The sequence below is a fragment of the Astatotilapia calliptera genome, chromosome 9 (genome assembly GCF_964374335.1).
Source record: "Astatotilapia calliptera chromosome 9, fAstCal68.1, whole genome shotgun sequence".
NCBI lineage: Eukaryota > Metazoa > Chordata > Actinopteri > Cichliformes > Cichlidae > Astatotilapia > Astatotilapia calliptera.
Window position 1 is genome coordinate 20,316,425 of NC_137430.1, and position 72,089 is coordinate 20,388,513.

The 72,089-nt window shown below is 38.8% G+C and overlaps 2 protein-coding genes and 1 long non-coding RNA gene across 6 annotated transcripts; 2 read left to right on the forward strand and 1 right to left on the reverse strand.

Annotated features, from left to right (window-relative positions):
• Positions 1 to 2,573: 2,573 nt before the first annotated feature.
• LOC113029077 (phospholipid scramblase 1) lies at positions 2,574 to 7,674 on the forward strand. Of its 2 annotated transcripts, none has more exons than XM_026179690.2 (7): positions 2,574 to 2,678; positions 3,325 to 3,418; positions 5,753 to 5,795; positions 5,891 to 6,111; positions 6,284 to 6,445; positions 6,954 to 7,115; positions 7,508 to 7,674. In XM_026179690.2, exons 2-7 carry the CDS (start codon positions 3,350 to 3,352, stop codon positions 7,535 to 7,537), a joined length of 687 nt encoding a protein of 228 aa, XP_026035475.1. In that variant the 5' UTR covers positions 2,574 to 2,678; positions 3,325 to 3,349; the 3' UTR covers positions 7,538 to 7,674. The 2 variants fall into 2 exon arrangements, with proteins under 2 accessions (XP_026035475.1, XP_026035474.1); XM_026179689.2 differs by lacking the exon at positions 2,574 to 2,678 and adding an exon at positions 2,890 to 3,069.
• LOC113029079 (uncharacterized) lies at positions 4,856 to 27,376 on the reverse strand. 2 transcript variants are annotated; one of them, XR_013911299.1, is made up of 4 exons: positions 27,243 to 27,376; positions 18,611 to 18,770; positions 16,295 to 16,422; positions 4,856 to 5,247 (listed from the first exon to the last, which is right to left on the reverse strand). It is a non-coding gene; the product is annotated as an uncharacterized LOC113029079 (long non-coding RNA). The 2 variants fall into 2 exon arrangements; XR_003273338.2 differs by lacking the exon at positions 27,243 to 27,376 and adding an exon at positions 19,902 to 20,037.
• plod2 (procollagen-lysine, 2-oxoglutarate 5-dioxygenase 2) lies at positions 19,909 to 55,787 on the forward strand. 2 transcript variants are annotated; one of them, XM_026179687.2, is made up of 20 exons: positions 19,909 to 20,370; positions 33,302 to 33,393; positions 34,651 to 34,787; positions 38,226 to 38,389; positions 40,553 to 40,665; positions 40,990 to 41,053; positions 41,333 to 41,430; positions 42,388 to 42,489; positions 44,389 to 44,514; positions 44,629 to 44,750; positions 46,264 to 46,368; positions 47,157 to 47,282; positions 47,807 to 47,948; positions 48,673 to 48,735; positions 49,882 to 49,995; positions 50,291 to 50,356; positions 50,579 to 50,683; positions 52,691 to 52,837; positions 54,440 to 54,565; positions 54,733 to 55,787. In XM_026179687.2, exons 1-20 carry the CDS (start codon positions 20,271 to 20,273, stop codon positions 54,886 to 54,888), a joined length of 2,268 nt encoding a protein of 755 aa, XP_026035472.1. In that variant the 5' UTR covers positions 19,909 to 20,270; the 3' UTR covers positions 54,889 to 55,787. The 2 variants fall into 2 exon arrangements, with proteins under 2 accessions (XP_026035472.1, XP_026035473.1); XM_026179688.2 differs by lacking the exon at positions 48,673 to 48,735.
• The last annotated feature ends 16,302 nt before the right edge of the window (positions 55,788 to 72,089 follow it).

The window sequence follows — 72,089 nt, forward strand, 5'->3', positions numbered from 1 at the left end:
CCAAAACCATTCTTTAGCATATCTGTGTTCATGTTTGACACTGATAACCTTGGATCCACATTTATTGGTTCATAGTTATAGTCAAGACAGATTCTTCAAGATTGGCCATGAAAGGAACAAATTATCTTGATGTAAGGGAGGTCTCTGTAAGGTGAGACCTCCCTTAAACAGAATGCAATGAGGCTGCTTCAATCTGCTGAGACGGTGTAAAGATGATTCCCTTCACAGGTCGGTGTCTCGTATACCAGTTGTGAAACAAAATCCCACAACTTCAGAGCTCTAGTGGTGTCAACACACCATCCCTCTGTCATACTATCCATGATCATTGTTAGTGCCTTGGGTGACATGACCATACAACCCAGCTTTATGTGCCTATTGCCAGTGTTGGGGTTGGCACTCAATAAAAAAGTGATGAATTACAAACTAACCATTACTTTCCCTAAAAGCAGTTCAGTATGTTACTTAATTACTGTCACATGATTACCAGTTAGCAATATAAACCTTGTGCTTCAGTCCCACACACCAACACAAATCCCCAAAATACATAGAATCTTTCTTTTAGTGTTTACATATGAACACAAAACCCACAACAAAAAGCAAAGATGAAACCAGCTCAAAGAAACAAATGCCACAGTATTTAAGTGTTACTGTAGAAACATGAACAGGCACAAACAGGCTTCAAGCCTGACTGCTCATCACTGTCTTTGTTACCTGATAAAGATCAGTCTCTGGCTCCTGGGCTGGGCATGCACTCACCTTTCAAATCACTCTGGGTTCTTGGCTAGCTTTGTGTTAGCATGCCGTCTGTGCAGGTGCTTCCAAAGAGCAGAAGCTGTGTTAGGACTATAAAGCAGTTGTTTCTGTTCTGGACGATTTACACTTTGCCATCATTCAAAACTAAAACTAATGTTAAATTATCTGTGGTAAACCGCTCCACCATTTTCCTGCTCCGGAACAGGAAATGAAATCAGCTGATTCCAGCGCAAGTGTGCGAAAAATAAAATGAAATATTTTTTTTTCTTTTCTTTATATCCACCCAGCATGTAGATAACAAGAAACATTGTAACACAAGTAATGACATAATATTGAGTTACATTACTGAAAAATGTAATGTGATCCAGTACAGTGCAGTAATGCATTATTACTATTTTGTGTGCAGATTAGAGTTTAATTAAGTTTAATTAATTTAGTTTATTTAAAATAAATAAATTTAAATGTTAAATTTATGTTTTAGAGTTCATGTGCGTTTCCTTCAACTAACTGTTTTAGTAGTCATGAAAAAAAAAGGAAATCTTACCAATAATCCACACAACACAAATGGAAAAATTATTATCAATTTCAACTTAAATTGAATTGATGTGATGTAATGTGATGTTCAGCATATGTCTTTCAACCACATGACCAAAACAAAAACATCTCAATTTCTCAGTTTCAGTAGAATATAACAATAAGAATATATAATATAAAATTATTTCTGTATAGTGATTTTCAGTATAAAAAAATGTTTTTCAAAATAGAAGGAGTTAAGCCAAAGACAGATAATCAGGGTATTAATGCCAAATGAGTGAGTTTAAAGCCAGATATACTGCAGGGTACTTACCCTTAAGGAAACAATCTTAATAAATGCCATCCATGCTTAGGAGGCAGCATATGGTCTTAACATCTGAAAGTCCTCTGGACATTGCACTATTAACTTTATTATCAAACAACAATTGCATCATAGCACTAAAACACAGGAAGACACAAAAATAACATCTGAGAGCTTAATCAAAGCACATAAACAAGGGATTGTAAAAAAAAAAAAAACGTTCTGTAGTAGAAATCACTGTGTGAGATCAGGTCTGATAAACTGTTGTGACTGATTATATTTTGTCTGCATTCAAAAAAAGTTTGACCTTTACGATGCAAAGAAATTAACATATATGACCAAGATCCGGAAAGGCTGTTGTATTTTTTTTTTAAATATAATATGGATTGAGGCAAAGTAGAAAACTGTCATGTTACTCTTACAAATCAAATATTTACATGGGGGGGGGGGGGGGATTGCTTTTTGCGTTTTGCTAAAGACGGAAGAAACTATCGGCTTGTTATCAGCAGGCAGTTCAAAAGCACACATATGCGATGTGATTACCATACATGGCAAGGGTTGCTTTCTATGAAGGCACCATTAATATTGGTGTAAATAACCTAACTGCTCGAATTTATTGTAGACTGCTTTGTAAAATCCACAACAAGATGCACAGGTAACAGGATATACTTGAAACCGTTTCACAGAGTTGCGTTTCCTCGTATTTATGGTGACATCAAGAGGATGGAAAAAGAAAATACCAGGAAAACCGATATGCTGCTAACGTGTGCATAATGAATGAATAAATTAAATAGCATTAATTATTAATGTTTGCTTTTTCAATTATACTTATCTATTTTTGGTTTGCTTTTGCTTTTGTGTAATGCAAACGCTCTAATCGTGCAAGTTATTCCTTTTTTTATTTTGCTCTATTTTGTTCAGTTCTACTCAAATCTATTTGCTTCTGCTGAGTTCATTTCTATACTCTCATATCGCCATTGGTGCATGAAGATGGGAAGTACAACCACGTCGACCAATGAGATTCGAGTTTTATTCCATTGGTTTGGTTCCGGAGTGGCCCGTTATTATTTTAAGTAGCAGGTTAAAATCGGTGAGTATTTTTTGTCCCTCTTGTAACATCTGGGTGTCTCGCGTCTAGTTAGCACTGCGGAGGGCGTGTAGAGACACTTTCGTGTTGATTGTAGCGCGTCGCTTTGAACGACTGGCTCTGTCTGAATCCCAAAGTAGGCAGATCGGGGTGCGCTCTCTGCACCAGCTGACGAAACATTCACGGGTAGTAAACATATTTAACGCGATCGGTCACATAAATCTGCGCTGACTCGATCTGCTTGCTTGAATACGGTTAGTGTGGCTCACACGGGCTTTAGGCCCGCAGTCTTATGTGTAAACAAACGGACTAAGAGGATTTCTCCAGCTGGTGTCTCCCCGTCAGAAGCTCGTCACTTCCAGAACCAACCAAGAATGTCTGTGTCGCCCACCATGTAGGTCTGCAGCCGCTCCCCCACGCTCTGGACTATAACTACATCGCTGTTGGTTAACAAAAAGCATATACTGGACCTTAGAGAGCACAACGATGCCCCCAGGCTCTTCTATCGACCTCAAAATACTAGATAGATGTCGAAAATATACGGATCGTTGTCCATTTGCTTCGGTTTAGCAGCATTTGTTCACGACTGTGATTATACATAAGCAGAAGATGGCGCCATTTCTCAGTTTTAAACACTTTTCATCAACAGGTCTCATCAACTCCCTCTGGACGGTATGAACATGTATGCTGTGCCCAGCCCGGGAATACCAGGCTGTCCCCCAGGATTAGAGTACCTGACGCAGGTTGGTAAAGTACAAGTGACTCTAAATGGAGCAATCTGCATAGCCAAAAGTCTAAATTGATGCTCAAGGCCAGACATAATGAGCAATATTACCTTCCTTCTGGTTCCTAATATTAAATAGCCACCTGACACAGCAGAAAATCACATAGCAGTGAAAACTATGGAAACATACCCTGACTTACTCATCCTTTGTGACTACATAGATTAAAATGCTGTGTAGCATTGACAATATTTCCTCTAAATTAAATAGCTTAAATTGAATGCTTAACCAAACTGACGTAACTAACAACCCTACATATAATGATCACCACTGATGTTCACACAGGCATTCAGACATGTCACAGTAGGAGAGTGTGAAAAATTAAAGAAAAAGTGACTGAATTCTGTGCAAGCTACACTTGTTACACTTGTTGTTAATAGTGACACTTTTGCTTGCTGTGATAAGTCAACATCTGCCCTGTGAATAAGCTCTGTTGGAAAGAGTTGCTAGTTAGTTGAAGCCACCAGTCTTTTTCTTCATTCCTTGCAGCTTTAGGTCCATTCATTAAAGTTGAGAAGAACATAATGAAGTCCATGGTAAAAGTATATTGATCCACTTAAAATAAAGTGAGATGCTCTGCATGTGTTTATTCCAGAGGGTAAGTTGTTATAATTAGTAAAAGATGTGAGACCAGGCTGTTCTGATCCAATCAAAGGCTGTCTTTCAGAACAAAAAAAAATCAAGTCATCAGAGATAGATTGGTACTCATATGCTAGACTGTTTGTTCCCACTGCTTTGCTCAGCTTCTAGAGCTCCATTTAAAGTTTGACAAATTTGAACAGTGACAAAACTTGTCTAGATTAACTGGCTAGCAAAAGTTTGTAGATGAGGCAGTGGCTCTCACATCCTTACTCTGCTGCCATAGCAACAACTCTTTTCTCTGATCCCTCTGGCCTCGCCTGCGCCTCATTGCCTTCATCCTTTTTTTGTTTTAGAAAAAGCTTCTTACGTTCCAGCTTAGTTACCACCAGAGGCCAAAAGTGACAAACACAGTAATGGGAACGCTCCCTCTGTCTCTTCTGGCCTCGCTCTCATAAAATGAGTGTGTGCCAAGTGATTTGAAGTTTATCTGCTGCTTGAAGGACCCAAAGAGGGGAGAAAAATACCCTACTACCATTTTTGATAAGAGTTATCATAATTCGGGGGGAATGTATTGATCCAGGGCTATAATTCTTCTATTCTATTGATTATTTCTATCTGAGATCCAGGGCTACTCATTAAAACAATGAACTATAAAAATAACAGTGAAACGAACTGTTTCACTGTTATTTTTATAGTGCCAAATCACATCAACAGTTGAGTCAAGGCAATTTAATAGTAAAGTAAAAACCCTAAAATAGTGAAGAGAACTCCCCCAAAATAACACAACCCCCTATAAACAATCACCTGGCAACAGCAGGAAGAAAAACTCCTTTTAATAGGAAGAAACCTCTGGCAGAACCAGGCAGGGTCAGATGTAGAAACGTTTTCTTAGAGTTGCATGAGGGTGGCATGGAAATCAGATTAGGTGGCAAAATCAAAGCCATTTCTTTACACATATGCAGGTGTTACCTTCTATAATATGTACTATATATGGATAAATACATTAAATGCAGTAAGTATACACATGTTTCATATAAACATAATCTGTATCTTTCTTAGACCAATAAGTATACAATCCAGAAAAGTACACAACATGACATGGATCAGTTAGAAATTTCTTCACTCTTCTTATTAGAAATAATCAAATTGTCCATCCATCCATCCATCTTCATCCGCTTTGTCCGGGGCCAGGTCGCGGGGGCAGCACCCTAAGCAAATAATCAAATTGTTACACGCCTAAATTTACACAAAACGTCAAAAATGTGCCGTGGGTTGCTTCTGACAACAAGAAACAAAGCCATTTTGGTTTAGGGGCTGAACCATTTTTAATGAGGGGGGGGGGGGGGGGGGGATTATACAGTATATTTCATTTTAGAATTGATATTCAATGCTAATTGAAGCTAGGCTCAAAGTGTTAATGATAGATTATTTTAATAAACAACTGTCATATGCAAATCTTGGGTGGTACTAGAGGTGGGAAAAGATTATTTTAGGGTGGCACATGCCACCCCAGGCCACCACAGTAGATCCGCCCCTGGAACCAGGCTCAGGGAGGGGGGGCTGTTTCCTGTGACTGGGTGGCAGTGAGGAGAGGGAGAAATAATACAGCACCTGTTATTTATGTTTATGCCAGCATATATAACACTACGCCACCAACAGCTGCTCCTCTCAAGTGTTACATAAAAAAATAACATTGCTTATGTGGTTTTCTAGGTAGATCAGCTGCTCATCAAACAGAAAGTTGAGTTGATTGAAGGTATAGTACGTAAATAGTTTACTACATGCATATTTTAAGGATGTCTTTAGCGACAGTTGTTCAGTGTTTTTTTTTTTTTTTTTAAATCCATGCAGCTCTTATTGGTTTTGAAAGCAATAATAAGTATGAAGTTCGTAATGTCATGGGCCAGAACGTCTTCTACGCTGTCGAGGAGAACGACTGTCTGAGTCGACAGTGTTGCGGTCCCCTGCGCTCCTTCACCATCCACATCCTTGACAATTTTGGACAAGAAATCATCACTGTCACCAGACCACTTAAGTGCATGTCATGCTTCTTCCCTTGTTGTCTACAAGAGGTGAGAGTAACTACGTTTAGAGACATCCTCTTTGTATATGTTAAATTACAGTATTTCCCTTTGATCACCAAATCACTCATTGTTTACACCTTGCACCACATCTGTGATTTTTACATGTATTTTTTAAAAGCTGACTAGAAATGAAACTGTTCTTTAATAACGCTTCATTCAGCTGGAGGTGCAGGCTCCCCCCGGCAACACAGTGGGCTATGTGATACAACAGTGGCATCCCTTCTCCCCTAAATTTATTGTTGCTAACGAACACAACGAACCTGTACTGAAAATTCATGGGCCTTTCTGCGGATGGAGCTGCCTTCCAGATGTTGACTTTGAGGTGGGTTTACCCAAACACAGAGAAATCTGTGAAATTTGTGAAAACACAACATGACATGGTTACATTCACACCCACTGGACATTATTTTTTTAAAGGAAGCCTCCTCGTGCTCTGAAGCGAGAAATGTGTTTCCAGTAACACAAGCCCATGGCTTGAATGAAGCCACTGCACAGGGCATGCTCTTGTGTGGCATAGTGTAGGCTTTGTTCCATGGCTCAGCTAGTTTTATTAGATTGAGCTGTGAAGGGGATTTGGGTCAGTGATACAGGCCTTTTGCCAGATCCAAAGAAAGGGTAACTGAAGCATGATATTACCATCCCCTAGCTGCTTTGAACTCATTATGGAGCGTACAAATCTCAGATTTCAGTGGCAGCGGGCAAAAAACAAAATCGAATTATGAGCTGTTCGATGATCCTGTTCCAGTAAAACCAAACAAGTCCAGGGAATGACCTTTACGCTAATGCAACACATGTGCACAATCTGTTTTCTTATGCAACTCTTTCCACAGATTTTAACAATCGATGAAGTCAGCAAGATTGGGAAAATCAGTAAGCAGTGGACAGGGCTTCTTAGGGAGGCATTCACAGATTCAGACAACTTTGGTATCCAGTTTCCCATGGATCTGGATGTGAAAATCAAGGCTGTGATGATCGGCGCATGTTTTCTCATTGTAAGTTCAACCTTCACTTACCTTTTAATCAAAATGATTATATGATGTATTAACCTGTCATGTTAAGGCTTTGTAAAGGATATAATTTTAGAGTTCTTGAGCTGCAGATTAGGTGTAATTTTCAACACAGTCAACCAGCAGCTGACCGACTGACTTAATGTGTAACTTTGCCCTCATTTAGTGGGAAATGTGGTTTAGAATCACCTGAATTTCAACTAATAGAAAACAGAGTTTGCTAAATTCTTTCAATATGTTTTTACTTTTCTAGAAAATTGGCAGTACAAATTTTATATATGCTTTGGCTGATGCATTTTAACAGACGATTAAGCATTACATCGTTACATTTTTAAACATTTTTATGAACGCTTTCTTTTTCCTTATTTTGCATACAGGATTTCATGTTCTTTGAGTCAACTAACTAGGAGCCAAACCGCATTTCCTTGTACCTCTGCAAGAAGAACGAGGCCTCAAAGCCATGATGATTAGTCCCAAATGCCCTAACATCGAACAGCCTTCAAAGGAATAGTTTAAAGAAAGTACCAAATGGTACCTCAACGTCAACACTTTGCATGAACAAAGAAATAGAAGGTTTGTTTTAGTCTTAGCTGCTCAGGTTTGTTGCAAAATCATGTCATTGGGCTGAAAGTGCAAAATGCAGTTTTAGTTTAGCCAGTGTTCATGAAGATTTCATTATTATAATTATTATCTTGTAATTATTTAAAGGAAATGTTTTTTTTAATATATTTTTTGCTGTGTGTTTTACATTGTGACCATTAAGTCAATCTGGAACCCCGAAAAAACTTTGCTATTACTGCAAAATAACGTTTAGGGTAAAGATACATTTATATACAAGGAAACAAAAACGGAGCACAGTGGTGTAGGAAAAAATGGTTTGGTGTTAATATGATTAGTATGAAACCCTCATATGCAATTTGGTCACATTACAAGTAAAGATACTAATTTACTTAATCTACTCTGCTTGTATCTACTGTGTGAGAACTAAGGAACTCGTTTAATTCAGTTATCTGTAGTTCTGATATCCAGTGCCCTGTTTTTTATTGCTTTATGTTTTGGTCATTTGCCACACATAGCGATGTCTGTGCGCACTGCTTTGAACAAGTGTTTGTGTGTCTGTGAGCTATGACTGTACTTGTCTGTGAACAGAAGTTATAATACCATAAAATATTTTTTTCCACAGTTTTTTTTTTTTAAAGGAAAGGGTGGGTGGGAAGTAGAAAGGATGTGCTATAAGCTTGACATACTGTTCTTGTCTTCCCCACTAGAGGGAGCTAGATATTCATTTAAGAATAAGCAGCCCAGATGAACGATATAAATACTTGCTAATGTTATTAGTATCTGATGACATTGTATATTTTTTTGATAAACTCAGGTTGAAATGCATGCTACTACTGTATTACAGTGTTGGTCACTACTGGCTCTGGACGTTACACACCTGCACCTGATACTATGAACATAAAGCGTTCACTGGTTTGTTTTCTTAAATCATTTTGTACATTATATGATTTTAATATCCATATATTGCTTCCATTTTCTTTTATATTACATTTAATTTTGATTATGTTTACCTTTTACATTAATATCCTATATGACAGTTTTACATGTATCACAATATTGTAGTTTCCAGTACAATAGAGTAATATTTTGCAGAAAATGAACATTGGTACTCTTTCACCATACTTCAATTTAAAATTATAATACATATTAATTGTGGCAATCGGTGTGATTAGGGGTGGTATAAAGTATTGTAGCAAAGGCGTTATGTGTCAAACATTCTTTGTGAAATATTTTTTTCACCATGACTGTGTAATCTGTGACTTTACAAACCTGAAAAATTAGCCTCCATCATAAGCCATTTTTACATATTAATACTTAAGCTTTTATTTTTGTAAAAGTACTATATACTGCCAGTTGGAAGAGATAATATTACTGGTGTAAACTTACATTTTTTTTTGGTGTCCAGAGTGTTTTATTCTGCCTTTAATGTATTGACACTTGTTTTTAGAATAGCCATAAGTGGATATATTTCTCTCTTTATAAACATAATTTTTTAAACCCCTTAATTATGCGAAACCTAAATAAAAACTTAATAGATGTCTTTTATGAAGTCTGTTTTTTTTTCTTTGCATACAGTTGGTTAAGATAATACTCAGTTGAAATAAAATCCAATCCCATTCTCGCCACTAGCATGGGCCTTTCCTTTTCTTATAATACAGTAGTAGTATAAGATGCTGGTGCTAGATCCTCTGAAGGCTCTTTGATTGTGTTTAAACGCCAAAAAATTCAGCCAGAATGTGATCTTAAAAAAGGGAACTTTGCTATTTTCAGTCAGTTATATAACAAAAACAGTTAGAGTCCTTATTCTTCTACTTTTGCACTATTACTGTAAACTGATAAACTGTTTAGTCACGCAATGAATGGAAATGAGCTACGCTTAGATTGTGCAAATAGTCCATGGAAAAACATCAATAAAAAATAAAAAGAACCGTGATGTGTGATGTTCTTTTGATTTCAATACTAAAATGAGTAGAAACTGACCATTAACAACCACTGATAGTGAAAAAGTTCAACTTTAGTACTATGAATGAACTTCTTTGTTGTAGTCATTTCAATATGTTTAATAACAATGCTCAGACCTTGTAAACGGTTATGTAAAGGCACTGTGCTTGGTAACCACCTTCATCTGGTCTTTCATCGGTTTCCTTAAAACATCTTTGTTAATGTTTCTGAATGTTGAATTTTTAATGGAAAAACCTGATCTGAGGTGCAGAATGAAGAGGGAAACGAAAACTATTCATTTTCTCCCTTCTGAAATAAGCTGCAAACCTTCATTGGATAAGTCCAAGTAATTCTCATTTACAACAGCCTTTTCAACAACAGCACCTTTTGTTATGACATTTATTCAATGGAAAAATTATCTGCTGTGAAAATACTCGTATCTTTTGATGAGCCTGGTGTTTATGAAAATTATCATTACTAAGTTATATTAAGAGCTTCCTTATAAGGTAACTATTTAAGGGCAAATTTCTCTTATATATAGGGTTTGTATTATACTTAAGAATATGTGTGAATCATGGCAAATATCAAGTTTCAGCTATTTTTGTGGTGCAGATGGTTTTCATGTTATATGGCAATATTTTCTGGAATACATGATGTCCTACTTCTCTGAGTGGTACAGATAATTAAGCTGTGGTTGGAAAATAGTGTGGAGGAGTGCACGTGGAGGAGGGAGGATGTGATTAAAAATAACACTTCATGCCATTTTTTCCTTTTTTTCTGATCATCAAATAAAATTCTTCTCATGACATAGGTATGGCAGTGGTTATATTTGCAGTAGTACTGAGGTGGATAGATGGTCAGATTGTTGTGGACGGGCGATGTCTATGATAGAGCAAGTCACATTTTCTGTATGTGCAAGTAAGCCTAGCTCTTCTAGGCTTCAAGTGACATCCATTCTTTTATTAAAGGGTTTATGAAAGGGCTGTAACACACACACAGATTCTAGATCTGACCAACCTTCTCAGCCGTGGGCAAAAGATGACAACCAATAAAATTCTAAAAGATAATTTATTAGTACACTGATCATAAAAGTGAAGGGACAAAATAGTCCAGTGTCCCACTTGCAAAAGGGATACAACACACAGTTCAAGCTATGCCACACTTCACTATGGTGACAACTTTAACAGGAAACAACAGTTGTCCTCCAAGACCCAACGCCCTGTAAGTAAAGGGCTGATAATCACTCTAGCCTCAGTAAACCAACTCTGCCTTTAGGCTGTGTCACATAGTAGGCACAGAGAAACAAAATATCACAGCATTGTATCGGGTATAAATAGACCAGAGTATCAGTACAATCAAATAAACTGCCTTCAATGAATCCAACCCCATAACAACCACTTGTTCACAGCAATTGTGACACACAAAAACCTCCCAAACTAGTGCCCAATACCCACAGCAAAGATGGAGATGAGTAAATATAGGCAATACTAGTCCACCATATTACAGGGGCATCACTATGGCAGCTCAGTATAAGCCAGTGTAAACAAGCCAAGTCAGTCTTTGTATATTAGAATGCTAACTTTAGCATTCTAACACAAATACATATACAGTATAGCTACTATTAGCTGGTCTCCTGTTCATAAGGGATTGCTACAAGAATCAGGGATCAGGAATCCTTCATTGGTTTGGCAGATGTATAAACCAATACACTACAGAGACACTGTGACTGCACGATTATTTGACTGCATTAGTCTCTCACATTGTTGTGGAGAAATTTTGACCCACTCTTCTTTACAGTGTTGCTTCAGTTCATTGAACTTTACAGACATTTGTTTATGTACAGCTCTTATGGTACTGGCATGTTAATTAGGTTAAGGTCTGGACCTTTACTGGGCTATTTACTGGGCAACACCTTGATTCTTTTCTTTTTTAGTAATTCTGTAGATTTGTTGCTTTCTTGGCTATCATTGTCATGTTGCATAACTCAGTTTTGGCCAAGCTTTAGGTGTTAAACAGATGACCTCACATTTTATTCTAGAATACTTTGGTATACAGAGGAGTTCATGGTCACTTTAGTGACTTTAAGGTGACAGTTGGTATGAGCTGTGTTTGGTTTTCACCAAATGTGGCAGTGTGCATCAAACATCTCCAAATTGTTCCAGTGTTTAGCTTTGTTCAAAAGCAACTTTCCAAAGACATGTAATTTTTAGAGAGTGGAGGCTTTCTTCTGGCAACCCTTCCAGATAAACCATATTTGTTTAGTCTTTCTCCAATTGTGCTTAATGAACTTTTACATTTAATATGCTAACTGAGGCCTGTAGAGTCCAACGTGTAGCTCTGCAGTTTTTCGGAGTATTGTACAGTCTGAACTTGACGTGGATTTACTGGGATGTCTAGTCTTTGGAAGATTGTGGCACACACCTGAATGCTCCAGACCAGCAAACTGACAAAACATCTGCTTTTATAGATGTCCTCATACTTGGTCATCATCAAATTAATGAGGTATATTTGATTAGCAGCACACGGCTGCTAATTACCCTGTTAATTCCTATGGAAACAGAGAGTGTGTACCTAACTTTTTAAGTACATAACCTCACTAACATAACTAAATATAATCTATTTTTCTGACAACTGTAATTCTGTACTTAAACTTACCCTGGTTTTCAACCATGAAAAATGAGGAACAGTTTTTTGAGATTAACAATGTAGCGCTATGTAGATGCCTGCAAAAATGGTAACACACACAGCTAACATTTCACCACAGCTTGTTACAAATATTACCACCAGGTGTAAAACTGTCACCTTTGAACTCTTTGTGACCCCACATTTCAATCAACACCACTGGGAACTTTACTATCTGTTGTGAGGAGCAATCCCTTTATTGTTGCAAATTCAATTTAACAAGGATTTAGAAGACTTCCTTAGAAAAAAATCACTCTCCTTTGACATGTACTGTAAAAGAGCACACATTTCAGAATTTACTGGAGTTGTTACTGCTGTTACTGCTATAAGCTATCATGTTTCCAAGGAACATTCCACATTTGTTAGGAATTACATATTCAGACCACACAGAATGACCTCACTGATGTCGGTGCGGCAATTTTGATGCCTGACATGTTCCAGACTGTGAAAAACATTCTGGAAAAACAACAATGTGTTGTGCAAAACATCTGAAACTTCATTATAATTAAACACATTTGCTTTCGATAACTGTGTAATATTTTGCAATACATATACTTAAAAATGACACAATTGGTTACACAAAAAATAAACATCTGTGAGTCAAACATATTTAATATACTACAACAGTGGTGGGTTAAGCAGACGTGTCGGTTCGGGAAACTAGATGGGCTGAATTATTTGTATTCCTGACTTGTGATTTACAACATTAAAAGGTTTTTGAAGTCAAGCTGTAGTTCAATATTGACGTTGCAATGAAAAAATACAAACTCAGATCAAAAAACATTTGTCAAACATTACAAAAATATAACCGTATTAATTCGAATGAAGTATTAACAATCTATACTTTTAAAACTGTATTTGCAGATTGTGATTTCCTTTGTTAGAAATCATAACTGTGATATGAAACAAATTTATTCTTCAGCTCTAGCAACAAGCCAGCATTATAGTAGTAATCGATTCACAAGTTTGGCTGATTATTTTATATTAACTGAACTGCTTGGTGTAATCACTCTGCATATTTTTAATGATGTTGAAAGATGTTAAAATTCATTTTAACATCTATTAGCATTTGTCATGCATGCAATAAGCATATCCTATTAGTATTGTGATAAATCGGCGAAACCCAAGCTGGAATAGAAAACACGTTTTCTCATTACATTTGCTGTTCTGCTCTGAGAATAAAATGGAACGCAGATTGCTCTGTGTTGCAGTGACTACAATTGTCTCCCAACAGTATACAGAGAGTGGAATTTCTGGTATCTGTATTTTAAACCCAGGGTGATAAACAAATGGCTGAAGCAACATCTGTGCAAATGGAGCCTAAGAAAACACTATATACCCACAAGGGTAGAAGAAAACAGATGTAAAGTATAAAATGGGGGATGGTTGTTTGCTTTTACACTGAAATAAAAAAGACTGGACTGGAGTCAGTTTAGACTGGACTGGAGTCAGTTTAGACTGCCCGTGCCTATGAAGGTAAGTGTATCAGAAACAGCTTGTTTACAAAAAAGATTTAGAAGCTGTTTTAATTTGTAAATAAAAAAAGAAAGAAAGATTTTTGACAAACTAGTCAAAAAATGAAACAGACATTTGTGTTTTAGAGAGATTTTTTTTTTTTTTTTTTGCCGCCTGTCCCGTTTGGCTCTTTTGCCATCAGAATTGAGAGAGATTTTTTTAAGACCAACACTATAATACATGTATATACAGAGCTGTGGAAAAAGTATTTGCCTGCTTCTTGATTTCTTATTTCTTTGCAGATCTGTCACACTTAATGTTTCAGATCATCACACATATTGTAATATCAGACAAAGATGATTGAATGTTAGTGTCAGTTCTTATCCAAACCTACCTCACTCTGTGTGGAAAAGTAATTGCCCCATTGTTAAATCCTGAATTAAGTGTGGAAAGTCACACGAGAAAGTCAAATCTCAATCACTTGAGTAGAAACTGTCTGAGAAACTGAAGTAGGCTGAAAGATCTCAAAAGCAACAGATCATACCATGATCTAAATCAGGGGTGGGGCAACTTCAGGCCTCAAGGGCTGGTGTCCTGCAGGTTTCAGATATCACTCTGGGTCAACACACCTGAACAAATGATTAGTTTGTTACCAGGCCTCTGGAGAACTTCAAGACATGCCAAGGAGGTAATTTAGCCATTTGAATCAGCTGTGTTGGATCAAGGACACATTTAAAACCTGCAGGACACCGGCCCTCGAGGCCTGGAGTTCCCCACCCCTGATCTAAATAAATAAAGAACAAATGGGAAACAAAGTAACTGAAATCTATCCGCTTGTAAAGGGTTACAAAGATGTTTCTAAAGCTTTGAGATGTCAGAAAACCATTATCCACAAATAGAAAACACTGAGGAAGGTTCCCAGGAGTGGCTAGCCTACCAAAATTACTCCAAGATCACCTCAACAGCTCATCCAAGAGGTCACAAAAGAACCCAGAACATACTGTAAAGAAGTGCATGCCTCATTTGTTTTAGTTAAAATCAGTCAAAGTTTTCATGATTTAACAATAAGAAAGAGACTGGGCAAAAATGTCATCCATGGATTACGAAAAGGGTTAGGGTGTAGAACTAACACAGCATTTCATTAAAAGAATATCAAACCAGCAGTGAAACACGGTGGTGGTAGTGTGATGGTCTCCTGCTTCTGCTGTAACTGGAACCATGAATTCTTCTCTGTACCAGAAAATCCTAAAGTCCAGTTATCGTTTCAAATCTTCAAGCTCAAGTACACTTGGATTATGCAACAGAATAATGATAAAAAAAAAAACATAAGCAAGTCCACCATTAAATGGCTAAAAAAAGAAAACAAAATTAAGGTTTTGGAATGGCCTAGTCAAAGTTCAAACTTAAATCTGATTAGGATGCTTTGGCATAACATTAAAAAAAGCTATTCATGCTAAAAATCCTCTAGTGGGACTAAATTAAAACAATTCTGGAAAGATAAGGTGGCCAAAATTCCTCCACTGCGATGTTAAACACTTGTGCCAGTTATTGCAAACGCTTGATTGCAGTTGGCATATATAATCGGAGACATATCAGTACTAAATGTTAAAGCTAGGGAAGTGTCTGATTATACTCCCGATCCAGAAGTGGGACAGTGGGGATAGGCACTGTCTTGCTGAAACAGCCACAGGGTGCCGTACTGCTTCTACCTACTATTGAAGCTGGAAATCTAAAGACTAGAGCACAGTGGGAACAATAGTAACCAGTATAAACATAATGAGCAAACCAAGTAAAAACAGGGCTGTTTAATATTTCGTAAAATTTATGACAAAACCACAACCCTTTGGTAGTTGATGACATCTTAAAATCTGTGGGAAAAAGGACCAAAATCCTACTCTACACTTTCTAAATTGTGAACTTAACCACACACCCAAGCTTCCCTTGTGACCACTGAGATATAGATGTCACATATCAGATGCACTGAACCAACTACTGTCAGTGAACAGAATCAAGGCAACAATTACTTGTCCTCCAAACTGCATTTGGAAAACCAAATTAGTAGGGTATGTACACATATTTATAGTGATGAGGTGGCACTATATTGGCAGGTTTACTACAAGGTTGAATCTTCTTTTCCTTAACCCGCTTCTGGTACACATTTTGAGGCCTTGCGGTTCTAACTTTGCAGCCTACTGATGACATTCAAATGAAAGTCTGGAAAAAAGAGCTTATTATATGTGTCTCAAAACTCCAGCTTGTCCAGTAGAAATGGACATTCATAAGACTAGAACTCACATATATTTAAGAATTGCAAGAAACTATACACTTGATAAATACAAACTGCTGCCTCAAGTGGTTACAGTAAGCTGTGGCCTGTTTTCAGTAGATAAAAAGCCATCCACGTAAAGAGGGAATTAATCCATATCTAAACCCTTTCCCCTTGTGCAGCTAGACTCTGTGACTATAACAAATGTGCACGCTGTGCTATTTAAAGGTCTTTGGTCTAAGATTAAATGCAGTGTTACCTTCTAGCACTTCCTTCGAGGAATCCCTCAGCCACACCCTGGGCCAATGGAAGCCCTAAAATCCCATAAATGTGACCACAGGAGCCAGGCGATGACGTGGTGACGTACTGGGTGCTCGGGAAGATGACCTGCTGAAGTAAGAAAAATGAGTTTTACTCTTTCCATTGATCTGGACTAGTAATTACACTTTCTGTGAAGTGATCAAAGCATTGGGATAAAAATAAAACCCATTCTTTTACAATCACAGTGCAGTTGTGGGTTCTCATGAATGCTTTAGGGGTTTCTGTTATATGTGACTCACCAGTGCAATTGCAAAACCATACCAGAAAAAGAGGGTTGTGTTAAAAATAGAGCACAAAGTAGAACAAAATCCAGGGCCAACTGACAGATAGTCAATATTCTGGTTTATATATTTCCTAAACTATTGCACTGACATGAATTAAATGAGTAATATATATTATTCTTTACATTTTATTCTCACTATTGTTTGTGTTAGTTACCAGTTAATGAGCAGTTTTGTCTTCAATTGTCCCTGTTTCTCTCATCTTTTTAAGCCATTTTTGCTGTTTTCTGTTCAGTATTGAGCATCTTCTTTGAGACCCGTCTCCCTAATGAATCATCTGTTTCTTCTTGCAGCTTGATTAAATTTAAGCAGCGCTTTTAAACCCACTGTCTCCACAACACTGCCAAAAATAGAGGATGGTCTGCTGTCGTCAGGGAGCTACAACACTATTTAGCCTTTTACTCACTTCAAGTGACAGTGAATGCTGGAGGCTTGTGTGTTCTTGTTTTCCACAAAAATGAGCTTAAATTAAAAGGCGGGCTTAAGAACACACCACCTGTGCTGCAGGAAACTTTCAAACAGCCGGCATTCCTTTTAAAGGTTGATAAACAGCTGTATTTAACCGTGTTGCCATCCAAAGTCTCCAAGTATCCCCTGATACGCAGGCAGATAGAGTGGGGATAATGAGGTCCAGGTGTGTCTTGTTGCAACGATGAGCTAATGGCGTCTCTGCCATTACCCCCGTCACCGCAGCCATCTCCCAGTTTCTGTACCCTGCACTTGCCCATTTTTGTGTAATTAAATGCAATTTTCTCACCCACACCACATACCCAATGTTTAAACTTGTCAACAGTGCTACTGCCACCACCGTGGACTCTTGACATGTCATTACTTCAATCTTCAGTGCAGACAAAACTCTATAGATGGCCTCCTGCTTTTTTTGCAGCTCTATGGTATGTCACATTTCCAATTACTGTCTCTGGCAGAAAATGAAATACCCTGTATGACTTCTGGACATTTTTGTCAGGGTGTAATCAAATCTAAAGAACATTACATTAGCTTTTTCAGATATCTAATGGATATTTAGTCAGTGAACTGAAGCAATGGTTGTAGCATATTCCTGTCACAAGCTTCCAAAATAAAACATTAGGTTTTGCACCACAAACACTTTTATTTTCCAGCTGCAGAGAGTTCCCTCACAAACCCACAGGGCAAAAATCCCTGTTATAAGTTATATGTTTGGTGCTGAGCTGTCAAATTGCTTTAATCCTTCTTTTGGCTGTGAATGATTGGACTGAAATTTTTGCAAAAGTGCAAAAGCAAGGGTTGTTCTACTGTTATAACTTGGTCTGCGTTAGTTTGAGTTTCCGAATAGGAGGAATCTCTGTTGTTGAAAGTATTTCTATTCAAGACAGACAGCAAGATTTAAAGGGGTAATTTTCTCATGACACTAATGACACACTAATTTCAACAAGCGTGCCTGCCCAGTGCTTGCTATAGTGTCAGTTACACACTGACTTACCAAAAAAGAAGAAATTAAAAACAAAAACAAGAGAACAGCTGAAATCAAAGTCAAACATCCAATACCAACTTTCTGGCATGACTCTACATTTTATAGTTCTATCAGGGCCTCACTGGAAAGAAGTAATAAAGGTTCTCACTCTAAATTTAAAACCACGATTCTGGTGATGTCATTAAGCAAAACAATCTTCTGGCAGTGATTACAACAGCCATGCAAAGTGTTTACCAGGAAGAAATGGTCTGAGCTGGGGGACAAGTCTGTTACTCTTAATAATGAACCAGGGACACAAATCACAGAAGGCATTAGTTTCAGTGTCAACTAAAACACAAGGAAACACAAATACAATGTGACAGTTAATGAAAGCCAGATTTATCATCTGGTTTCTGCTTTCTCCTTCATTTCTTCTTGTTGAGGGCATACAGCAGCTCTAACATGTGTAGTATTGCATAGCTGCTTCATATATGTCGATCGGCTCGATTATGTTACAGGATTCCCTACTGTATATCATCACCTGGATGAGGATCTGCATTTGATGGGACCAGTTGGTCCTTGGGAGGATGGTCTACTCAACCAACAGGACATATACATGAAATGATCCATAGCCAGGAAGATCGCATGGGATTCCAGCAACAACCGGCTGCTGTCCGTGCTGCCATCAGGGAGCCTGCAGCCTGCCAAGACAGAAAGGACGAAGAGCTTTTATCCTACTCGTAGCTGGACTGTCACATAAGCTGCGCATTCTAACTGTATAAGTTTACATGTCTAATCGTATATGTATTCAACTCAAGCTTGTGCTATAATACCAAATTATTTACACTCAATTATAAGGATTATTTAACTATTCAAGTAAGTAAAAAGGAAAAACTTTCTCATACTGTAATTTCTCTAATGGAAAAAAACTGATGGCCAAACAGTCTCCTTCAGGATTTTGCTTTTCTGGTAGAGTGCAGAATTCCTGGTTTCATCACTTATGGCAAGCAGCAAAGCAGCTTCAGCCACACTGCTACCACCATGTCTGATTGTTCTCATATTAATTTTATGAAATGTGGTATTAGTTTTATGACAAATCTAATTGGACTCAAACCCCCCAAAAATTAATCTTTTATCTTTTCACTCCACGGGATATTTTCTCAAAAGCCTTGGGGATCATCAAGAGTTTTCTTTTGGGAAATATGAGATGAGCCTTTGTGTTCTTTTTAATCACAGTGGTTTTGGCTTTGAAACTCTCCCTGTGGATGTTGTTTTTGGCCAGTCTATTTCTTATTACTGAATCATAATAACTGACCTCAACAGAGGTCAGTTATTTAGACATTGTTCTGTGTTTTTCTCCCGAAAAATGTGGTTAATCACTGTTAAATAATTTAAAATAAGCATCAGATAAGTCTGTATAGCATTTTTTCCCTTGAATATTGAAATAATGATGCAAACAAACAAACAAACAGCTTTGTCTGGTTTTCTTTGTCTAATGATATCCTAATAATGTATTATTATTTTTGTTTTTTGACCATCTGAAACGTCTATGTGTGAGAAATATGCAAGAAAGTAAGAAAGAAAACAAGAAGTTGAGATAATAAATAATAAATAAATAAAATAAGTAAAACTTATTTTTTATTATAGTTATAAAGGAAAGTAATTTCTGGAAACGGACTTTTATATATATATTTTTTTTACACTAATGAACTGTTTCAACTTCCCTGCAGAAGGGGAGCAGTGTTGGTCAACCAGATGCCATGTGCTCAGGGGGGAGGGGACAGTTAACAGCCGACGGGGTGCGGGGTTCAAATACAGCTGCGCTTACTCACACTTTTCGCGTAGGACGTCCCTGTGCCAGGGGTGAATGAATACCGTTATCTTTTTCCTCTGCACCGTCTCACTTCATAGGCTTTACCGGGAACTCAAGCTGCAGCTGCAATTAAGGAACCACGCCTGTTGCTATTTAATTTCCCTGAATTGTAGCACTTATACGACAGCTCCCTAGAGCTAAAAGAATAGTTACAGGCTCCCAACCAGAAATCACACTACTCGTTGATTTTTTTTCCTAAATCCTCCCTTATTAATTGTATTATCGCGAGAGCCAATAGTACGAGCCTCCTGGGCTGATCTTGACCACTGCTGCCGGGCTGGGAGTTAATATCCCAGCTCTCTGACCTGGAGCACGCACTATAGCAGAGATGGAATACCTCATGGTTTTAGTGATTTCATCCTCGATCAAGTTTGCAACTTCTGTCTTGTCCAATGATGTTCCTCAAGCCCCTGTGCCAATTCCTAAAGGTAAGAAATGATTAAAAAAACAAAACAAAACAAAAACTTTCACTTCTTGTTTAGATACTGGCAAATATGGCTACTTTGACACCGCCACTGGCTACATCACATTTTACTGCGTTTACATGTTGCTGTATTTTCCTGCGTCTGAGTTGTCATGCCAACTGTGCAAATACGAAGTTGTGTAGGTTATTTTTCTGGCTGTAATTTCCGGTTACATGATGTCTACATGAGACGCAGGTTGCCTGCCTGCGGCTCCCTGTGTGGGAAAGTGAATATGTCTAGCGCGACATATGTCGGAACGTAAAATTACATGATGTTGCTTGACAGAAGAGTCGTCTGCGGTTTCTCACAATCCTGTTTTTATTTGTTTGGCTGCACACAGCGCTGGCTTTTCATAAAGATGTCAGGCTGTAAATTTCACTGCGAGAAATAACTAACCAATTGCGGGCGAGTCTTTGATGATTTCACTAGTTTCCCCTTACTCTGCATTAAGACTAAACATTCAAATCGTTATTGACTCAACCTAGATCCTAGTGAAATCCCCGAGTATATCATTTTATTTATTAATTTATTTATTATACAGAAAACAAGCAATTGTGTGATTGAGATACAGAGAAACGCCTGTAAACGTGTTATAATTTAAGGTTTATGGAACAGAGCCAAACACTGCTCAGATCTTGAGACAGGCTTTATTCTGATGTAAAGGGCTAAGCTCCTTGAAGCAAATCGTGTCACATTTTTATTGACTTTGGGAGGGGGAAATCCACCCTCTGCTAACACGTAGCTGTCGTTAAACTGCTCTAAATTACCCTCATATTATTCCCGTTTAGCATGACTTCTTCCATAGTCACAGAGCACCTTGTAAAACCTATAGACAACATAAGCAGATGTTGTGGCTTGTGTTTTAGTTAAATCTGGAAATCTGATTCTTTTCAAATGATGCATCTGGGATCATTTGAAAAGCTGGGAGATTTGACTATCAGGACACAACAGCTGCTTTCAGTCTCTACAGGCTTGTTTTGTCATCTGCTCTGGACTAACCAAGCGCCTTCCACACAGTAGCCACATTAACTTTACGAGGGATATAATGTTTTATTGTGAAAGCCTTCGATCACTAAACTGATGCAATATGTTGGCTAAATTTGTGACAGAGAGCAAACTTTCAAAAACCATGACTAATATTAAAATTGAACCCGTAAACTGTAAACTCTACATATAAAGTCATTTAAAATGAGAGCACTGGACATTTCATTTTACACATTGTATATAAAGGTGGTGCTTACTAAAGTGATTAAATGAAAAGAACTAGGAGGGAATTCAAAGCTGTTTTAGTTTTGGGTAGTTCTACGTTAAAGATTCAGTACATGGTAGTGGATGATTGCAAGACTTTCTTTTAAGCATCTGAAGAACATCAGAAAAGTATAAAGTAACTCCATTTGGGGGCAATTAAGTGTTTAATACACAGTCACCCATTTCCAGGCATGCATTAGATGGAAGAAAAGGCCATGAGAAACATTTGTTCTGCTTGGCATCAACTCGATGAGTATTTTGCAGAAAGGCAACATTTCCAGAGAAACACCTTGGTAGTTGTGTGTTTGCCAGGTGGACATAAATATGTTTCATTAGAACAACTTCAAATCACATGCTGCTATGAAAGAACAAGGTGTCACCACTGTTTAAGTAAAAGTAGAAATGGTAGCTAATAAGGCACCAATGAAAGGACCCTAAGTCCCTAGGTGTTCGTTAAACACTGGTTGTAGCACAAGATGCAAACGGTGTGATTTAGCACTGAAAAGGGTTCAGTAGAAGAGGAGGAATTTACAGCTCTGCCCATTTCTCACCAGTGTGCACCTGGCCACTCATGGTGAACAACGGACATGGCTGTTTGGTTTGTCCGTTTTGGAAAGTTACAAAAATTGGGGCTGTGTAGACCCCCACTGTCCAGCAGTCTGAAAGAAGCCTTTCACTTATGTCTGAATGACTGTGTGAACTTCGGACGGAGCATTGGATTCAATATGCAGGTCTTGCTAATCCAAGTTTGAATAGTTTGCTGCAACACATAGTTTAAAATAACCAGCCCACTGTTAACCTCTGACAGGCATCCTATCAGAACTAGTATCATTTAATATGACGCAATGCCTGAAGTTTAATAGTAAATGCCGGCTAGGTTAAAGGCTATTTCTCATGGCTTGTACTCTGTCCCCCTATTCCATGGATAATGCATCTCTCAGCCTTTTCCCAGACATCATTGACGTGTCAACAGGCAGCATTTTATAGAGAAGAAAAGGAAACCCCACCTAAGGTTGTCCATGCCTTATATACTGTATAATAGCGCTCTCTATTGCCTGTAATTCCAGTCTAACAAACTTAACAAACCTTGTTGCCAAGCCAAGGTTGTAATCATGCCTTAGAACGTTGTCACTATGTCACCACAAGGTTGGTTTCGTGCCTTCTTTATGCCAAATATGTGTTGTGTTGTCTGCTTTTTTGCATTGCCTTGTTTTCTCTCTGCTGTTTCCCAGGGATTTTATGTTAACTTGTAAATGTATAGATACATGAAAACTGCAAGAAGCACAGTTCTCAAGGAGAACTGAAAGTCAATGACACTTTAAAAATGTCGAAACACTCCCTATTGTACAAATAATCAATTATTTTAAGTCATTTTAAATGGCTTTCTGGGAATCAAGCAGCTGTTGATCTTTGACAAAAGACATGCTGGCTGAACCTTATATTGATGCAGCTGAAAAGACTGAAAAGGCAGTACTTTTCAGACTCCTGCATATTCGTCAAAATTTCAGGACTCATTTAGATTGTAGTAATATTGGCCAGAATGTCAAAAATACTGAGGCTGGAAAATTTACCTTCACTTGCCAACAAGTTAGACATTGGGGCCAGTTTGCAGACTTTGCCTCTGAAAGTCATTAATGCATTTATAGTAGAGAGAAAAACAACAAAACTTTTTTAGTTATTATTTATTTATGCTACAAAGTCAGAGACATGCTCATGTGCATTCCTGCTGTTCTGCAAAATTAAACAAAACTGAAAAGATCAAGGTGTAACATGAACAATGAGACAGTACATTAAGTTTTGATTTGTACTTCATAAAACTGCAGGATAAGTCATTAGTCCGGGTGAAGGATGTGCTCATCAAGTGCCTTTTGTAGTTGATTATAATGTTGGTTTAAGTAATTGATACACAACAAAACCAATTTTAAAAAAGAAAAAATCAAAAGTAAAGCCATGTTTGTGCTATTTAATGAGGCAGTGATTCAGTTTATATGAGTAATCATTGATTCTTGTTAAAATAAATTTCATAGCTGAGAAGAAGCCAACCCATGCTCTTAGGGACCCGCTCATTGTTTGCCTTAAACAAATCATTTCATTCCCTTTCCAGGTGCAGCAAAAGAAGCAAATTTAATGTCCGTTTTTCTCTCTGAAAACTGTGTGACAGTTCTGACAAATGAGAGGAGAGAATCAATATAATTATGATATAAGGGTGAATTCTTCTGTTAGAAATTACTTGGGACTCTGTGTTGTTGGTTTATTACAAATTATTCCTCTATGCAAACCTGAAATCTATGTGTAACCGCTGATATATATATGTGTAGAAGAACATAAAATATTATTTGCCCATCAAATCCTGAGCCATCATTGGTAATGAAGTCACTGTTACGTTGCCAGAAAACTAAATGTTCACATCTTTTGGTTTTTCTGCAGTACGTACAACTAATTGAATTTATGCACTGTTAGAAAACCTTGCTATGAGGGCATCTCTGAAGAAATATTTCAAGCACAGTTCATTGGCTTTGCCACTGATGATGCTGGAGGCATGATGGGCCGACACTCCTCATTGAAAAAAATCGCCAAGATGACTATTATTTATTGAAACATTTAGAGTACTTAGAACTTGTGGTCCATAATGCTGGAAAACACGTTACAGATTAATTTTCACATGTTTCTTAACTCTTAAAAGTTTGAAGTTCTGCTGGCGACCCCTCCTTCTCAGGTCAGATATTTACAGATTTGGGTAAAAAGAAAGACTCAATCACTGTAAAAACTACTATCCAGGAAAGTAGGAGAAAATCTGAAATCAAAGCAAGTATTTTCTTAGGAATCTACTGCAGTGTTATGTTAATTATTTTTTTAAACTAAAAGCATTTTATACTGTTGCATTTTAACATTACGGTATGTCTTATTAAAATACTGAAGTTAAATGGCACAACTACTCAAGTGGAGATGGGATGTAATCCTGGCATGTTTGCATTGTTGTGTTGGCTGTGAGTGTCTCAAACAAATTGTCAGACTGAGAATTGTGCATGTTAATTTAACACTAAACCTAACACGTTGCAACAGTAAGACATTAGTCTAACACACATATACAGTCCTGTTAACAGCTTTATTTTGACATATGGCGATTAATTGGAGGCCTTCCGCAATCTGATTGAGTGATTGAGTGAGTCCGAGTTGGACCAAGACAGATTGCCTTGCACTGAGCTTGCAGAGGTTGAGGATTTTGCATGCTCAACCTCTGGACAACCAGCTGGTTGTAATCAGTCTAAAACAGCAAAAAATTAAAAAAAAAACTGAAAATCAGCCCAATCACTTACACATTTGTCCTGGTTGCACAAAGGCTGACATTCAATTTCTACTCTAATGTGATTGAGACCTAAGTTGTGTTTGTTATTCCTTATACAGCAATTCAGCACAGAATACATTAGCATATTGATTGAGTGCTTAACCTGCGAGTGCATAATGTTGAACTGGACTATGTGTTCCTTTCATTACTGAAAGTCTATAGTATAACCAGCTTTTTGGCAGAAGAGAAAATTACTGTCCATACTGTCACAGCATGACAAAACCTAAATGACAGATTAGCTTTTTTTCTAGTTTTTATTTGTTTGTGTAAGGAAAGGTAATGAGCTATTCCTGATTCAAAATGATGTGTGACGAGACTACGAAAATTGTTTCCTGGCCCACTGTTGGTGACATCATGCCACATCCTACGCCTGAAGTGCCTGTGGTTTGAAATGTGTAATTGAAAACACAGCCGTTTCTGTGGATGCCCTCCGTGGCTCTTGTGTTATGGAAATAGTGTGTTTTATCAGTTATGGTGACTCTGGTAGTCACTAAAAAATAAACTCTTTATTTTAGTTGTAGACAACAAAAACAAGACTTGTTTCATCAATTCTGTAAGCAAAAAGGTTTACTAATGCCTTGCCTATCCCAAGGCTACACACAGGTCCTCGTGTCTGCAAGCTCCAGGTTTAATGCATGAAAAGTAAAACTTCTGTGCATAAGCCTCTTTGTGGTCACATTAAAATTCTAAATCTTCCAAAGCTGGAAAAAGCCTTACAAAATAGCTGTGGGCTGGGTAGTATGCTTTATGTGTATCTGAAAACTTAGAGATGAAGGGATGTAAATGTCAGGGATTAACAGTTTAAGAGTTCATTCATTTTTGTGTACATGTATTCTTCTTATATTGTACACATTCATATGGTCATCATTTTCTAATTTTTATCAGTGCCAAGTTATCAGTATCAATATACACAAGTCATAAAGCTTCAGAAATACCCTACTCTCTCACATTTTAAACAAAGGTTTTGAAATGTCCAGTCAAGATTGGGTTTGAGCTTTTTCTTCAAGTCCTCTGTCCCTTCAATGTGTTAAACCAAATTTACTAGCCTTCTGAAGGAGACTGACTAACGCTGTGTGGCATTGTTAATAATGTGGGTGAGTTAAATAACCAAGTTTGCATTGATATTCAGATCAACACCTTTCTCATTCCAGCTGCGGCCCGGTATCTCAGCTGGGATGCTGGCTGATTGCAGATTCTTGTGATGGCTGAATTTGAATAATTTCGGTAACTTTGGCAACTGATACAAGTGATGAAATATTCATTCATCAGAAGCTGAAGTATACATTCTTCCAGGGTTGGAGTTAGCTTTGCAGGACACAAGAAAATACAACAACCTCGTTATCTTCTATCTGAAAATTCTTAATAACGCTGAGGAATGTCATGGTAGACAAAGATAAGCACTGTTTGCAATGATTAACGCCAAGAACACCTGGCATAGCTTCGTCACTTCCCAGCACCAGTATGGCCTCTGGAGCTAATCTTCCTTCATGCACTCAAAACAAAGCTTCCTCCAAGCATGTCTCAGCACATTTTTGAAGCATGCCAAAAGTAGTCTTCTATGTTAAAACTTGGTTGGGTCCTTAAAACAGTGTTGTTATATTTTGTTGCTAAACCAACCTTGCTTCTCCAACTTGCCTTAGGAAAAATGTGCTTTGGCCAGCCAAATGATTCTCCATTGTACTTTTCTTTTATATAGTTATATTTTCAGCAGCATTACCTTTAAAAGAGAGATAATTGTATGTGAAGGACTTGTTATTTTAAGTAACACAATGAAGGGTTTCAGCTATACAAAGTGCTAGTATAAATCAGCGTGAAGGTTCTGGTTATGCACGAGGAGCAAAGCCATACATTAAGAGGAATCTTTAGAAATCCATTATACTCAGTTTCTTAACATGTTCCATATACTCAGAAATGCAGGAAGTCAACACAAACCTTAATTAAATTTAAATTTACATCACAGACTGGCTTTTCAGGAGTTTCTGCAAGAATATCTGAAAGTTCACTATGAAATCCTTGCATGAAAATCTAAATGACCTCTGGATGAGGTTATAAGAATTCCCTTTCTAGCTCAGTAGGTCTCTTGTTCTTGCCATCATGCTCTGGTTAATATGGACCAATTCCAGCAGACTGTGAATGAGGCTGATTGTTTCTCGTTGACATGAACAGCGTCCTCAAGCCAGTAAATGCAGATAAAATAAGTGTAGGTCATTGACTGCAATATTTGCGAAGTATCTTTACTTACTTGACCAAAATAGAACTAAGGCTTGTGTTCACTGGCCAGGACCATCTCATCAAAAAGAATCCTGTTATCCTTATGTGCAGGCCAGGGCACATTCCCACGATACCCCTTTCCTTTCTGCAAGAAATGCTTACTTAAGCCTAGCCCCAGCCAGTGAGTCAGAACTTTTGCTCATCCAAGTGTGAAAGTTTACCTAGACGGCTGAGCCCCATGTGGTGCAGAGGAAAAGTGCAAAGGAAAGACCACTTGGCGTCCATGCCTTTTTTGGAGAAGAGTTTCAGCAGCACTGTATGAGCTACATTCCTCTCCTCCTGTGGGCTGTTCATACACTACTGACAAGAGAACACGCTGTGTTTACCCTGACTAGACACTAAAACTCTAAAATCACAGCTGTATGAAAACCTCCTTTATAAGTGTTACCATCTGCCGCTCAATTATGCTTCATTATGGGTGTGATTATGGTGTTTGCATAAAAACACATCAAAGGACTGCTGGTCAGTTGCCCTAAGTTTCAAAATTAGTGTTAGACAAAAAAAAACAAAGGAAGATGTGTATTTCTATTACCCTGAAAAAGTCCCTCGGATTAAGTCAAATAATGAAGGAAGTGCGTCTTCTATTAACACCCTAGCTCAGGGGTGTCCAACTCCAGGCCTCGAGGGCCGGTGTCCTGCAGGTTTTAGATGTGTCCTTGATCCAAATGCCAAATGACCTCCTCAACATGTCTTGAAGTTCTCCAGAGGCCTGATAATGAAGTAATCATTTGATTCAGGTGTGTTGACCCAGAGTGATATCTAAAACCTGCAGGACACCAGCTCTTGAGGCCTGGAGTTGGACACCCCTGCGCTAGCTCATCACCCAGTTATTTAGTTGGTCTAAACCAGGGGTAGGGAACTCCAGGCCTCGAGTGCCAGTGTCCTGCAGGTTTTAGATATCACCCTGGGTCAACACACCTGGATCATAGTTCATTCCCAGGCCTCTGGAGGACTTCAGGACATGTTGAGGAGGCCATTTGACATTTAAATCAGCTGTGTTGAATCAAGGACACATCTAAAACCTGCAGGACACCAGCACTCGAGGCCTGGAGTTGCCTACCCCTGGTCTAAACCAAGCCTATAGTAGCTATCATTATTATATTAAACATGAATAATATAGGTTATGAATGTTGCATAAAAGGATATTTATTTCTAAAAGAAAATGTAATATTTGGGGGAAACAAGTGAGATGGTATAGCTAGATTAGATGAATAATTTAACAATTTCTTTTCACTGTTATAATCTGTTTTAATTTAATAGTCTGTTATAATTTCATGGAGCCCTATCCTAGAAGCTTGCACTAATCTAATATGACAGTGCTGTTGCTCCATTAAATAATGAAGAGTGAACAAGTCCTCTAAATGTAAAATAAATAGGCAGATTTACCTGGATTTCTGCATTAATTGGTAGCAAAATGTGGTCTGGTTTTAATCTTTGTCACAATAGCAGACCACATGCTAGTTAAACTAGGAACACATGAATGGCTTTACTTTTAATGTTTCTGTTGAGCACATTATATAATTACCCAAAATGCTGACTGGAAATGTGAACCCTTGAATTAGTAACTTGTTGAGACTCCTGAAGCAGCAATAGCCTCCATCAAACGTTCCCTGACAAATTGGCTTGGCCCATCAGTTTTCTGATGGAACTTTGGCTTGCATTTGAAGACAGTTTCACAAATTTCTAAGTAAAGTTAACATCAACAGTTCACATGAGGGCACTGAAACTCCTAGGGGATTGCCATAAATGTTTGAAAAAAAAGAAACACTTGGAATGTAGGAAATAAAAGTGTATGTCTCATTTCTTTTAAATCAAAGGTGGTTTGCATTTCCAGGCTATACTTAAGTGGGAGCTTGCTTGTTGGGATGCACTCATGTGGTCTCCATGTTTATGACAGGAGTGAAGTATGTGGTTCCGAAAGGTCACGCCAGAGTCACAGAGGAGTAATTGGTGTTAGCTGTCAGTGCGTTTCTTCCTCATGGGAAATGTCTCACTGACATAACAGGAAAGTCACTGTTTTTCTTTTCCTTTTTTTCTCAGAGTATATACTGTACTGAAGCACAGCTCTTCGAAGTGAAAATAGATGTCACCGTGCAGATATCACAATATGCAGCACCCTGTTATCTTTCATCGTAGAAATACAAACAAACCTACTTGAAGTCTTGAGTTTATGTGTGTGCAGAAAAAACAAATGGAGTTAATTTCAAAAAGAAATACTAAACATTTCCCCTGGCTGTAATCACAGCCCACAAGTAAAAGAGACCTTTCATGGAGGTTTTGGAATTTTTCCAAGACATATTTGTGTGCGCCTTTTCTGTCTGCAACACTATGGCTAGCTTCCAAGGTACACAGTCTGAAAGTCTGTTCGTTTATCCCCATACCTAACCTGGCTGACCTGTGAGACATCAGCTTTGCCTCTGTGTCTCACAGGTCAGCCAGGTTTAGGGAAATGGGCAAAATAGAAGCCTTTCCTGCAACTGTTTAAATAACCTGTTTTATAGAGCGGTATGAGAAATGTGTTTCTCAGCTGCTGGAAACATCATCCCCTGGCAGCACTGTGCTCCAACATCTTCTTGCTTCAAGCCAAGAACAAGAACAGGGAACACCTGTGGTTCAGAATAGTCATCCCTTGCCTCTTTACAGTGATTGACGTGAAACTCTTTCTTTTAAATGTTTCTAGGTTTTGTTGGGTGACATAGCATTTGGAACTGTTTGGAAAAAGCAAGACAGGGCATTATTTCCACTTTCGATCAGGACTTTTACGTCACACTAATACTGGAATGGCTGTGATGACGGAGCCACAGACTAGACAGAGATGAGAGCTAAGTCTAAGCTAAGTCACACTGACAGTAAAGGGATGGAAAAGAGTTGCAATGAGGTTTCTGGACAAATACAGCTCTAGAACAGGACCTACCATGTGAACTAGTTCCTTACTTGACAGTAGAGCTGGGCGATATAAGATTTTTTCATATCACGATATGTTTTTTTCATTTCAGGCGATAACGATATATATCACAATATAAGCCAAATAACTATATTTGTAAGCTTTAAATGTGCCGTTGCTCACAAGTAAAATGTGAAATAATCAGCAGCTTGTTTTGATTTAAATATTTATTTCCCATAATAAGTTCAACTGGGTAGATGTAAGGAACATGAGACTTTTTCAGATAAATAAAGGCAAATATTGCAAACTACACAAAGGGCAGCCGCTAAAGTGTTTAAGTTTCAAAATAGAACAAACGAAACAGACTACTAAATTGTCAATTCCACTTAGAAACAAAATATTAATTCTAAAAATAAATCTGAGTTTGTTTTACAGAAGAACAGACAAAACTGACTAACTTTTGTCAATATCAAATAAACTGAGAACTAAAAGGAAATTCTCAACCTCTCCTTGTTGTATAGCTTAGCTTTTCAAACAGTTTTAACAGTTACTTTAGTCTGACAAAAGCCGAATGACGAATCAGCGCTTCCAGTCAGAGATTGAGCATGCACCGGTTTATTGTATTTCCAGACTTGCTTTCGGCACAATTTACAGTGCGCGCTACTCTGTTTTTTGTCAGACTTGAAATAGCCGAAATACCTTCACACTACGGAACTTCTGTGGCTCTTCCGTTCGACAATCTCTCCGGCATTGGAACCATCATCTGTTTTCTCTTCGGTCACCTTCGGTCACGCTCTCGGTTGACTTTTCTCTAGTCGGCACACTCATTTCCTCCATTACCAGGTGGCACGGCGGCTGGCTGCTTCCCAAACAAATACACATGTGCGGCTTGGCACTTGTGCTGTACGTAACAAGTCACGTGACGTGATGCTGCGGCTGTGATTGGTTCGGCTCTGCGCTAGTTAATTTTGATTGGCTGTTCTTTTTTTTTTTTTAAGAGGACAAGAGAGATGAGGCCTATCGCAATAGTTTAACTTTTCAATCGAGAAAAAGTTATTTCGCAATACATATCATTATCGTTCTATCGCCCAGCTCTACTTGACAGCATGTTTAATTTTACACTAGTTTCGGAGGTTTGTTTACATATATTCAGTTGTTTGTGTTTTTTGTTCACATAGTGAGAAGTAGTAGATAGCTGTTAGTATGTCTGTGTCAGTTCGTCCCCAGTTAAACAGGCCTAGAGAATGGTTGGTGTCTCCCTAGCAACCTCCAGTCACTAGGGAAGCATGTGTACACCCCAACTAGTTGGCGAGGGGTCGCTGGAGGTTGATGGCTGTCACTAAAAAATCAGTTGCTAAAACTCCAATTGGTCACTCAGACTTAGATACTGGTCTGTGGCCCCTGGTAACTACTGGTTACTCGGGAAAAAGGTTTATTTACTGATCAGTCAGTGATTGATTGCCGAATGCTGCTGTCTCGCTAGGTGAAACTGGTCTCATGGACGTCTGTGGTAGTGTTGCAGTCATCCACAGTTTGCTTAGAAGACACAGACTTGCCTGCAAACACTCGCTAACTACTAATAAAATGGTAGTGAAAATGTGAAAAGTGCAACACAAATGCAAATAAGACTGTTTGCCTTCAGAGTAAAAGCTGTGCCATACTGCTGCAGCCAACAAGTTTCAAGAGCAAAGGGTCTCTGTTTTACCTTTGTTTCACATTTTTTAAGTTACACTATCACTTGTTTGCAGACAAATCTTCTGTTTTCAGGGTAGTTGTTCAAATGTTTTAAAAAGCCCATGCTCCTCCAACTGTTCATTGTATGGGGCAAGGGATGGAACAGGAACTAAGGTCTCTGTATCTTAACATTGAACAAACATTACATTTTAAAAACTAGGGTTTCATAAACTGCATTTAAATTATATGAAATAAAACTGAAGCAACAAATGTATCCATTTAACTTGTATCAGCTTTTTTTTTAGATCCACATCAAAGGACAGCCATGTAAGATTTATTTGGCCAAGATTAACAGGTCTCTCAAGATGAAAACGTGATGTCCTTTTTGAACTGTCTAATAATTTAACTCTTTATACGTCTAGTGAGGTTTGCATTGCAGTCAAAAAGACAAGAAAAAGATCAGTGATGATAATCGTGTTAAACTTTGCACTCCAAAGGAGAAATGGAAGCTCTTTAACTATGTTCTCGGGCAGGCTGCATTTTTGAGTTAGGTCCTGTGGAAGCGTTTATAAGTCCCAGATATCTACTCTTTCCCACTCCCAATTCCACTTGCCAATGTCCAATAAATATTTTACAGGGGTTTAATGGAACTTTGTGCTGTATATTAAACAGAGGATAGTCTGGTTTCCATATTTGAAAAGCAGGAATAGTTCTCAAATAGTCATTTAAAACCACATAAAAGCATCATTAACTTTTTTGTTAGCTTGTCTGATGGCTAGCACAGAACAGCACATTTTAAAATGTAAGCTAGGAATTAATTAGTTTCCCCCCTTTATGTTGTAATAGCATTTCATGAAAAAGATTTAAAGATGTGTGGTCCCCCCCCCCCCCCCAACACACACACACACACACACACACACCTCGTTTTACAAAACATGACAGAACAAGTGAAAACTAGCTCAGTGAGTTGAGCTTTTGAGGAATCCAGACACACTACTGTGAAAATTTGCATTTGGTTAACCCTTCTTCAGACCTCAGTTTTCAGCACTCAAGGCCACTAGAAATATCCTGGAGGTTTGTGGGAGTTCTTCTATCCCAAAAAGGAAGAAATTATTTTGTCTGTCTTTGAAAATACACTTCCGTTTTGGGATCAAACTAAAACTACAGTAGTCCCTCCTAATTTGAGACATAGGTTTGCTTAACCAAATAGTTACCAGTATGTTGACATAGGTTTGAGGTTTACAACGATCATGGTCCACAAAGAAGTGGGAATCTCAATGCATATATTTAAGCTTAGAAAAATATACACATTTTTGTGGATATCCTTCAATGAAAGCCAAAAATTTTGCAACCTAATATGTCTTCTGCAAGAGTATATCCCTGCATCCCTGTAATTTCACAGGAAAGAAAGCATTTGATGACTTAAGGTCAAAATAAGGAATATTTAACGTTCTTTTTTTCCTCTTTTTCAGAGAAATTGCTCGTCTTAACTGTTGCAACTGAGGAAACAGATGGTTTCCTCCGCTTCATGAGGTCTGCTGACTATTTTAACTACACTGTGAAGGTAAAACTTTCTTTTTAAATTTTGAAATGACTGCATATTCACAAATCCAGAGTTAAGGGCACTGCACTGACACACACAGCAGCAAAATGTTTTAACACAAACTTCCCTGGATTGATTGCACTTATTAAAGGAAACAATGGAGTGGAGCAAGCTGCAAAAACATTCATGGATAGCGTTTAATCTGGATCCAGAATTCCCCTCTGTGGTTGAAACAATTGCAAAAAAACGCTTTTTCCTTCTTTTTTTTTCTTGCTCAGGGTTCAGTTCATGCTCTGCCCTCATTTGTATTCTTATGCGTGTAATTGTGCTGCACCAGTTTGTTTTTGTTCTCCAGGCAGACATTTTCAAGATACTTTGTAAGCCTTTTGGGCCAAGACAATCCATTTTAGTGGTTTGAACTAAGTTAAGTTCTTCTTGTGTATTGTTTCTTATTATGTGTTTGCTTATATTGTTTCTGCAAAATGCATACAATAACTTCTGTACAGAAAGCTCATAAAAAAGATTAGTAAAAAAAGAATATCCAGAAAATGTAATTGTATCTCAGGAGTTTTACCTGTTACTGATGGTTATTATGCTAGCTTTGGCTATTATAGTATTATAGTATCACACTTGCGTTGTACGGGATCAGGCTGCAGAGTAAACATGGCTCCCGGATCAGTTTTGCACATGTTGTTATCAAGAAGGAGGGCTAGATGGATGTTTCTGGGAAAGGAATGCAACCAGACAGTTTACAGTTGTACACAGCTGGGAAGAAAAAAAAACTCTCAGAGGCTTTAGTCATACTGATCAACTTCACAAAAGTGATGGAGCTGCCACTTAAGAATCCAGAAAACTCTTAACATGCTTTTTTGTCTACTGGGGCATTTTAAGGCTTGCATGCTCCGGATGCAGCGCTGGTTCTCATCACAAACACTATGTAAGATTAAAACATCAGCTGTCTTGCAACGCTCCCATTTTCATTCCCATCAGACAATGATTCCCTGTGTCCTCCAAATCGAGCCATAAGCGGGCTGATATCTTGTAGCAGTTGTGTAGACTGAACACAGCGTAATAAGCTCTTCAACTGAGCAATATTAACCCATCAGCTTTAAAGAATTTGAATTATTTTATCATTAATCAAGTAACCAATCTGACTGTGCATTTTAGAGTTGTGTTTTTTTGAAAACTATACAAAATAAAACTGACAGACAAGGCAGGGCTGCAAGGCCAGTTTTGGTGTCGAGAGGGTTTTGGGACTCATTCTGTGTTATGTTTTAGGTGTTGGGAATGGGAGAGGTATGGAAGGGCGGCGATGTGGGTCGTTCTATTGGTGGAGGGCAAAAAGTCAGACTACTGAAGAATGCCATGGAGGCTCTGGCTGATCAGGAGGATCTTGTTGTCCTCTCTGTGGATAGGTACGTTCTGTTTTTTTCTGAACTTTTCTTTAATATTCAGATTCATTTTCTGTTAAATAAACACATTTAATTACATGGGAAAATATATAAAAAATATGTCTGATTGGCTAAATTTATTTTAATCTAAGCCTTGACAGATGTAAGATATGCAGAATATTCCCAATAGACATTTGTGAGACAGATGTGCAGACAAGCAAAAGCCTTTATTCTTATTATATTTACAGTCAATAAATATAATAAATTTTAAAAAAAGAATAAGTTATTTGATCATGTGCTTTTGCTTCCTTACACTATATCTTTGTTATTTCAGTTTTTTGTTGTTGCTCAGCTTCTGTTTAACCATCAGCTTTGATCTGATTTATGTTTTCTGTTTCAGTATAAAAAAGAGATGCAAAACACCTTTAATTGCTACGTAGAGCTATAAATGAGATATTGTAACTAATTTTCACAATCACAGAGCATAATAATTGCTTTGAAAGCCTTATTTCCTGAGTGAGAGGTGTTTCTGCATATTTACGTGTGCTCCACTTCTTCTTGTAAAGGCATTATTATAGAGCAATACCAAATACATGAGGAGAATAATTCTCCCATGCAGGTAGGTGAATTATGAGTTTTGCAGTCAAATGGAAAGTTTCACTGAGTAAATGTGAGTGGTTAAGAATAATAAGAGCTTTGCATGCCACGTTTCCTTAAATAGAGCAACAGACGATGATACTTGCCATACCATGTGACATGAATAATGTTCACCATAATTACTGTGCAGAGCTGTCACACCCTTGAAACAGGTAATTGGAATGTATTTTTTTTCCTTTTAGAGGAAGTGATTGTAGTATATTCAACTGCCTCTGCATTTCAGAGGATTAGGAGCCAGTTAAATGTAATTTAACATCTATAATCCTGCTAGACCACCTCGGGTTTTTTGACAGTTTCTGCCTTCGCTACAATCACAGGCCTATATTTTGTCTTCTGATGAATTTAGTCATTAAACTGTAATTCACTGTGTTTTTGTGCGTTTTAAAAAATGTGCTGAATTTTCAAAATCAAAACGCCTACATGCATTTAAAAAAAGACATGCATAGATAGAAGTAATCACTTCAGTGTTTCACGTTGCACAATATAAATTGATAAATGTGTTTTCTCACACCTTTGTAAAGACAGGACGGAATGGTTTTTCCATTTTTAAATTCATAAGACAGGAGAATAACACGTTTTCTGTAATTGCTGCATAACTATGTCCAGATGTACTTTTTACTGGGTACTTTATTATTGTTCAGCTGCTCATTAGCACAAATATCAAATCAGCCAATCACATGGCTGCAACTCAGTGCATTTAGGAATGCAGACATGGTTACAACAATGTGCTGACGTTTAAAGTGAGCATCAGAATGGGAAGGAAAGGTGACTTTAAACGTGGCAAGGTTGTTGGTGCCAGACAGGCTGGTGTATTTTAGAAACTGCTGATCTAATGGGATTTTCCCACACAACCATGTCTGGGTCATACAAAGGTCCAAAATAGAGGTCAGAGAAAGAGAAAATATCCAGTGAGTAGCAGTTCTCTGAATGAAAATGCCTTGTTAATGCCAGAGATCAGAAGAGTCAACAGAACCTCGAAATGATCACTGGTAACAACCAAGATGTGCAAGATAGCTTCTCTGAATGCGCATAATGCTGAACCTTGAAGCATTTGGACAACAGCTGCAGAAGACCACACTGGGTGTCACCCAGTGAGGCCACAATTTGCAATGGTTCAACAAATTTGGAAAACAAATTAATTACATGCTTGATATCTTGATTTCTGGTGCAACATTCAGATAATAATCGTGGCTCAGGGGGTTGGGAAGCGCATCTGTAACCGGAAGGTCGCCGGTTTGATCCCCGGGCTCTCTGTCCTGGTCGTTGTGTCCTTGGGCAAGACACTTTACCCTACTGCCTACTGGTGTTGGCCAGAGGGGCCGATGGCGCGATATGGCAGTCTTGCTTCTGTCAGTCTACCCCAGGGCAGCTGTGGCTACAACCGTAGCTTGCCTCCACCAGTGTGTGAATGTGAGAGTGAATGAATAGTGGTATTGTAAAGCGCTTTGGGTGCCTTGAAAAGCACTATATAAATCCAATCCATTATTATTATACTAGAGTCCGAATTGGGTGTAAATAACATCCCTTTTACCAATGGTTCAGGATGTTGGTGCAGTAATGGGGCACAGAATATTTTCTTGACATACCTTGGCCTCTTTAGCACCAATGGAGCATGATTTAAATGCCACAGCCAACCTGAGTATTGTAACTGAGTGAACCCATTTTCTGATGGCAACACACCATGTCACAAAGCTCAAATCATGACAATGTTATTGACAAATTTTCTACTTACTTCATGGTAAGTAGGTAACAATAGAGCACCTTCGAAATGGGATATTTACATCGTGGATATTTAGGTATCACGTGAATATGGACCAAAATCTCTAAGGAATATTTCCAGCACCTTGTTTAAGCTATGTTAGATACTGGTTACATTCGCCTGCTAGTTTGTGTTGATGAGTCTAGCAACCTAAAACAATTCTTGGTACCAGAAGTTAATATTCACTAGTTATTATTACACAGTGTTCAATAACACCAAAGTTTGGAATTGTAGCAAAACAATTTGGCATTTCACTACAGTGATGGTTAATTAAACATCATGAAAAGACATTTGAGTAAGTTTAGGTAAATACGAGAAATACAGAGAAAGAAATCTAAAAGACAATTGTTTTAATGGACAAATTTGTCTTTTGCACCTTTCTTGGTTTGCAAACTACATGAATAGTTACAATTGTTTTGCAATTGCTTTGCTTGGCATGGTGATAAACTGTCATTGCACAACTCGAGCTATTATAAAAAATGGGATTTAGTTCATGTCAAATCCCCACAAGTACAGACGAGTGTGGCTTCATCACAGCCACATCTATTAGAAAATATTTATTAAGCAATTATTTTGGGAATGGTGTCACTAAAATTAATCGCCTCTTTTATTGTTATGATTTCACACCTCCAAGTAATAAAATCACCAGAAATATTACGATTTTCCACATACTAAAACATCTGACCTTTGGGTAATAGCATACTTTTAAACAAGTCACCATGAGGCTTATGTAATGAGGTGGGCATTTTCCCCTCAGTCTGGCGCAGAACTGTATAGGCCATGCATGCGTCAGCACAGTTAAAGTGCTTTTGTGTGTTGGTGGCTGACAAATCACAGCATTTTTTGAAATGCCTAGCAGTGCAATCCACAGTGCTTGGCTAAACAAGTGTTCCCACCTGAAGAATGTCTACTGTTTACATTGAGATGTTTATCAGTCTCAGGCAAGTAGAAGCCTAGCAGGTGTGTCAGATGTAAGATAAAAAGATGTTGATGAAGTTGAAAGGTTAAATGATCTGTTGCATTTCGTCTTCACTCCTCCCTTTTAGCTATGATCTTATCTTTGCTGGGGGACCAGAAGAAATTCTCAGGAAGTTTCAGCAGGCCAATCACAAGGTGCTATTTGCTGCAGAGGGACTGGTATGGCCAGATAAACAGCTCGCTGACAAGTACCCCTTAGTCCGCACTGGGAAACGCTACCTCAACTCTGGAGGTAGGTTCTGAATATGAAAAGCTGCTTTGACTTGTTCAAGTCCAATCTCTGAGACTTTGGAGTAATAGTAACCATAAATTGTGGTTAAAGAAAGTGAGTTCAAAAGACTAGAATAGCTCTTCCCTAGAGGTACATCTACACAAAAAGCATTGCAACTTTGTTTTTTAATCCCATGTTTGGCATGCATCTGACAGAAACAATTCACTTCTATTTTAACCAACCCAGCTGTCTGCACGAGCTGTATACCAGCTTGCATTTTACTCAAAGAAGAAAACAAAGATGTGAGGTCTTCTTTTCTGTGTTCTTAAATGCACAAGTAGAGGGATTGTATATTAGACTCAGCACAACTACATACTCTGCCTGAAGGCATTCTCTTTCTGCTGCTGCTCTGCACCTCCTGTGTAAACATAATGTTTCTAATTCAACCCTGTCACCCATGTTTTACCCTAAGTGACAAAATCCAGGCATCTCCAGAGAATAAAATGTATTAGTTAGGGTGAATGGTTCCTTGTGTTGGACAACTGGACGCTGCAAATCTGAAGGCAATATTAGGATCATTACGGCAATGGTTTCCACTGAAACTGGTTCCAATGTTACCCACAGTGTTTATGTTATGTGCCTAGATATTTTATGCTTGACTGTAAACACACCTAGTTTCTATGTGTGCAAAGGGATTTTGAAATTCCACCATCAGCTGTCAAAGTTTGAAGACCTGTAAGCCTGGCTGGAATTCGGGAATTTAAGCCGCACTGGCCCTTCAGAGTTCTACAGTTATGAGAGGTGGAGAAGCTGCGAGACCTGCAGCCCAGTGTTAGTTTTAAAAATACAATACCACTTAATGTTTTTTTTATTATTATTATTATCTTTTGCTGCGAAATTCAACTATATTTTCCTTGTAATCTTGCTCCGTCAGGTATTTCCTGTCTGCGGTACACTGGAGGTGGGTGAATCCCATGGCATACTGCGGTTTCTCTTCTTTAGTAATGATCCTCTCTGCTACATGAGGGGATGTGAATACACACCTGAAGATGTGAAATGAGAGAGGGGGAAGACAGTTCAGAATATGTGCACTCATGCAGACATTTTTAAGAAAGTAACAGTATGTTCTCATATATAAGCCGTATGGCCTGGTCATTTGCATCCTGCCAGTTCTTCAGGACATTGAATTACTGCCTTCCTTGTGGTCATCAGTGTGGTCTGACCTCCCATATTGGAGCCCGGCTGTCTCAGACTGATCAGAGGCTGTTTTTAGCATTCATTGTCATTGACATGACATGTGGATTTGTCTTGGGCCCCTGAATGTGCCACAGTTTGTATAAAATTGTAGGCTTTGTTTGTGTTCCTAACGCTACCGCCCAAGTGACCATTGGGGAAAGTTTTATAGCATCTGGATGCATACTTTGTCACAGAGAGTCTAGTGTCTTTGAGATGCAGTCAAGATAGGGTTATGTTTGTGTGTGACTGCATGTGTTTATTTAAGTAGAGTGAGGGGTCACGCACACTAACAAAACTACTAATGGTTAAAGCTAATTACCTGAAATCCCTGGGATTTAGCCATTAAACCCTGTCTGTCTTAAAAACATGAAATATGATTTCTTTTGAACATTTTTCTCTCATTCCTGCCGCTTAGATTATGTCATGTCTGTCCATCGACTTGTTTACAGTGTCTGAGGCTTTTTTCAAATGATAGGATGCAAAATGGAGCAAACCAGCAACACAGCCAAACCCTGCAATCTGTTATTGTGGTCACTGTCCTTGAGCAACACAGTGAGGAAAAGAAGAGACGTGGGGGGGAAACTGGAGTAGAGATTGCCATGAGAATGTGCATTTATAGTGTGTAAGATACCACCAAATATAGTTTCAGAAACTCAGCTAGCAGTAAGTTGTGTTGTTCTAAACATAAAGATCCCTCTTACTACCCATTATTACTCTGAGGGAAGAGAAAGTCCCTAGCTATTTCTCGTGTGTGCTTGGGATTATTGCCAAAAGTCACACTCTGTGCTAAGACGTCCAGGCTTCCCAAGTATTTCGACCTACACCACTGAGCCAGCAGTTGTACTGTAATTGTCACCAACAGCCTACCAGCCATGTATACGCCTGTAAACATTTCTCACTCTATCTTTTACTGCTGGATTTGTGTTTCACACTGTTTATTACTTTCAGGTATAATTGGCTACGCCCCGTACATAAACAGAATAGTTTCACAGTGGAACCTTCACGATAATGATGATGACCAGCTCTTCTACACTAAAATATACCTGGACCCATTACAGCGGGTGAGTCCTGCCAAGAGAGCAAAGATTCTCTAAATCTGTGGCTTGGTTCATGTCTCCATTGTGTTTTTTTAACCACGGGCACAGTGACTTGATCGTGCCTGCATCAACATCTGCCATGTCTCAATTAGTAATGTAATGGGAGCTCCACAGCTTGGCAACAGGTTCAAATTGGATGTGGTTATTGCAATAAGAGAAGACAGACCCAGAAGAGTAAACTGTGCACCACTGAATCCCAATGGCAGCATCTTAATTTAAAACACATGTCTGTGTTTTAAATTATGGATAGCTATGGATGGCTAAATGTAGGTCTTTGTCTTCTTACAGGAATCTCTCAATATGACTTTGGACCACAAGTGCCAGATTTTTCAAAACCTGAACGGGGCTGTTGGTGAGAATTTAAAGATATTTTATTTTCTAATTGAATAATCTCTTAATCTTTATAATTTAAACTCTGTCTTGGATGTCTAAGTGGCAAAAAAACAACAACCAAAAAAAACACTTAAACCAACATTTGATGTTGGTGCTGCCGCCAATCTGTGGATTACTTTCAGTGAACATGTAGGATTTGCAGTTTATAAGTTCTAAATCCTCGCAGCTCTTGCCCATGTAGTATGTCAGCTTTCAAAATATGGCCTAAAATGTCTTGTGTTCCCCTTTTTGTTGGCAGATGAAGTGCTTCTCAAGTTTGGAACGGACAGAGTGAGAGTTAGAAACACGGCGTACGACTCTCTGCCAGTAGTTGTCCATGGCAACGGAAACACCAAAGTGAGCAAGAAATTGCAGTCAAGGACACACCTAATGTAGCCTACTTAAGGGACAGAACAGATACTTTTAAGATAATTATCCTGACCTATGACACTAACCTTGAATGTAATTATCAAACTCTTTCCTGCCATTTGCAAATGAGTTTCTGTTGGCCTTTTAGACTTTTAGATTTTATCCAGCAACCATTCATCACTGCTGCTGATGTTCTGTTCGTTGTATAAATTTGACTCTACTTACTGGTAACGTGATACTTGCTAGTTACCTAGGCATAAAGGGCAGTGAATATAGCTACAATACTCTCATTTTGTTTTTGCCATCACTCAATTCTACATCATGGTGTAGAGCTGAGGAAACTAAAAAGCAGGATGCCCGCTATAATTCTGTTGATTTTTCTTCTGGTCTTTTCCTTCTCCTGTCTCATTTTTTGGCCAACTGTTTATGTTTGGTCTTCCCTGTTAAAGAACCAAACCCACCAAACTACTGAGTCATTCTTCCCAGAGGGCTCAACAGCTGAAAGAAAAGCTTTTAATGAGAGATCACAGTATGAGCTGACTAGCGAGTTGTTCATTTTATTTCCCAGTTATCTCGCCAAGTTGAGTTTTGTGACAGCTACATGATCATGGCGTTAACGTCTGCAATAACAGACTGGCAAACGGTAGCAACCGGTAAATTACACGTTCTCACACTAAATACAGAGCAGCAATGGTTGTGCTAACAATATGTTGAAAGTTATGAAGAATGATAACATTGTTGCCAAGCCTTGGCTTCTGTAGACGACACATCACTCTGTGGCCTTTAGTCTGACCTGCAAGTGAATGTGTCCAGTCATGACACAGTCGTACAATAAATCTTTACGTCCACAGTTGTATTCCAGGTTAGGATTTTCAAACATATCATAAGAATGTGACCTCAGCTGTTTCAAGTCTTTTATTTACTTTGAATGCTTTTTTCTTGCAGATGTACTTGAACTATCTGGCCAACTATGTTCCCAATGCATGGAACTATGAACACGGCTGTAGCCACTGTGATGATGACGTCGTAGACTTTTCTCAGTTAAAAGTAGGTGCACCAGACTGCTTTTTTCCATCTACTTGCCATCCTTTTTTAGTCTGCTTTGAAATAGCTGCTGTGGAAAGTTCTTCTTCATCCTCTCTTCTGGACTCCGGAAAGGATGACACATACAGCCCATTTCCCAACATCAACCACCCATGTATCACTGACTGTTTAGACAGTAGTTGAAGATCCCAGATTTTTTTCCGTATTTCAACAGATAAGCAGTTCTGTTGGTACTCCACTGTCTTTCCAGCGATAATAGGTTATGTGCCCATTCCGCATTTCTGGACCATTTTAAAAGAGCATAAGTGCAAGGGGAACTACTTGGGCAAGAGGAAGCACTGCACATCTGCGGTGCAGGATATGGCTTTTGAGGTTTTCTGAAGGGCTCATTTAAAGGGGTGTCACTGTCGACCAGGCTGTCTTTTAGCATGCGCCGCACTGTGGGTTTTATCCACAATAGTAACTTACAGTGGTTGTACTGAAAATTTGTCACAGAGTTCAACCCAGGCTGGCAACGTATAGCCGGCAGGAATGGCAGGCAATAGGAAATGTCTATTGCTGTGTGGTTACGTCTGTCAAGAATGATGCCAAACTTTACTTCTGGGTCCTCTAGGCGAACACTGTAACCAACACAAGATCTCAGTTCATCTTTATTTATTTTTACCTTAAAAATAGTTTGAGGAAAATCTGTCTATTGTAGAGCAAAATGTGTTTTTACTGTTCACTAAAATTGATGTTTTCACATTACACAAATAAAATTGCTGTAATCCAACATGCTGCATGGATACACTTCAATAGTTTAACTGGAGCCGATTCAGTACAAACCAAGCTACATGAAAGGCATCACTGTGAAAGTTGCTATTGGTGACCTTCCACAGTGAATGAAGAAAACACTACTCCTTCTCAATAATAGGCACATTAGAAAGGACATTTCATTCCACTGTGCCCCTTTGTTTATGTGGGACAGAAACTGGTGGGAGCTCAGGTCATGTGGAAAGTTTGGTCATACTGTCCAGGCCTTTCTTGTGGGGTAAACCCAGTTTGGAGGAGGTACTTGTTGGTTTTTAGTGTACTTGTGTTTTGAGATTGAAATTAAGCCCTGCAATGACACTGAGAGTTACACCACGAAAGACCAAACAATCCCACCCAGGCCACTTCATTGCTTTTCTTTAACTGTTTCTTCTGTTGGGTGTTGCTTTTCTCTGCTATAAGAAATGCTAAGGGTAACTTTTTGCTTTCGTTTTAATGTTTCTGTCTGCTCCTGCTTTTCTGTGACAATTTAAGCTCACATTGCCTTGATGGATGAGCTCCCATTCTTGTGCCTAAAACACAGTCATTGCGGAACTTGCAAATTAGATGGTTCTTCTCGGATCTCTTTTCATCCTTGGCCCAGACCTTTGCCATGAACTGGTCAAGAGGATCAAGAGTCCAGACTGAGCTGTGTGGGCTGGAGCTGAGTGTCATGGGAAAGTCTTTGCTCTTCTCTTCTCTATTGCTTCATTTTTCCATTTTATCTTTATTTCCTCAACTTTCTGCGGAATCATTTTGTGCACGTGTTTGTACCGTGGTTTTGGTTACCCACTTCATTAGATTACAACATATCAGCTGGTCAGGATGGAAGATGTTCAGGAAATTAATGCGAAGGGTTTTGCAATGTGTTAACAACATATTTAAAATGTTAAAGCCAGCACCAAATTCTGCAAAGACAATAGTCAAGGCACAATTCTAAAGTCAAATCAAGAAAATAGAGTTAATGCAGTGACAGATGTATTGGCTTCATGGTTTGCTTATGTGGGAAATGAAATGTCAAAATCATCCATGATTTATTTTAAACAAGTCTTCCACTGCCAGGGACACTTTTATGAAATCTAAACAATATGTCTTTCTTTCGAATCTAAACAGGAGTATCCAAATGTGCTGGTTGGAGTATTCATTGAGCAGCCAACTCCATTTCTTCCTGAATTCTTTCAGCGACTGCTGACCCTGGATTACCCAAAGGATAAACTCAAACTCTTTGTCCACAACAATGTGAGTACATGCAGCTGCATGTGCAGTTTTTTTTTTCCTTCCTAGATCTCTACATGGCTCCTTACACAGTATGTGGTGTCTCTGTTAATCCATTAATATTGGCTCCCTGCTCAGGAGGTTTACCACGAGAAGCACATCCAGAGGTTCTGGGAAGAGAACAAGAATGTGCTCAACAGTTTCAAAGTTGTGGGACCAGAAGAAAATTTGAGCCAAGGAGAGGCCAGGAATATGGCAATGTATGTATAACTATTATAAATGTATCATTTCTCAGAATCTGAAGTTTCTTAGAATTTTTGAATGATTATAAAGGATATGGTGTTTTCTGACTTTGATTAACCATGCAATACTTTCAAAACCTCTAAACGAGTTTTCATGGTTTCTGTTTGGGAAAACGGTCATCTTTGTTGCTAGAAGCATGAATAATTCAGTGCATTCAAGGTCTGTATTAAGAATAACCAGAGAGACAAATACACCTTTGGTGCTGCTTTGTAGTCTTTCTGTATTGATTACTCATAAAACGTGGTCTTAGGTTCAGCTAAATCACAGATTTACAGATAAACATAATATGACTAAACTAATAACAGGCAAACAGTTGTAGTTTTTGCTTCTGAATATCATTCACAGTCAAACCTGGGAAAAGGTGCTAAGGAAACTGGAAATGTGGGCTGTGAGCTTCCCCTCTCTATCAATATAATTGCTTTTAGATAAAAGATGGTAGTAGGGGTCCACTCCTATTACAGAAAATAAAGTCGAGTTATTTAAGTCTTAGTAAGCTCTTTCTTAATGGGTTCATGCTCTAAAGTCTAAAGTTTTTTAACTATAACATAATGTTTATTTTGTAAATTATCGTTCTAAAGGATGTCAAGGCAGGGTATGTTTTATTGTAACTGTCAACCCTCTTCAGCATCCCAGTCAGGCTAAGGCCAGCAACTTGGTAATTCAAAAATATGAATTTTCTTAATTTTCAGCCATTCTAATGTTTTTGATTTTTTAAATTTTATTTTTAATTATTTCCTTCCTCTATCTGTGAAGCCTTAGACCCTATTTTTGAAAAGCAGCCCCAAACATAATGCTCCCTCTGCCATACTTTATATTTGGGCATGCTTGATTTTTAGCATGCAATTTCATTTTCCTTCTGACATTATGGATTTCTACAACTAAGTCTGAACTCTTCACATCTATCTACAATTCATCATAAAGGAATTGTTGTAGAAGGAAAACAATTATTTAAGGAGGACCAATCCAAAATGTCTTCTCATAGTTTAGCAGGTGTCATAAGCATCTACAAACCTCTGATGGAGACTGAGACTGTCCTCAAGAAGGTTGTAAATGTTGCTAAATTAAATTCATTGACTTATTTTTTTTCCAGGCTGCATTGTGACTGATTTAAAATCCTCGGCAATGTGTAAGGATTCACAAACTCACACACTCAGGTGTAAACTGCAGCTTTATTTGGACCAAAACGTTTAGGCACAGCATCCCGGGAAGCATTGGTCAGCACAGCCCTGTAATGAAGAAGTCTTCGGTTTATTAGGAGTCTCTAATTTTCTGAAATCTCCTTATCCACTGGAGGTTTAAAGATAGCAAGAGTCAGACTCCACCATTGAAAATTACACCTTATACTTTGACGCTGATAAATCTAAAGCCGTGACAGTGATTAATTCCAAGCCTTTTATTGACCGTAATCAGCTCTGGGTTGGAAAACAAAAAATCATTTTCTCCGCCATGTCTGTGTTTTAATTTCATTAGGGATCTTTGCCGTCAGGATGCCACATGCGACTACTACTTCAGCATAGATTCTGATGTCATGCTGACCAACAGACAGACACTGAAGCTCCTCATTGAGCAAAACAGGTAATCACACAGTAACTGGAATAGAAGCCACAACTGAGCCTGTTTGGACCTTCTTGGTAGCTGTTGTGATCATTGAACCATTTAGTTTATCCCGCAAGTGGCAAAACCACAGGAACATTACAGCTGAGTGAATTAAAGTTTTAAAATAGGCTGCGTTGGCTTCCTGTTTTTCTCTGGCCACATGGATACAGCAAAAGAGTCTATTGAACTAACTCAGAAATGCCACTTTGCATTATACAAAAAACAAACATTCAACCTCTTTTTGCCCTTCTGCAGCTCACGATCTTAAAGAAACCTTCCCATAAACTAGATGTCACTGTGGCCGTGGCATGGTATTGTGACTGGCGTTTACGGATATTTAAAGACAGCATGGGAATTCTCAGCTGGCACAGAGGTTGTGGGAGCAAAAGTCCAATTTATCTCAACCAAGAAAGTTTACCATTAGCATACTGCAGTATATATACGAACCCACACTGTGATTTATGGTGGTGTTATTTTGCAAACTTTTTCCCAGTTTATTTAACAGAAAGAAAGTACACTTCTTTGAATTGAGTCCAGCATGATGTACTGGTGTGGTTCGAATCGTGGTTTTCTGTGATCTGTTTCTGACTTTGCAGTGTAATATAAAGTATACTATCCAGCTAGAGGTTGAGACTTTAGATAGAGGCCTTACCCCAGTGGCAAGTGGTCTGGTGCAATAGGTGGCTGCCTGCTTGGGAGATTTCACTGAGTTTTAACTGCCCTGACAGAGTTACCATCTCTTCACTCCGTCTCTCACTTTCCAACAGAAAAATAATTGGCCCCCTTGTCACTCGTCACGGCAAGCTGTGGTCCAACTTCTGGGGAGCCTTGAGTCTGGATGGGTATTACGCCCGATCTGAAGATTATGTTGACATTGTGCAGAGGAAACGCGTGTAAGTCACAAGAGCAATAAGGGTAAACAAAGTTATGGCTTTGCATTTCATGGTTCACAAAGCAAATGTGGGTACTGGATCTCTGAGCATGTCCGTAACTATGAATAAATCTTGCACCGTTGTGCTGGAACTATTTTCCTTCATGTTTAGCCACAAAAAATAAGACCTGCTAACTTAGAAGGCCTATGTGAAGAGTCAGAAAAGTGATTTGATGAGAAAAACACTAAGTTAAACTTTTATTTCTGACTGACTTTGCTTAAAAGTAAGTTAGTAAGTTAGATTTGCTCTAAGATTGCACGGAAACACTTATTTACCCACAACAGTTGGAACTCAGATTGACAGCATGCAGAAAATAAATGGTTGTTATGTAAGTTTCAAAAGATTCTAAATGAATATGCTGAGCTTTTTTTTCTTTTCTACCACACAGTTCACTACTGCACACTGTAAGAATACATTCTTACATACATACATACTGGATTAATACAAAATAAGCACTTCCTGTCTTTATATCTTGTTGTTTCTAGGGGTGTGTGGAACATTCCTTACATGGCACATGTATACCTGGTCAAGGGCAGTGCCTTAAGGAATGAATTGAAAGAAAGGAACTACTTTGTTCTGGAAAAACTGGACCCAGATATGGCTTTATGTAGAAATGCCAGAGACATGGTAAGAAGGAACAACCGCCATCTTTAAGGATTCCTCTATTAGCACTACTGTCCGTAAAATATTAAGATTAATTTAGCAACAAGAATGTATAAGGTCATACTAACTTTAGGTATATTTATAATAGTTAGTTTGGTTAAGCAATGAATTTGCTACTAACAAAAGTCAACAGCTCAACGGAAACCAAAGACTGGCAAGTATCAGTGTTTGTATGTATGAGTATGTATGAGTGTCTTCGTCAGCAAGTCATGACCGTCCTGTGTTTACAGTGTCTCTTTGGTCGTGCGAGGTTCTCTGCTACACTTGTATCCCATCATCCTTTACCTTCTTTTAACCTTACGTCTTGAGCGCAGTCAGTACAACCGATGCCTGGCTGGCTACCAGACAGAAAGGGTCTTGTCTCTTGTGGGTTTTTTTTCCTTTTCACTTGTGAACTTGTTACCTAGTCTTGCTTTGCGTCACTTGGACTTGGCAGCTGCGGTGTCTGATTCAAACACAGTGTATGTTGTCTGGTTTGCTTGGCCTGCTCCCCCAGCATGCATTGCTCCCATGTTAACCTACAAAAACATCAGCTTCAGAGGGAATCTTGCTTCTTTTTCATGCAGGCGTGTTTCCTCTCCTCCTGAATTCCTATGTGTGTGACATATGTACTTCCTCTGTCACCCTGTTTTTTATTTTGAATTCACTAATGTCACCTTATTTACATGATGCTTCTCCTTTATTTTAGACCAGTCACAGAGAAAAAGACTCCCCTTCTCCGGAATCATTCCATATGCTCAGGCCCCCAAAGGTTTCCATTTGTTTTGACTACTCTGCTTTCTGAAACATCCATTTCCAATGGGTTAGCACTCAGAAACCAATCTAAGCCATGTAGCATGCATAGTTTTAGGTACAGAAATAAATTTTCCCTTATACTGAATTTAGTATTGGAGGTTTTGTTTTTTGAAAATGCGCAGTTACAAATTCTTAATAAATTCGTACTGAGTTGCCTACTTGTTGCATAAGAAATTAAGATGACCGGCAACTTTTCGAAAATTTATGTTGACTTTTTGCTTGTGATAACTTTAGGTCTAAAAGTAAAATGATCTCAGTCAGACAGAGAAAGACTCATAATCTTTTATGTTTTTATGATTGCTTCTAAGAGGAGATCACGGAGGAGACAAAAAAGTTCACACAGTGCGCAGTTCCCCTGTCCTGATGCTTTACCCTAAACAACCAAACCCTACATCACACACACGTTACCAGCTGCTCTTTCTAAACACACTGACTAATCTCAGACTAGGCTCAAACTATTTTTTCCCGCAGTCATGCTAAACATCTGGTGCAAATCACAGTTTTTCACAGAATGCATTTGTACATTAGCAATTTGGAATCTTGTGCAAAGAGATTGCAAAACTATCCTTAATTTTTCATTCATCTTCATCAAGCACAAAGCCTAGTCTGATAGTAAGTCCAAACCACTCCTACACATCTCCCTCCCCATGCTTCACTTTAGAGGGAATATAATTCCTGGATTTGCTTTGTCCCGACCTCCCTAGCACCCCTCTGTTCCTGTTCTCCCACTCCTCTCCTGCCCCATGTTATCCAGTTCCCAACCCTCTAGGACCCTCCCCCAACACCCATAAATAATCTAAGATTATTTATATGACATCTGTGTCTGTTTGAACATAGAGTTCAGTAATGATTTCAGTGTGTTTAAGCACACTTAAATCCAACTATATTCTCAGTTTTGTGCAAATGAAGCTTTTAGTAGTTTGCCACAAGTATCAGTTTGTCAGTTTCATTGCCAGTGATAACTACTCATGAGTATTCATGTGTTCTAATACTGCATGCATGATGATTATGTAGAGAAGTAAATCTTGCTTGTGGAACATCAGAAATCTTTTGCTTCTCGAACTTTTATGAAACTTACTCAACTTTCTCCTGCTTGCTGCAGGGAGTCTTCATGTACATAACCAACCGTCACGAATTTGGGAGGCTCATTTCCACAGCCAATTATAACATTTCTCATTACAACAATGACTTGTGGCAGATATTTGAAAACCCTGTGGTAAGTCATTATGATCTCTCATTATCCTTCAACCACAAAAAAGCTTTTTTTTTCTGAATAGCTGAGATAAACAACAGCCACCTGTAAAGGTTATTAACAATAATGGAACGATTACAAATGTGAGACAATTTTGGAATAATGACTTTGGTGTGATAAGGCTCCTGGCTGATGATTTACTACTGTATTTGACAAGCTGGGATCTGCCCTGTGGGAGATGAGATTAGCTCTGTGAGGTATGCAGGTCAGAAAACAGTTCAAAAAATGGGCACTAATTTGAAGTACTTTCTGCTTGCAGGACTGGAAAGAGAAATATATCCACTCAAACTACACTCGAATTTTCACTGACAACTACTTGGAGCAGGTTTGTATATATACATGTGTATCTGTATGTCTTCAACATACTGATACAGACCGAGGGGGGAAATGGGATGACATAATGTCGCAGCAAAAAAAATCCCAACATCTGGTTTTACCATATCTGGGTATTACATTACAGTTACTAGAGCTCAACATGAAGGTGTTATTCAAGTCTATTCTCAGTGGCCTCTTTTTGTGTGTCAATATGTGTGTGCGTGTTTTATAGCCATGTCCAGATGTGTTCTGGTTCGCAGTCTTTTCAGAGAAGGCTTGTGATGAACTAGTCGAGGAGATGGAGCATTACGGTTCATGGTCTGGAGGCAAACACCAGGTGTGTATTGTTAGCTCAGTTTCACTGAACATAAAGTGCTAAGTGTAATCGTCACACTACAGGCACAGTGCTCTTCTTATTCTTTCTGTGTTTTATGTTTACACATTTTAATAAGGTGACAAGCATAATAAAATATCAGTGGTACTGGATTCAGTTTAGAAGTATGAGCCAAAAAGCAAAGGTTATTTATTAGAGAGGCCAGGCACTGAGATGCAACCACTGACCTCTTCACCACAGGGACAAAAAATACATTAAATGTATCCAAAAGTATAGAACGTAAAAATTCAGCACTATGATAAGAAAGAAGATAGCAAAGATTAAGGCTACGTTCACACTGCAGGCGAAAGCGCATCAAATCTGACTTTTTTTGACCCTATGCGACCCATATCCGATCATGGTATGACAGTGTGAACAGCACAAATCCGATATTTTCAAATCCAACCTGGGTCACTTTCGAATGTGGTACTGAATCCGATACATATCTGATGTTTTAGAAAGCGACTGCTGTTTGAACGGTCATGTCGCATTAAATCCGTCTTTTACGTCACTGACACAAGACAGACGCCAATTATCAGCCCCCGAGAAGTCATCATGAACGCTTCCTGGCCATCCAGTGTAGATGTTAGTGAAACTGTTGGGAAGACAACGTTGGAGAAACGTGAAAATTTTATTTGTACTGTATAATCTGTAGATTCTGACAGAAGTCTGCAACTATCCTTTGAAGCACCGCTCCTCTTTAAAACAGCAATAAGGATAATTATTAGGCCAAATGTAAATAACAAAATAACTTTATAACTTAAAGCAAAATTGGGAAACGTAAAGTCTGAAGTCTTTATATTAAGGGCCATCAGTCAAACAATATTGTTTGGTCTGCATCTAAACACAGCTTGTTGTGTGTGACGTCTTCTTTCGCGCATGCAGGTCGCTTTGAGCGTTCACACTAGAGTGCGTTTGCTGTCACATTTTATTTGTAGTGTGAACAAGCAGGCAAAAAAAATCAGATTTGATCAAAAAATCGGAATTGAGCATTAAGACCTGCTGTGTGAACGTAGCCTAAGTTAATTTAGTTAGCATAACAGATGTGCTGGGAAAACTGAAATGTACTTATAGTTTGATATGTCTGCTTTATCTTGCTTAACATCTTAAAGTTTTTTAGGGCTAAATACAACCAGTGTACTTTAAATTCATCAACTGATGGTTTCATTTATGTTATATAATGACAAATACCCATTGTGTGTTGCCAGAAACAAGAAGACACTCTTCCCATCATTAATAATGATTAAAAAGCCTGCTAGTGAAGCTGGTTATGGCTGGTTATGTGCAGCACCAGCTTTAGCTCACAACAATAGTGTGAGGGCATGCTACCATTTGCTAACACCACTAGCATGACTAAAAGGTTTATTGATTTTTTTTAAATTATACAGTAGAAATTTAGATTTTTGAAATTACCCCAAAAGTTTACATAAATTAACTGAGTTAACTATTGCTGATACTTCTAAGCACTCTTTCACTGTTTGTGGGTTAAATGGCATCCAGATGTAACAAGTATCAAACAGACTATTCTTGGTTAGCTTGCTAGCTTTTAAATGTCAAAGTTATGTTTTGGTATGACACAGAAAGTTACACACATGCAACTATGATTAATGCATATTGTGAAAAATGATTTTAGTGCTGTCATCACAAGGTTGGCCATTTGAATACAACCAAAAAACCCCAGCTGTGTTTTAGTTTAATGGTGTCTAATTCCCAGTGGCTCAAAGTTGGCCAGGGAGATTAATATATTACAAATACTTTGACTCTGTTTGAGAGACGACTGAGCTGGATGGGTCATTAAGTCTCATACAGGCAGACAACAGAACAGCCTGTGGTTTAAAAAAAAATAACACATGCACATCATCACAATCACCATCACTTTGAAAACTGTGGACACACACTTTGAGGATAGTAGGTCATTTGTTCCATCGTTAGTCACACTGCATCGGGCTCTGTTTCTCTCCTTTTTCTCAGGACAAGCGGATTGCTGGAGGCTATGAGACTGTGCCGACAGATGACATTCACATGAAGCAAATTGGGTTTGAGAAAGAGTGGCTGCATTTCATCCGAGAGTTCATATCACCTGTCACGTTAAAAGTTTTCTCTGGCTATTACACAAAGGTTTGTGTGAATCTGACCTTTTTCTAGTAAAAGCTGAGTTATAACAGCAGAAAAGTTTAATCATATAATGAGCTGCTGACCTGCTATTCATGTTTATGTTTGTGATTCTGATGTGAATCTTAACAACTGATGACAAATTTTCCATTGGATGACAAATTGGTAGAATTTCCCATCACCACTCGTTAATATTGTGGTAATAATGGTAATAATGGGGTAGTAAGGTGGAAAGAAAAAGGTGCCAATATGGAAAATTTAAGTTATTACCCCTTAGTAATCCAACTAATCTCTTGTGTCAACAGTGTTTATAATAATTTAATGTGACACTGAAATTTAAGTCATTTGGTAATAAGTACCCAGAAACTAGGGAAAACTATGATACCGTTTTAGGGCCGCTGAAGATCAGAAAGACAATAAGGTGCATTTATTTATGAGGGAAAAAAAGGCAAAGCTTCAAGATTAAAGTGGCAAATTTCTGAGACGATTCCCCTTCCCTCATTTTTTTCACCAATCTTCAGTGGCCCTAAAAACTGTAGTAGGAAACATACATATGCATTTGTATGTATGTCTAGTAGGAATACTATAATATTATACTGGAAACACTATCAGAACTTGCTAGCAATAAAATTGACATCCATCCATCCATCCATCCATCTTCATCCGCTTTGTCCGGGGCCGGGTCGCGGGGGCAGCAGCCTAAGCAAAGAGGCCCAGACCTCCCTCTCCCCAGCCACCTCCTCCAGCTTGTCCGGGGGAATACCAAGGTGTTCCCAGACCAGCCGAGAGATATAATCTCTCCAGCGTGTCCTGGGTCTGCCCCGGGGCCTCCTCCCGGTGGGACATGCCTGGAACACCTCACCCAGGAGGCGCCCAGGGGGCATCCTTGTCAGATGCCCGAACCACCTCAGCTGGCTCCTTTCGATGTGGAGCAGCAGCTGCTCTACTCTGAGCCCCTCCCGGATGGCCGAACTTCTCACCCTATCTCTAAGGGAGAGGCCAGCCACCCTTCGGAGGAAGCTCATTTCTGCCGCTTGTATCCGCGATCTCGTTCTTTCGGTCACTACCCACAGCTCGTGGCCATAGGTGAGGGTAGGGACGTAGATCGACCGGTAAATTGAGAGCTTCGCTTTTACACTCAGCTCCCTCTTCACCACCACGGACCGGTGCAGCGTCCGCATTACTGCAGCCGCAGCCCCAATCCGTCTGTCGATCTCCAGCTCCCTTCTCCCATCACTCGCGAACAAGACCCCGAGATACTTGAACTCCTCCACTTGGGGCAGGAACTCATCCCCGACCCGGAGTGGGCACTCCACCCTTTTCCGGCTGAGAACCATGGCCTCAGATTTGGAGGTTCTGATCCTCGTTCCCGCTGCTTCACACTCGGCTGCGAACCGTTCCAGTGCGAGCTGGAGGCGACATCCATGTATTTTAAAAAAATTTTATACAGATTTTAAAGTGATAGTAACCTTATAATAATAAAGTAATACTGGTGGACAGGTTCACTTATTAGAATATTATTACCATATTGTAAACACATTGTAAGCATAATTCTTTATTTGTAACATCAGTACTGTCAGCCAATGCATTTCTATCCTTTTGTCACAGGGTTATGCTTTGATGAACTTTGTTGTAAAATACACTCCTGAGAGACAAGCCTACCTGAGGCCCCACCATGACTCCTCTACCTTCACCATTAACATTGCTCTCAATAACAAAGGCATAGACTTTCAGGTAAGGACTTGTATTATGGGGCATAAGTCACACTAATATTATAGCTGTTATATATATTTTTTAAATGTAGATTTTATTTTAAGCTTTCCAATTAGATAATCTGTCTGATGAGTATTGTTAACCCAGTGATTTATTTCACAATTATAAATCCAATTTACTTTTTTTAGGGAGGGGGTTGCCGTTTCCATCGGTATAACTGTAGCATAGAATCACCGAGGAAAGGCTGGAGCTTCATGCACCCGGGACGACTGACTCACCTGCATGAAGGCCTACCCACAACCGGCGGCACCCGCTATATTGCAGTGTCCTTTATTGATCCTTGAACTACCTGACGGCCTTATGATGTCAAGTCTTTCAACCACGCTTCGCTTTTTTTCATCCAATTTTTTTTTTGTTTGGTTGTATGATTTGAAGTTTTGTGCACAAGCTGTTCTTCTGATGCGATTCTTTTTTTAAAGCAGATGCTTTAAAATCTTGAAAAAGTTGCATTCAAATAACCTCTGTCAGACAGAGAATAGAAAGGCCAGGGAAGTAACAAAGGCAATTAACAGTTTTGATACACAAATTGAAACAAAAACCAAGCTAGCAGGGTAAGGATTTCTGTCACATTACTGCTTCATTTTTTGATTCAAAACAAAAATCTTTCAGGAAATCGTCTATGCTGTAGATTGTCATGATTTTCATTGCTCTGTCATGGTAACCATCATTCATCCACCCTGGTTGATTTGCTAGCAATTAGCTCTACTGTGTGAGGTTGTGCAGATGACCATTGTGTATAAAATTGTGTTTCAGGTAAAATGTGACTGAACTTGCGTATTGCTTCAAAAGTTACTACTGGTGCTAATAATCATGTTTCTGCAGTGTAAGTTACATTGTTTTCTACCCTGAGTCAGTCAAGGTTTTATTTGTGATTTTTTAATTACATTTCCATTTGGTTTGTGCCCCATTAAAAGAACTTGTGCATTGTAATTTTGCACAGCAAAGAGAGCAGAATTCATTAAGAATTCAAGCTAAATGAAGATCGATGTGTCATTTTTACTTGAAAGGTTTTCCTTCTTTCTGTACTGAATATTGGCAACACTGATTTGCTTTACTGAAAATATTTCTGCAAAATGTTCTTCCTTTTTTCTGACAGATATGAGTGACTTTATTTTGAAACTCAGCAAACTATTTTTTAACTTATTGTCTAATTCAATTAAAAAAAACCCTGAATACTGAAAAATTAATGTTTTCACATTTACTCTAATTTTGCATTTAATATACTAAAGTATGCTGCGGTATAGTCAACACATTGCCTCATGAGTCTCACGAGACCCTGAAAGGAGACACAAACCCAGCTTCAGGAGGTCATAAGTGTGGGTAAATGTGATGGTTGCATCTGGCATACCATGTGAATCCATCCACTTTGATGACCTCGTAGGAAATAATGGAGCAGCTGAAAGCACATTCTTTCATTTAAAGCACTCGCTGTCCAGAGAGAAAACCAAAAAGTCTCCTCGTAGATTGTAGAAAGTCTGGATGTAGTTACCACTGCACACAAGCTTTCATTGTCTTATCGCTTTATCAGTTCAAGTCTGGACGCATCACATGTTAAACCCATCATGGTTGGTTTGGACTGAAGTACTCCTCTGCACAGGGAGTAGCCCCGAAGTGTTTGGGCGCGGTGTGATGATGTATATCAGTGCAAATGTGGTTCAGTTTACCTTAGGGGCTAAGTGTAAACATGTACATGCAACTTCATGGAAGTGGTACAGATGGTGCTTAGAAGACTGATGACAGAACAGAGAGGGGAGGTGTTAAAAGCACAGCTTACAGAGGAAAAAAAACATCCAGTGAAAACTATGATTTTTACCCCTTACATGACTATATGTTTACCATCTAGAAACTTAATAAAATATCCACCTTAGATTGAGCCCTAGATTTTATCCAAGTTCTCACCTTCTTATCAAATCCCATTTCTTTTTATTGCCGACAGCCTCTGGAGCTTTACTTCCCCCTTGAGGGCCGTGTATTTACCTGACCAGATGTGCATTTTTGCTCCCCGTAAAGCCGAATGAGGGCTGAATTTCTGAGTAGCTGCTATGAAGCAGTAAAGACGCGGGGAGCGGAGAAGGAGGAGATTTAGGTCAGACTAGGAAAGGCTCTCAGCTGCTGAAAGAGCCCTTTGTAGTCATCATTTCCCTTGAACTGCGCAGTGTCCAGACCCTGTGAAAGGTGACATTAATTACAACCAGGCATGCAGGAAAAACCTAGGAGATTCTCACAGCAATGCCTTTATCAAAAGGAAGAAATGGTGACACATATCCGAACCTTGATTTATTCGAAAGTCGCAAGTAGGATACAGTATACTCGGTGTTTTGGAGGCAAAGGCGGGTCGTTCAAGGTCATGTCCTTCTTTTATTAATAAAATCAACTCTAGAGTCTGTGTTTTTACAGTTGTACATGGTTGTACGCACCATGTTTAACCTGATGAATACCCATACTTAGGGTAAATGGTTTTTGAGATGGGAATTTAGTTTTTATACCAAAGTCAATTCAAGCGCACCACTAACTGCAGGGTGCCCAGTGGCAAATAGTGATTTAGACATTACCCCAGCAAGCACTCTGGTCTTGACCAAACAAAGGATTTAAATTAAGTGTTTACAACATTGTAGGATTTTAAGTGCCTGGGGTCAGTCTATGTGTGGTCATATCTGTAGCTGATGGTTTAGAGGCAATCTTGCACCACGGGGATAATAAGAAGTTTCCAGCATATTTTGTCTGCCTTTAATGCACTATTTACCTGTTAGTGCAGTCACTCATTTACTGCCTGGGGTAATGAATCAAAACATTAAAGCGTACGAGCCTTGTGACCTGGCATGTGCCACAAGGCAGAAAATCTATTAAGGGGCAAAATAACTATTCCTAACTGTCCAAGTTCAACAAGATACATCCTCTCATACTTCTGTTTATGCTGTTGAGCCACCAAATCTAACTCTCTTGAAAAAAGGCTACAGTAAGTCACAGATATACAGTTTCAGTTCTTCTTAGTTTAATTTCCCCACTTTTTTCCCTACATTTTTCTTCCCAGTTAATTTCCTCGTGCACCTTAGCACTGCTTGTTTTTACTAGAGTTAAGTTCCAGCTGTAGATTAATAAACCTTTGGTGCGCTATACTATGAACTTTTGGCACCAAGCCAGCCTATCCAGAGCCCACGTAAAACACTGTACGTAAAAGTGCTTGTGTCAATCAGAGTAAAACAGCATGTTATCCAGTGCAACACACTCACTTATGATTGTGGGTGTTGAATCATTTTTGGACAATGAGAGAGGAGGCGTTTGGAATGAAACCAGGAGTATTTCCATGGAATTTGTTTCCAGTGAAAATATACAAGTTATCATTAGCCATATGCTTTAGGTAATTCATCATCCTCTTGACAGAATAGTTTTGTAAGACATGGTTTGTGTGGATCCGGGAAATCCATGCAAAATCAGTGATCATCCCTGAGGAATATACCACCTCTGCAGGATACAGTGCAACATTTTCATCCAAACACATCATGGCAAAAAGGCCAACTGCATGAGTGTGTGTGTGTGAGAGAGAGAGAGATACAATGTAGTGCATGGTTATTTCATTGTAAATTTCTCAAATTACATTTATAGAAGAGGGCGGAGGGGTCGTAGGGGAGTTGTATGATTAGTGTGGTTTGGGGCCAGGGAGAAGGTTCAGGCGCAGTGCAATTGTGAGTGAGGCATCAGTGGAAAAGTACTGTGATGGAACACAGATACAGCAGGAAACATTTGATGCCACTGAGTCGGCATTTTGTGCATTAATGGATGCGTGAAAATACGTTTGTGTCCATTATTTTCACTTGTGCACAGTTCAAAAGATGTTAAATGAATTTAATCTCACGTTTCACATAAATGGGACTTCGGGGACCAGAAGTCTTTTAGGAACTGTGTGAGCAGAACAGACGCAGCTAATAAAGGCATGCTTAAAAGCTTGGAAATGTGACCTTGTCTGTATCATTTGTTAACAAGCAGTCTAGGATCTCCACTATGGAGCAACATCTTCAGCAGTGGAGACACAGAAGTATGCAGGCCTGCTGCTACTCGTTTGGTAAAGGTACCTGTTATAGAAAGAACCAAAAACTCGATCATCATCGTCACTTTTACATTTGCATCATTGGAGCGCAAAGAAGAAGAAAATGACTTTTACATTTTGATTAAAACCTGGTTTGTGCCAGCTGAAGAGTGGAAGTATTTACTGCTAATTCTTTTTTAACCATTTAAAAACTCCTGTTTGAGGCAAGAGCAGCAGCTCTAACACATTGTAAAACCTTTATTGGGTTGTATAAAAAGAGCTCGAGACTCTGAGTCTGCAAATCCCTGTTAATATGTTTTGTTTGCAGTCTCACATGTGAGGCTAACATCTATAACATATATGAAACAAACAGAAAAACAAAAAGATTCATGCCACATGTTAGGTAAGACAAGATGATCCATATTGAACATGATCCATAATGTTGGTTGTAACCAAAATAGTACTTATTATTACGGGCCTATCATCATGCCTAACTCCCAGGTAAGTAATGAAATACATTGAGTCCACAATACCAATTATGTTGATTGTATGCTTCTAGGGGAATCAACACCCTCACTTTTTACCAGCCAGACTGTTTACCATCTCAAAGTAAACTGGGTGCAAGTACCATTTAACAAAATTACACAGCAACGCTCTGTAAAAACAATCAGCAGCCCCACACTCTCAGCAGATATTGATTTATGGAAAAGACAAATGTGGAATGGAAGATGGGTGGAGGATGGGGAGTTTTCTAAAGCCACAGAAGCTCTGTTTATAGAAAGCAAACAGCAGTCACACAACATGTCCTTTATGAGCTATTTTGGAGTCCTTTGAATGATCTTTTAGTGTATTTAAACCTGTATTTTGTCATTTGAAGTGCAGACAGAAGACTAGTGTTGTGCAGTAGGGCATTCTGGTGTCAGGGTGTGTGCGCCCAAGTCTACGTGGTGGCTATGTGTCTAGGTCAATGTGGTTGCATAAAAGGAGCAACGAGAGCCTGGCATTTAGAGCCCCCCTGTGGGTACAGACTGTTTATGCCACTTCTAAAGTGGATGTCAGAGATTTTTCATTGTAAAGACAGACGGTAAGACAAAAAAAGAAGATAAAAACAAGTTCATTCTTAGATGTAAGAAAACTCAGCCTTTGTTTTAAATGTAAATACAAATCCAAGAAATCAATCAGTCCAGCCAAGAATATATATTGACTGCGATTTGGCTGTTATGCTAAATTGAATATATTTTGATTCTTGATGGTGTGAAGAAATTAAATTGATTACTTTTTCTTACTTGTGTAAATGCACATTTTTTCTATATTGTCTGCTCACAGGAAGCTGTAAATCTAAGCACATTCAAGGTATTATCTAGGGCAATGTTCACGCATTACAAATTAAATATAATCTACTTTTTTTTTTAATGCTGGCAAGCAAAGAGAACAAATCAAATACCCTGATCGTTCTTTTAGACAGGCAGTGAAATTGCCTGAATACCAGCTGACGCCACTTGCTGCCGTGTTTGTTGATGACTGTCGACAAACGTCAAACAGTCAATTTCCCTGCTACTTTCATCAGCTAGTTTGTAATTCTTGGCACAGTACTGGAGATGACCACCCACGCTCAGTATGTCCATAATGATTCACGAGATAGGAGCTGGTGAGAGTGGGCCGTAATGAAACTAAGGCCTAAATATATGAATCTTTGATGGGTCTAATTTTGACTCCGTGATGATAGGAAGCATTTGAAATAGGCTTTGAATCATAAATGGAAATCTAACAAAGATTTCAGCATAAAGTAAGGCAACACTAATAATAGCATTGCTTCAGAATGTAACAAGAATTACACTTATTGCATGTAAATCTATATTATGTTGGACTTTTGCATCTCAGAGACTTAAAATGGTTGATGCCCCACTAAAAAAGTTTTCTTTAGGACTGGCAGTCTGGCAAGAATATGGATATTGTTATACCTTATGTACAGACAAACAGGCCCCTCTAAAATAAGAGGGCTTGGGACTGCTGGATAATAATAACAGACACTAGCCTTTCATGGTAACGTTTCTGAAAAGTCTTTGAGGTGACTGGTTAACTACCTAAAATCAATAACCATCAGTATAGTTCACTAATAGTGTCATGTCAGTTTTAAACGTAAGAAAAATCCCTCCCAAAAATCAAGGTTCTTTCTTAAAACCATCAAAGATAAGCAGAGAATAACAGGATTTCAACCACACACTGACAGAGCAACAGCCTATCTGAAGTTGTGATGAAAGGCAGTGAGTGAAATGTCTCATTCATGCAAATGTGCCATAAAGTATCAAATGTATTATTATCCAAAAGCACAAGACACATGGTAAAACATAACTGTGTACTAGGTGTTATATAATTGTACAATCACAAGGGAGACTTTAATTGTACAATTTATTCTTTAATTGTACGATTATGACATCTGACAGCAATTCTAAATTTCCTGTAAGTGTTTAGCTTAGCTTTGGTCATTGTCCCATTGGCAGGTTCTAGACTCTGGAATAGCCTTCCTCTTTATATTAGATCTGCACAAACATTCGAACATTTTAAATCGTTACTAAAGACACATTTTTATGGCCTGGCTTTTAACACACTTTGATGTAAACATTTTGGGTTTTAACAGCCTTAGTTGTTGTTGTTGTTTTAGTTGTTTTTATTGACTTATTTGTTTTCCTACATTTTACTGTATTATTGTTTTGTATTAGATTTATTTTAGTGGCATTTTATATTTTTAGCACTTTGTGCAGCATGGACTGTTTGGAAATGTGATGAATAAGCTCCAGCTTCAGGTGACCCTGAATTGGCATGGATGGATGGGTGGATGGATGGATGTTCAAATTTAAACTTAGATCAGTTTTTATGGTTGCTTCTGCCTCCACATGCCAACATTTTGTTAAATAAAATGCTGACATTGAGGCTCCACAAATAAATGAGTGACATCACAGTGGCAAAATTTAAGTTTTATATGCAGACTTTTGCTACAACAGATGCGATTCTGCATTTTCCATCCACTATCTCTTACTTCAAGACCATAAAAATGATGTCTCTATTGCCAAACCTCAGCAATCTTTGAATGAAAGATTCTGCCCTCCCTTGTAACAAAGTCCCACCAAGCTAAAATCTGTGTGCCCAACTGAAAATCTATATTTGTAACATTTAAAATTGTACTTGGGTATTACTAATTGCTTCAGAAAAGGTTATATGCAATAGAAATGATTGATATTGCAGCTTTCCCATAGTTTCTCTTGTCTTGATTCCATAGAAAGCTTTCCCCAGTAGCTGTCTGTCTGTTGGTATGATATAATTGCATGTTTCCAGTTGTGTGGCTCTTGTTAGATTTGTAGTTAGCACTTCTTTATATCCTACCAGATACTAAAGACGAAGAATCCCTCAGCACGGGTGTGTTTGTTTTGAGCCATCCATATGAACCTAATGCCCTCTGAGGAGCCAGAGGCAGCAGCGACAGGCTGGCAATCTGGTGACCACAGCACATCAAGACAAAACTAGTGGTGATCCACCCTGATCCTTCTAATTGGGTCTTTGGCTCCCACTTAAAAGACCAACCACAAGCAAAGGGGTGTTTTTTCCCCTTGGATACCTCTGTTGTATGTACAAAGGGAATCTTCCACACTGGACATTGTGGTCTGCAGCTCTGTGCTGTGGTATTTTGCCTTCATTTGGGCACTCTGCCCTAACCATCTTTTCGTACTGACTTTCACAAGTTTCTGTGAAAGGAGAATTTAATATCTAGGTCAAGTCTAACTAACTGTGCAAAACTTTAATATTTCATGAGGCAGACTTGACTAAAAATGCATATACCATGCATTTAAAATGCTGCATACAACTGGGACAGGTTCTGAAACAATTGGATATACTGCAAAAGATAAATGTTTTCTGCATAAACGGAGCTGGAAAGACAATAATTTGGATTCAGATCCCCAACACCCAAAACACAGAAGGCTAAAGATGCTACAGTAAAGCTGGAAGACTATTACCAAAGTCGTTAGGATTTCACTTTTTAGAAACAAACTCCATATTGATTCATGCCATAGTTGTTGAAATATTCCGGTCATCCATTTAACCATCAAACTTGCAAGGATCTCTCCAGTGATGTAATGATGCATTGCACATGCCTCTATCAACAGTATCTTAAATAAAATATTACTCGATATAACAACTTAATTAAATCTTTTGGAAAGAATGAATGAAACTGACAAGCTACTCAAAGCCCAGTGGCAGGTACTTTTTTCACAACACTTGCGGTAGCAAAAAATTGCATTGCTGTTATATCTGTCAGGTGCTGCTCTGCATAATATTAGGGTTGGCTTAATAGAATTACAGAGTAGACCTGAACTTAGCTGTGGGTCCTCTGTGTGAGATGGCAGAGTAAATTTAGCCTCAGAAGGTAAGGATTTGATTGAGAAACATGTGCAAAGCACAATGCCAAAGTCAAGTGGTGGTCATTATAGAGCACACTCGGGAACCCCACCCTCACTCTCCCTCCCTTCTTTCTCCAGCACACGTAAACACTGAGGTTAGAAACCATGGGGAGTTGTGAAAGCTAGAAATCCCTCAGATCTCTCAGACAACACAGCCTCCCAGGAATGCAAAGCTTAAGACTGGCTCACAAGGTCAAAAGCTTTTTTGTATCTTGCCTGGTAGGTATCTCACAGGGGAACCTTTTAAAGCAAGTGAGACTACTGATTAAAAAAGGTTTAAAAATAACATGTTTAATTATTTCCCACCATGCAGCTTGGGAATAGTAAGAGAGCTTATGTAGAGACACATGCATGCTTAAATGCTAATACATACACGCTGACTTTAGGCTCAACCTCCCTCCCCCACTTGTCTCTCTCCAGTTACCAAGGTTTTGTCCCGGGAACTTAGCAGCACTTGCCTACAGCCTCTCGCTCTGAGCTGCTTACATACTACAAACATGCTCAAGGTCTTCCCCTGGGCCATTCAGACTGTCAATAAACACTTTCCCCACACACCCCACCCCTGCCCACCCACCTCACTAATCTGAGCCATGGTCTGAGTAACCCCCATAACTCAGATAGAAAAAAAAAGAGTCATATACTAAAATTAAAGCTACTTTCAGCTGCTCCTTTATTCACAAGGGGTCCCACAGAAGGTAGCATCCACACATTTGATTTGGGATTTTTTGTTTAATGCTGGATGCCATTCCTGATGCCACTGCAAAGGGATTTGTGTCTCTTAAGATTGAGCTATGGATCATTTCCTCCTGTTAGGCAAACATGTAAACCACTATATAATGCAGGGACTAAAAAAGAAATCTTGCCCATGTTTATGCCTTGTACCAGGTTTTCTCCATCATGTACTGTATAAAACACACACAGAGCCTCTTGAGATAGCCTACATCACTATCTCTGGCTTTTATGCTCACATGCATCAAATACCCCCCAAAATCTGGAAGAGTTTAAGTTGCTGATGGGAAACTCTTCTTCTAGGCCAGAGGTGATCTGGAACATCCAATATCTTAAAAACAAACCACAACTCTTCTTCTTTGACATGAATGTACTCAAAGGCCGTGTTGACCGTCTTGATACAAGATGTCGCAAAAAAAGAATTAAATTAAACCACAGGAATGGTTTTGTGCACTGCAAATCATTCGGGAGCACGTATTCAGTATTTTTGTTAAAAGACTTATACTTATTCCAACCAGACTTGCGATGTAACTACTGAAGATCAAGATTTGTGTATAAAGAATAAGAAAAGCAGTTTTTCTCCCGTAGACAATGCATGTATTTCCTGGGTAAAAGACTACTTTCATCACAAAGTTACAAAAACTGCATTTTGCAGGGTTTTTCATGGCTTAGAAGTGGGTTTTGGGGGAGGGTGGTAGGGCTATGCATGTAAGCACAATCTGCCTGTGTATGTTAACAATGAATCTGTTCTGCCTCATTTAATGAAATGTAAACATTTCTCTAACATTTCTGCATTGTTGTGCTGATAAAGTGGAAAAAATAAACTGTAAAAAAATAACCTAGTGTAAGGGTGGTTGACTTGAATCCCCCCAAATAGTTTTTGTAACGAAATGAATGCATTCGATTTAATTTGAAGAGATTCACTGCTTGGGTATCATAACAGATTACATAGACTTTCCCTTGCAAAGAAAAAAAGAAACTAAATATAGCTTTCCTTGAGCTAATCATAAGCTCACACAGGTAGAAGTGCAGAGGCATGATCATTTCCAGACTATGCTGCACACTACACCTACTCATATACACAGGTACTCTTTCAAGGCCCTCATTTGACTTAGTCACTAGGCCGAAATAACTTGAACCAATCAGTGGTTTGCGTATGTTTGTCTACGTGCACATTCACACACACAGCTTCCTATAATTTTCACTCTCATGGGAAGCTATATAAAAGTACACATATGGCCACCCAGCTATGTACATTTGTGTGCTCAGTGCTGGGTGTGTTGATTGCTTTCGGTCCAAACCACACTTTACTGATGCATGCTGCTAAAATCTTATAGTCTGCTTCCACATATTACGTTGCATAGGTTTAGTGCTTTGCTCATTTGCAGTCTCATTATGCATATCACAGAAAATGAAATAGAGGGGTGGGGAGAGGGGGGCTGATAACAAGTCAAATGTTAATTAAATGGTGTTGTTTTTTATACTCCCTGGTACTTTTCAGTATTTATTCTCCGTAACTGCAGAACTCACAGTATGTACCTCAGCAATAATGATCTGGCTCCCAGTGAACAATGAAAGAATGAAAAACATTTACTTCCTGTATGACGTTGGAAATGTGTGCCACACTCTCCTTTTTCAGAGAGGAATGTGTTGCGACAGGTAAGAAATTTGAGAGCTTAGAATAAGAACATAGTATGTAGTCTAACAGAGATCTTTTTTTTTTTAATTAATTAATTGTTTTAATGCCGGGAACAAACATGGAAATATGTGTCTAGAGGGTCCCAGGTGTTCTTCCTTTTAAAGTTTCCATGGCACTGCCAAGACAGTGGAGCCTGCCAAGGTTCCAAATGTAGGGCAACATGAAACCTCAGTTTTAAACTAATGAGTCATGGTCTGGGCAAAGGTGACATCATTTCCTTTTAGCCACAGTAGGTCTGGAATCTGAACCCCCTCCTCGCCCACCCTCCAGCCTTTATTTAGCAAATCTGTGAAACTCGTCTAGAGTGGAAACAGTCACGATTAACTGATCAAAACCACTGAGTCAAAATCAAATGTGACGCAAGCAGGCTTGTCTCTTGCATCAGAGGGGTCTTGAAGTAAGCAGGCACTATGATAAGGTGATTTTACTTGTGGCATTTTAACTAGCACAAAGAAAGTAATAGGATGACAGTGTGATTTGGGTGTTTTCCCAAATGCTATTTACACTGATGCACCATAATCTAGGCCTTAAATTGCAGGGTAGCGGCACAGAAAGTAAGCATTAAGCGAGTTCTTCCACCATTGTGTCCCACCTCTTGGATAGAACATTAAGCTAAATGCCAATATGAATGGAGTCATTACTGTGCTCCGATGAAATTCTTTTGAATTTAAAAGGTGTCATGTAGCAGATTCAAATGAAAATACAAATGCCAAGAGTTCAATACCCCGAGAGCAATGGCAAGAACATTGAGGATATTCACTGAGAGACTGCAAAAATTCTGAGAATGATGCCTGTTCCTAAGAATTACATCACCCACACTGATACTGAGACTTACTGCTGATAAAGACGTATAAATTCTCTAGTGGCTTGAAAGGATAAGTGAGGGAAAGCTCTGGGAGCAGTCATGAATTATTGTTGAAATACTCCATATCTTCACAGCTGTGTGGGAGAGACATTTGGCCAGTGAAGTACAGTATGGGAGTGGATGTTGCTAAACAAGCCGCACTGAAGGACTAAACACTCACAAATCTACACAGCACTGAGTAAGTCTTGTACCCACCCTCATTTCATTATAGATAGGAACATTTATGACAAAAAATAAATGCAGATGCAGAATATGAGGCAAAAACAGAGTTTGTACAATTCTAATTCCAAGGTTGAACATCTATATTTGGTATGACCACCCTTATCTTTCTACACACCCTGAACTCTCTTAGGCATGCTCTTCTTTGGATGTTGGCTGCCTTTTTGTTCTGTTCTCTGTCAAGATGACCGCACACCGCTCCAATAATCTTGAGATCCAGGCTCTGGGGAGACCAATCTATAACTGATAGTCCTCCAATGTGTGTTTTACTGTTCCCTGACATCACTGACTGAAAGGCAACCCCAAACTGCCATGTTTCGAAGCAAAGACAGATGGACCCAGAATGCAGACACAGCCAATGAGAGCAGCTCAACAGATATATTTACAAAGACGATGATGACAAAAGAGTCTGAGAAAGGATATTTAGTCCTTACAAATTCTGAGGCAGGCGGTTAAGTAGCCAAAAACACTGCCCTTTGGCTGACTGATTTCCTGAAGAGTGGGCAGGTGGGTCAGAACAGTATCATTCCAGAATTGGGTCTACTCCATCTTACAAGTTCTCAGGGGAGGAAGCACTAGGCAACGTGCCAAGATTGAATCCAGCTTTCATAGGAAAAGTTGGGGAAGGGTTAGGAGAGTGATCAACGCAGCTGGCGGTGACGCACACACACACACACACACACACACTGGGAGATTTCCTGGAATAGAAGACAAAATTAATGGTAAGTAAAGATTGAAGCAAAGGCTATTTCCTAAGAGCCTGACGTTACCACTTAAACAGTTGAAACAAAATAGCAAAAGTGAATAAGCACAGGCTTTTCCAGCTGGTGGCCACATTTTCAGAGTCTTTGGCCCAAGCAGATGCACAGCAGAGATATAGGACCAAAACTACCAAGGAAGGAAAGAAACCATGATAGAGCCTGTACTATGTTTTACAAACTGGAGCCTTTCAACGAGGTATGTTCTCCTGACCTCCATCCTATATATTAGCTACTATCTGAACCAAAGTGTCAAATTTGGTTTCTTTAGACGATAATACATTTCCCCACTGATTTTCAGGACAGTTCTTGTATAATTTGGCACATCTCAGCCTTTTCTTCCTCTTCTACTGACACTATTTCTGATGAGACTTTGGCAAACGGTTAACTGACGAACTCAAGGGCCAGATGCATCTCCCAGTTTCCAAAGTGTTTTTGAGGGCACACTGCACACCACACTGTGATCTGCCAAGTTTTCAGTTAATGGCTCTTTGGAAATCACCTTTTTTTTAACCTGTCAAACTTGTGTTATCTTTGGCATTCTCATAGGCTCAATGGAAGAAATGGGAACAAATGATGTTCTTTAAAAACATGCTCTTTGCTAAGTTATCTGTCACATGTAGACAGATCACTGGTTCATCCCTTGAATTAGCTGCCTTTTTTATGCTTGAATGATTAGGCAGGTCAGTGTTAAGTGGATTAAAAACAAACAAACAAACATTCCTTTGAAAATGCTCTGGTACAAGGACTGGACTGTTGCTAAAGACCTTTTTAACAAACTTCAAGAACGTCTAGCTACTTGTAACCCAAATACAAACAAATATAAAGAAATGAGTTGTGGCTCAAGACTTGTGCACAGACCTGTATATGATAATGGCACACCTTTATACAAATGCATGCCTCAGATATGTTATCTTGTTGAGTCTTGTTTTAAACTGCATAGAGAAGAAGCACTAGCCTCTGATCTGGAAGCAGAGAAGGTCTTTTTATTATATTTTAAAATGAGTTCATGTCGCTGATACCTCTTTCGACATGTGGGAGACTCAGTACAAACAAGGTCTGGTTACACAATGCAAAGTAAGACGACTCATAAGGACTCAGGAGACAAACGTTGCAGCAGCTCAGTTTCTTCCTTTGAAACATACTTTGAAACCAGATCAATCCAGATTCATTTAGACTGCCTTCAAACTGTATTAGACAGTGTTCCAGTGCATCCCGTGTGACCGCCTTCATCATGTTTCAGTTTACCATCAATTTGACTGAATATGTAAATAAACTGAACCCGCTGCTAAACATGCAGCTAAAGGAGCACTTACTATGCCAGCATGCAAGGCTTTGACAGCTGCTGGTTGTGTTCTTTGTGTTCACTTAGAACTTGTAAAGGAGTCTTGCATCATTTAGGTCTGTCAGCTTGATGGGTTTCTCTGTTGTAAAACAAAATGAATTCAAAAGATGTGATTTTTAAATTTGGGAGTGTTTGCAAGCACATGGTTAGAAAATTCTCATTAAAATTCTAATTCTAAAATGCTTCACTCAACCGCTACAGTATGGTAGCTTATTTGTATCTTGCTGTGTTCTGAAGGGAGATTACAAGTGCTGTAGGTGGTCTAACAGCACAGTCAGAGTGATGTTTGTCTTTATTTATCTCTAAAGGGAAAAAATAGATGACAAAACACCCTTAGTTTATTTTAGGTCCCTTGACTTGCTTCAGTGTGGAGGGTCAACACAACAGTTTAAGCTCAGGCAAAGAAAACATTGCGAGAATTACAGTAGCAAGTTTCTTTTAAACATTATACAACTGCACATCTGGAACTGGTACCATTTGTATGTAGATGCTGTTTGGTGTTGGTTAGACTCTTAATGTTGGTTTGTATAACAAAAAAAAAGGTATTTTGAAATTATATCATCACAGGACTATCAGTGTATCTCAAGTAAATCAAATTTCCTCACAGCTGAAATGATCTGATTTAGCTGAAACTCAGTATTTGGCCACAGATATTAAATGCACAATGTCCTCCACAAGATGTCACTGTGAGAAAGACCCTGCTCCAAGTAAGAAATGCCACAATTCTCATGCAAAATAATCAGCACACTATAGGAAGAGAACAGAAAATTTTTTCCCTGCAATCGGTTTAGATTGAACACACACACACACACACACACACACACACACACACACACACACACACACACACACACACACACACAACTAATTAAAATTTTTCTAATTTGCATTTATCAAACACTCAGCCATCAGAAATATCAAAAGCCGACTGAAGTTGCTGTCAACATCATTAACAACAAAGCAGAATTTCAAATGAAAAAGAAATATTTGATCACTGAGATGAGACGCTCTGCGTCATCCGCCTGCATCCGCTCCGCTCTCCTTCCCCCTTGTGGCTAAATCCAAAATCGGCATTAATGAAGGAGTCGCTTTAAGATTTGCAAGCATGTTTTTTTTTTTCAAGTGTCTTCATCCTTACGTTTAGATTACTTTTCCCCAACAAGCTACTGAAATAAAAATAGATTTTTATAAAAACAAAATAAGAATACATTATTTTTTACACATCCATTCATTTCATGAACAATTCAGCGATTTCGAACAATAACACCAGTTAATGTGAGTCTGCTAAGAGAGCAGGTGTTTGCCTTCACACCACAAGGGTGCGCCAGTGAGCTGCAAATGGAATTTTCAGAACTCAAAAAAAAAAAAAAAAAAAAAAACAAGAAAGAAAAAAAAGAAGAAGAGAAAATCAGTTTAAGTTTAACTAACTAACTGAGCAGGCTGGCTGTGAGCTTTTAATTGATGATGTAGGTTTTGGGTTTCCATTCATAGGGACCAAACTGGGTCATAATTTACAAACATCATTTAATAATAATAATGCTAATTCATTAGTGCAAGACCCAAGCAATCTCTTTCATCAGTTGAATAGGAGAATGCCACTGGGGCTTGAAAGCAGGTCGGCGCGGGGGGTGGGGGCAGGCAGGGAGCGAGGGTAAACAGCAGTGCACATTCTCCAGCTTAATGTGGCTGCCTGGCGGATTTCTGTGCCTTCAGTGAATTTGTGATCACAAATGAGCTTCATCTGCAAAGTATAAGTAAATGTTTTTTTATGAGACGTTGCGGAAATTCTAGACTTGGTGATGTCTCTGACAAAAGAAAAAGACACAAACATAAACATAAAAAAGAAACAAAAACTCTTCAAAATGTTCTTTGTAATAAATGTAAATGCCAGACATATTTCCCATTGAAGATGCAAACGCATTTGGTGTCAGTATTTTCACAAGCAGAAGAGAGAGAGAGAGAGAGAGGGATAGAGACACTAAGTTTGAAAGTGCTGTCAACAAGAATTGTTATTCAGTCCGTTCTTCTTTACACGCGATCAGAGGAGACTACAAAAGTAGAAGGAGAGAAGGATGGCGATGGAGGAAGCTGGGTCTCTCTATTCCGAGTCTGTGTCCGGGGAGATATGATGTATGCCTGTAGTAGCTGTGACACTAGATGTTCTCAGGATGGCAAAGGCATAATAGAATTTGAGAGATTTTTTTCTTAGTGTGGGTCCCGTATCACCAGAGGATAAGGACACTTATCTAGCAAAATTGCAGTCCTGAGAGACAACATCAGGTGGCAAAGGAACGGAATTGGCTCTCATCCTGCTCTTTGTGTCTGAAGAATGACGGCAACATAAGCACTTTGCGCGCACATTATTGAACCAGCTTGCAAATCTCGGGGACTGACTCACAGCCACGGTGAATGTTAAAAGAGAACACGAGCTGCAGACAATAAACAAAAATGAAATTATTGGCAGGGGTTAAATGATATTTTCATATTGAGGGCTTACATGATTTATTCAATAATTTCATTTAGTCTCTCTGCGGGAAAATAATAATAATAACAATTATGATTGTCAAATAATTGATCCAACGCAAAAACAGAAGTTTTTCAGCTTCTCTAACTCCTTGCAATTTGCTGATTAATCTTAATTGTTTTCAGAGAGGTGGAGTCTATCCCGGCTCTCACAGGGGGAGGGCGGGGCACACACTGGAAAAACTGCGAGTCTGTTGGTGGCTGGGTCGCGTCACCGTAAGCACGCCGCATAATGCTTACCTTCACCAACGAGGTTATTAAATTATAACAGAGTTGGCGGAGAAGTGTATGGGCCAAGGAAGAACTTCTTCACTTTTGATTTCTGCCCCCGGAGAACTGTACTGCCCCCACTTGTTAAAGGCTGGAAATGCATGTAATATTTGAATCATGTGCCCAATTTCCAGAAATGCCCTAGAACAAACCCATATTGTAAACGGGATAATGGATATTATATTTTCTCTTGACACAATTTAGTTTTCACCAAATTCGGTACAGATAATCTTCAAACGAAGGCTCACAAAAGCAATCATATGGATTTCTAGTTTTCCAAAGAATTTGCCTGGGGCAGGCAATCCAAATCCAAACTGGGTCTAGCTATTAAAATCAAACTAAGCACATGGACTTAGGACCACGTTTTTGAGACATTCGCATTTATTTCATACAGAATTGTATACTACATCCTCCAGTTTTCAGAATCAAATAGTATTTAAAAACAGGACTTTCTTAGTATCTGGTAAATAAAGTGTCAGAAAACAAATTGAAACAGCCTGCAAACACACAGTGTCTTTTCTGTCTCCACTTTAGTTTACTTTGCCAATTATACATTATAATCATACAATTCAATGGGATAAATGAGACTATCATTTTAA

Excerpts from the sequence above, each read along its gene's own strand:
- plod2 (XM_026179687.2), top strand. The coding sequence starts at position 20,271 with ATGGAATACCTCATGGTTTTAGTGATTTCATCCTCGATCAAGTTTGCA. Across the intron at positions 34,788-38,225 it reads GTTGTCCTCTCTGTGGATAG|CTATGATCTTATCTTTGCTG; the intron begins GTACGTTCTGTT and ends CCTCCCTTTTAG. Across the intron at positions 41,431-42,387 it reads ATGGCAACGGAAACACCAAA|ATGTACTTGAACTATCTGGC; the intron begins GTGAGCAAGAAA and ends TTTTTCTTGCAG.
- LOC113029077 (XM_026179689.2), top strand. The coding sequence starts at position 3,050 with ATGTCTGTGTCGCCCACCAT. Across the intron at positions 3,070-3,324 it reads ATGTCTGTGTCGCCCACCAT|GTCTCATCAACTCCCTCTGG; the intron begins GTAGGTCTGCAG and ends TTTCATCAACAG. Across the intron at positions 7,116-7,507 it reads TCGGCGCATGTTTTCTCATT|GATTTCATGTTCTTTGAGTC; the intron begins GTAAGTTCAACC and ends TTTTGCATACAG.